Source organism: Henckelia pumila, chromosome 4 (assembly GCF_033568475.1).
Source record: "Henckelia pumila isolate YLH828 chromosome 4, ASM3356847v2, whole genome shotgun sequence".
In the NCBI taxonomy this organism is placed as follows: Eukaryota; Viridiplantae; Streptophyta; class Magnoliopsida; order Lamiales; family Gesneriaceae; genus Henckelia; species Henckelia pumila.
Window position 1 is genome coordinate 144,694,393 of NC_133123.1, and position 60,948 is coordinate 144,755,340.

The following is a 60,948-nucleotide window of genomic DNA, read 5'->3' on the forward strand; positions in this document are numbered from 1 at the left end:
GCTCCGATGAGGATCGGAGGCACCGATGATATTACGTCATCCATGACGTGTGGCTGGATCGGAAGCTCCGATCAGGACCGGAGGCTCCGATCACCCCTATCCGGAGTCAACAAGTGATATTTTGACACGTGGCAGATCAGGATCTTCGGAAGCTCCGATGGCAGGATCGGACGTTCCAATCGAGGTTCGGACGTTCCGATCAAGGATCGGAAGTTCCGATGGTTGTCTATAAATAGAAGGCCGAGACTTCATTTCTCCTTGCCAATTCCGGATTTCCTCTCTATTTCTAGTCATATTCGAGTTGTTCTAGCCTTCCTAGGCTTGAACCGGGAGTCGTCTAGACGTTCGGTAGTCGTAGCGGAGTTGTGCCCAAGTTCTGGAGGCATCGACATCAAAGGGCTAACGACGGACGAAGGTATAGCTTTTGCTTCCTATAAATATTTAGGAGTATGCAATAGCTTAGTTAAGGCTTTTAGAGCACTTTAATGATAGTAGTATCATTTGGCAGTGTAGAGCAGACTATAGGCGTGGACCTAGAGTTGGTAGAGCTTGCACTGTATTGAGGTACGAAAGTACTATTCGAGATATCCTGACTGAGTATGCATGTATTACGTGACTGCATGATTTATATGCCATGATATTATGCTGCATTCATTTGCATCTTGCTGTATCTCCTTCGAGATGTCTGTTAGTAGGGTTGTACCCTATTCTGTTAGTCAACAAAGATATGGTTATCAGGTAGATTCTCGATGAAGGATTTGGGTGAGGCATCCTACATTCTTGGGATACAGATCTATAGAGATAGATCTAAGAGAATGATAGGACTCACTCAATCAACCTACATCGACACCATATTGAAACGGTTTTCAATGGATGGGTCCAAGAGAGGACATCTACCCATGTGTCATGGAGTTTCTTTATCCAAGTCTATGTGTCCCAAGACTGATGCAGAGATAGAGAATATGACACATGTACCATATGCGTCAGCTATAGGTAGTATCATGTATGGGATGATATCTACCAGACCGGATGTAGCATTTGCTCTGAGTGTCACGAGCAGATATCAGGCTAATCCTGGTCAAATGCATTGGAAAGCCGTGAAGGACATTCTTAAGTACTTACGAAGGACTAAGAATATGTTCATGGTATATGGAGGACGAGATCTGAAATTGGAAGGCTATACCGACTCTAGCTTCCAAAGTGACGTGGATGACTCGAAGTCAACCTTTGGATTTGTGTTCATGCTCAATGGTGGTGCTGTCTCTTGGAAGAGTTCCAAGCAGGACACCACAGCGGATTCCACCACTGAGGCTGAATACATTGCAGCATCAGCTGCTGCTAAAGAGGCCGTTTGGATGAGGAAGTTCGTCCAAGAGTTGGGCGTCATTCCTGAATTTGTTGGTCCAGTCCCGGTGTACTGTGACAACACGGGTGCCGTTGCTCAAGCAAAGGAACCAAGGTCTCATCAAAGATCCAAACACGTACTGAGGAAATACCACATCATCCGGGAGATTGTGGAAAGAGGAGACATCACTGTCGAACGAGTGGCCTCTGCAGACAATATCGCTGATCCGCTTACTAAGCCCTTGCCAGGACCATTGTTTGACAAACATCGCGAAGCAATGGGTCTACGTAGTATGACTAGTTGGCTATAGGGCAAGTGGGAGATTGAAAGAGTGGGTGCCCAGTGAGCCAACTTGTGGCTATGGGCTTTGATGACTCTTTGTACAAACGATCTTTTGTTTAATGTAATTTACACTTTTATTAATGGCAATGACTTTATCTTTCTTCATATTGTTATATTATGATATACTATTGTTGTTTTGATAAAGACCTTGAATATACTATAGTGTATGTAAGATGTGGTAGAACATGGGGATGTCTATCATGAAATACATCTTATAGTCACTGTATATTCTAAACTGTTCCTAGTCAATTGAGCCGTCCGATAATAAGGATAAGGATCGCTCGAGTTTGATTTAGGTCCGGCGTATCCACAGTTATCTCGGTATGGGAGCCACCTCCTGAAGCGACGGCACAACGTGCTACATACCAGGGCCCGGTCTGTCTCTGTTATCTGATCCTTGACCTCGAGTCTATAGGGAGTTCACTTTGCATGCATGTATACTCATACTCTCGCACTGAGCATTTTATGCTCACGTCTCGTACTCTGTATTTTCTGGACACCCTATTCCATGGGGCAGGTTTGCGATTGGACGAGGAGGGTGGATCCAGGAGGGGCTAGTCAGTGGTTGGCCGGCTGGAGCTTCGTCTAGGTTTTATTACTGTTGTTTGGGTTTATACAGTTATTCGATTTGGTTGTATAATATTGGATAATTACAGATTCCTTTACTTGGGATTGTATAATGTTATTGGTTTCCGCAGTTTTATTCTGATATCTGTTTCTTTAAGTTAATTGCATGCCTAAGTTCTGTTTAGTAGGTGATCCGGGTAAGGGTCACTACAGTAAGGCCCGGGATTATTTAATTTTAATTCGAGAATATTTAATTTAGGAATATTTAGAGTTTAGAATTAAATTCTAATATTCTTAAATTTAAAAGGATTGAAATTGAATTAAATCGCTTTTCCGGGGACTGAATTGCACATAGCCAAAATTTCAGGGACTAAAGTGCAAATATGCAATATTTATCTACATGTCCACTTAATTCCTATCATTCTCACGTGTATGTTCAGAATAGAAGGAGAAGGAATCAGAAACAAGCCCTCACGCCATTTTCAGATTTTTCAGCCCTTTCAAACTTCGATATCTTGCGATCCGGTAGTCAGAAATTTGAAAGAAATATATATCTGCGATCACCGCTCCGAGACATTCATTTTGGTACAAGTTTCATTCATCTTTCTCAGACTTTATTTTTATGTTGAAGATGGAATTTTATGATTTTAAGATATAGTCATATATGAGCTGTTCCGATTGTGTATTCGCAGACGGTTCGACAAAAGACTGTCGTTCGGATTTTATATGAATTTGGGAAGAATAATTCGAACACTACCATGTTTGATTGATACTGATTTTTATGGTAATGAGATGATATGTTAGAGATTATAAGTTATCTGGATTGTTGGATTGATTTGGATATTGTTTGGATTGCCGGTTTTAGCCGTTATGCCGTCGATTTGCAAAATGTCAAGACTTTGATATTGTTGATTGAACGAAGCATGGTTTGAATGGCATCTGATCTTGTTAGTTATTCGATATGTAATTTATCAGCTTTCTATCGAAGTTGCCGAACTCGAGATCTCCGAGTCAAACCGAGAAGGATTTGAAGCAAGGTTTGCTAGCATTTGCACTTGAGATTGAGTTGAGAAGTGGAGCAACCTTTTGATATGAATTTTCATTGATGTACTTGCAGATTTGAAGTACTTTCAGACGTGACATAGAAAGGTATAAATGACAGCAAATCCAGATGGGATAGAACGCTTGAAATAGCTTTCATTTCAAGTATTCCCATGTCAATCACATACTTGTTTCTTTATATTTCTTACGTGATTATTTGTTTGTACTGCTTTGTTTGCTTATATGCTTAGTTGTTCAAGATGTGTTTTATAGCTTTTAATGCATACAGCTTATGTTGCATTCATCTTGAACTCCAGCCTTAATAGCATAGAGGGCAGCCATCGCCTAGAGTGCAGATGACGTTTGGAGAGCTGTAGTGAGTGGCATGGACTGTAAATTTATTTCTAGAGTCAGCTTGACTCATGGCACAGAATATGGATTTATGTTCAGAGCCAGAAGACTCACTATAGTTGTACCAAAGTCAGAGGACTAAAATACTTGATGCCGCCTCGAATGGGAGTATCGGTGGTTTGATAGTTATTTTATTCCTCGGGATCCCAAAGAACTAAGTTTTATTGATATCATCTTGATAGCCTTCCTTTGCCATTTGCATTGCATTCACGTTTATTATCTTGCGTTTAAAGTTGTTTATACTGGGATTTTATTCTCACCGGAGTTATCCGGCTATTGCTTTGTTTTGTATGTGTGCATGGCAATAGGTGGGGCAGGAGCTAGTCAGAAAAGACAAGGATAGCTCGAGATAGAGGCATAGCAAGTGAGGACACGGGCTTAAGTAGCACGACTTGTACTTTATGTTGTTGAACCATGCTAGAAGTGATACAAGAACTTTGTATATTATGGCTTGAATACATGCTAGTTTATGTTTATTATGTTTAGAAGCTTGTAAGACGTTATAAGATAGCATGTATTTGATTTTGTAGCATGTATAAAAGATTATGACTTGTTTATCCATTCTTTGGCAGCAGATTTTTGATAGCATATTCCCCGATCGAGCGAGACCCTGCCTTTTAAAACAAAATTTTTTTTAGCTCTTGTTTCTTTAATTCTTTTAAGTACTTGTTTAATTGTTAATTACAATAACTTGCCCTAAGATAAGATTAGCAACCCGGGTCCCCACAATACGTGGTATCAGAGCATAAGTTTCTGGATTTAGATAGAAGTTGATGAGCGGGGTAGTTTGAGTCTGTCTGATTGTTTAATATTGCATGAGAGTACATGTTATATCTGATTATGTGCATTATCTGCTAGCATGCTTTATATATAGCAATAATTATGTGATTGCATGATTATGTGCTTTTATTGCTACTGCATGCTATATATAGGCAATTGTATTCCAGAATATCCTTAGTCAGAACCTGAATTCTCATGAGAATGCATGAGAATGCTTATCAGAGAAGGATGGAATAAATTTCTGCATATTATATTGTTTATGCACTAATCTGTTTGACAATCAGATATGCCTCCCCGTAAAGCACCGGTCATTAGACAGCCATTAGTGGTTCCTCCAGCTGAACCAGTACAAGTACCACCGCCAATTGTTGAAACTCAGAATGCACAGGGTAGTACATCTACTGACCCGTTGGATCCTACTGCTACTCCAATGGAGACTTTGTTAAAGCGATTTCAGTCATTCAAACCGCCAAAACTGAAAGGAACAAAAAACTCAGTTGATTGTGAAAATTGGCTTGAAGATATAGAACAACTATTTGAATCACTTGACTATACAGATGATCGTCGTATCCGACTGGTAATACATCAACTTCATGAAGTTGCCAAAAGTTGGTGGATTACTACCAAACGGGCATTGGAACAATGAGGTACGATTATCACCTGGACTGTATTTAAAACTGAGTTCTATCAACATTTCTTTCCAGTCTCTTACAGGAAGGATAAGGGTGCTGAATTTGCCAATCTAAGGCAAGGTAATTTGAATATCGAGGAATATGTGGCCAAATTTTCAAGTCTTTTGAAGTTTGCACCACATATAGCAGCTACTGATGAAGCAATGGCGGATCAGTTTATCAATGGCCTTAATCCAGAGGTGTTTACCTTGGTGAACAGTGGACGACCAAATACTTTTGCTGATGCCTTGAACAAAGCTAAGGGAGCCGAAGCAGGTATTTTGCGACAAAGAGGAACACCGTTCATTCCACAGCCATTTCCCCAGCCTGTATCAGCTTTCATTCCACAGAATCCGCCACAGTTTCAGCAAACATCTCCCAGATTTGAGGGAGGAAGCAGTGGCAGAAAGGATTCTAGATTCAGGCCAAAGGGAAAGCAATTTAAGAAGCCAGGTAGTAGTTCTTCAAGTTCTAGTGGACAGAGACAGTTTGGGGCAGGTCAGAGAACTGGTGAATCAGGAGCATTCTGTTTTAAGTGTGGTGGAAAACATTCAAGTGATCAGTGCAAGGGTGTGACAGGTAATTGCAATATTTGTCGTCAACCTGGTCACTATGCCAAGGTATGTCCTCAAAGAGCTATAGGTGAAAGTTCTTCTCGACCAATACCTCAGGCCGAAAGGCAATCAGTGCATTCATTTCAGCCTCAGCAACCTCAGCAACAGACCAGAGGAGGAGGAAGCCAAACTGTGACTCAACCTCCTAGACAACAGGCTCGAGTTTTTGCACTTACTGAGGAACAGGCACAGGCGGCACCTGATGATGTCATAGCAGGTAACTGCTTTATTTATGGTTATCCTGCCTATGTTTTGATAGATACAGGTGCATCTCATACATTCATCTCTGAAAAATTTGTTATGATGCATTCTTTATCTTCTGAGCCATTGCCTACTGTTGTTTCTATTTCATCACCGTTGGGTGAAGGTATTATATCTGTTCGACTTATTCGAAATTGTGCGTTGCAATATGACGGGAATGTGATTAATATAGATTGTATAGTACTTGGATTATCAGATTTCGATTGTATTGTTGGTATCGACATGTTAACCAAGTACAGAGCAACTGTAGATTGTTTCCAGAAAGTGGTTCGATTTAGACCAGAAATGGCATCTGAATGGAAATTCTACGGTAAGGGTTCTCGAGCCAAGATTCCTTTGATATCTGTGTTATCTATGACCCGTTTATTGCAGAGAGGGGCGAAAGGATTTCTGATTTATGCAGTCGATGTATTGAAATCCAGTCCAGCAGTAACAGATATTCCAGTTGTGCATGAATTTGCTGATGTATTTCCTGATGAAATTCCTGGTTTACCTCCAGTACGAGATATAGATTTCAGTATTGATCTAATGTCAGGTACGCAACCAATATCCAAGGCTCCTTACAGAATGGCACCTATTGAATTGAAGGCGTTGAAGGATCAATTGGAAGATTTGTTAGCCAAGGGGTACATTAGACCGAGTGTTTCACCTTGGGGTGCTCCGGTACTGTTTGTACGAAAGAAAGATGGTTCCATGCGCTTATGCATTGATTATCGTCAATTGAACAAGGTAACCATCAAGAATAAATATCCACTGCCTAGAATAGATGATTTGTTTGATCAGCTACAGGGTTCAGCTATCTATTCGAAGATTGATTTGCGATCTGGATATCATCAACTGAGAGTACGAGATGAAGATATTCCTAAAACTGCTTTTAGAACAAGGTATGGACATTATGAATTTATCGTCATGCCTTTTGGTTTAACCAATGCTCCTGCAGTATTTATGGGATTGATGAATTGGGTATTTCAGAAATATTTGGATGACTTTGTCATTATTTTTATCGATGATATCTTGATCTATTCCAAGAATGTACATGAGCATGCTGAACATCTCCGACTCATTTTACAGACTTTGAGAAATGAGAAATTATATGCTAAGTTATCGAAATGTGAATTTTGGTTGCAGAAAGTTGTGTTTCTTGGGCATATTATTTCAGGTGATGGGATTTCAGTGGATTCAAGCAAGGTCGAGGCTGTATTGAATTGGCCTAGACCTACATCAGTACCAGAAATACGGAGTTTTATGGGCTTGGCAGGTTATTATAGACGTTTTATCAGAGATTTTTCCAGCATTGCGAAGCCTATTACACAACTGACTCAGAAGAATAAGCCGTATGTCTGGACTGAAGCCTGTGAAACTAGTTTCTTGGAGTTGAAGAAAAGTCTTACAAGTGCACCTGTCTTGACGATTCCATCAGGTACAGGTGATTTTGTTGTATATTGTGATGCTTCTCACAAGGGTCTGGGTTGTGTGCTTATGCAGAGAGGTCATGTTATCGCTTATGCTTCGAGACAGTTAAAGCCACACGAGACTCGATATCCTATCCATGATCTGGAGCTTGCCGCTATTGTCTTTGCATTGAAGATATGGCGACATTATCTTTATGGTGAGAAGTTTGAAATCTTTTCAGATCACAAAAGTTTGAAATATCTGTTTTCGCAATCAGAATTGAATATGAGACAGCGTAGATGGCTTGATTTATTGAAAGATTTCGATTGCGAGATTAAATATTATCCAGGAAAATCTAATGCAGCTGCGGACGCCTTAAGTAAAAAGGTATGTTCTTTATCCTTGTCTACGATAGGTGTATCTCAAATGATGGAAGATTGTTGTCTTTCTGGATTAATATTTGCAACAGATATGCACCCTATCTGTGTTTGTGCTATACGAGCTGAGCCAGAACTTTTGATACGAATCAAAGAAGCACAGAAAGAGGATCAGAATATTCAGAATTCGATTGCTATGGTCAGATCTGGACATCAATCTGAATATCAGGTCAGTGCTGATAATGTGTTATATGTGAATAACAGACTTGTTGTTCCAGATGTTTCAGCTTTGAAACAACAAATCTTGAAAGAGGCTCATAGTAGTCGATTCAGTTTTCATCCTGGTGGCAGAAAAATGTATAATGATTTGAAAATGCAGTATTGGTGGAAACAAATGAAGTCAGATGTGACTGAATTTGTAGCCAGATGTTTGAATTGCCAACAGGTAAAAGCAGAAAGAAAGAAACCAGGTGGTCTATTGCAGAGTCTATCAGTTCCAGAATGGAAATGGAATCACATTTCCATGGATTTCGTTACACAGCTACCACGTTCATCCAGAGGGTGCGATGCCATTTGGGTGATTATTGATCGTTTGACGAAATCAGCATGTTTTATTCCGTACAGAATGACGTACAGACATGATCAGATGGCAGAAATCTACGTCAGAGAAGTGGTAAGATTACATGGTGTGCCTAAATCTATTGTTTCAGATCGAGACCCTAGATTTACATCACACTTTTGGCATAGCTTGCAACAAGCTCTTGGTACTCAATTGCATCTGAGTACAGCTTATCATCCTCAAACAGACGGACAGTCAGAGCGGACTATCTAGACACTTGAGGATATGTTGAGAGCTGTAGTACTAGATTTTGGTACTAGTTGGCAAGATTCATTACCACTTGCAGAATTCTCTTATAATAACAGCTATCAGACGAGCATTGAGATGGCTCCTTTTGAAGCATTGTACGGAAAGAAATGCAGATCACCGTTGTACTGGGATGATATCTCAGATGTTCCTGATGTTGGGCCTGATATGATCCGAGAAATGACAGAGAAATTAAAGCTTATTCAGAAAAGAATGAAAACAGCTCAGGATAGACAAGCAAAGTATGCAAATATCAGACGACGACCTCTATCTTTTGATCAGGGAGACAGAGTTTTCTTGAAGATTTCTCCGTTTAGAGGTACGGTCAGATTTGGAAAGAGAGGAAAGTTATCTCCACGTTTTATCGGTCCATATGAGATTATCGAGAAGATAGGCGATCTTGCTTATCGACTTGCTCTTCCTCCATCTTTGTCTGGTATTCATGACGTATTCCATGTCTCTATGCTGCGGAAGTATCAGCCTGATCCTTCCCATATTCTTCAGCCTGATGAAGCTGAACTTGACGAGACTCTTAGTTATTTTGAGCAGCCTATTCAGATTCTTGATCGCAAAGACAAACAGCTCAGAAACAAAATAATTCAGCTAGTCAAAGTTCAGTGGAGTCGACATGGCATCGAAGAAGCGACTTGGGAGACTGAGTCAGATATGAGACAGATATTTCCAGAGTTGTTTCATTGATGTGAGTTCTTATTTTGTTTTATGCTATTTCATTATCTTATGTGTATACAGATTGTCTATACAGCTTGCTTATGATTTCGAGGACGAACTCATGTCTTAGTGAGGGAGAAATGTAAGGCCCGGGATTATTTAATTTTAATTCGAGAATATTTAATTTGGGAATATTTAGAGTTTAGAATTAAATTCTAATATTCTTAAATTGAAAAGGATTGAAATTGAATTAAATCGCTTTTCCGGGGACTGAATTGCACATAGCCAAAAGTTCAGGGACTAAAGTGCAAATATGCAATATTTATCTACATGTCCACTTAATTCCTATCATTCTCACGTGTATGTTCAGAATAGAAGGAGAAGGAATCAGAAACAAGCCCTCACGCCATTTTCAGATTTTTCAGCCCTTTCAAACTTCGATATCTTGCGATCCGGTAGTCAGAAATTTGAAAGAAATATATATCTGCGATCACCGCTCCGAGACATTCATTTTGGTACAAGTTTCATTCATCTTTCTCAGACTTTATTTTTATGTTGAAGATGGAATTTTATGATTTTAAGATATAGTCATATATGAGCTGTACCGATTGTGTATTCGCAGACGGTTCGACAAAAGACTGTCGTTCGGATTTTATATGAACTTGGGAAGAATAATTCGAACACTACCATGTTTGATTGATACTGATTTTTATGGTAATGAGATGATATGTTAGAGATTATAAGTTATCTGGATTGTTGGATTGATTTGGATATTGTTTGGATTGCCGGTTTTAGCCGTTATGCCGTCGATTTGCAAAATGTCAAGACTTTGATATTGTTGATTGAACGAAGCATGGTTTGAATGGCATCTGATCTTGTTAGTTATTCGATATGTAATTTATCAGCTTTCTATCGAAGTTGCCGAACTCGAGATCTCCGAGTCAAACCGAGAAGGATTTGAAGCAAGGTTTGCTAGCATTTGCACTTGAGATTGAGTTGAGAAGTGGAGCAACCTTTTGATATGAATTTTCATTGATGTACTTGCAGATTTGAAGTACTTTCAGACGTGACATAGAAAGGTATAAATGACAGCAAATCCAGATGGGATAGAACGCTTGAAATAGCTTTCATTTCAAGTATTCCCATGTCAATCACATACTTGTTTCTTTATATTTCTTATGTGATTATTTGTTTGTACTGCTTTGTTTGCTTATATGCTTAGTTGTTCAAGATGTGTTTTATAGCTTTTAATGCATACAGCTTATGTTGCATTCATCTTGAACTCCAGCCTTAATAGCACAGAGGGCAGCCATCGCCTAGAGTGCAGATGACGTTTGGAGAGCTGTAGTGAGTGGCATGGACTGTAAATTTATTTCTAGAGTCAGCTTGACTCATGGCACAGAATATGGATTTATGTTCAGAGCCAGAAGACTCACTATAGTTGTACCAAAGTCAGAGGACTAAAATACTTGATGCCGCCTCGAATGGGAGTATCGGTGGTTTGATAGTTATTTTATTCCTCGGGATCCCAAAGAACTAAGTTTTATTGATATCAGCTTGATAGCCTTCCTTTGCCATTTGCATTGCATTCACGTTTATTATCTTGCGTTTAAAGTTGTTTATACTGGGATTTTATTCTCACCGGAGTTATCCGGATATTGCTTTGTTTTGTATGTATGCATGGCAATAGGTGGGGCAGGAGCTAGTCAGAAAAGACAAGGATAGCTCGAGATAGAGGCATAGCAAGTGAGGACACGGGCTTAAGTAGCACGACTTGTACTTTATGTTGTTGAACCATGCTAGAAGTGATACAAGAACTTTGTATATTATGGCTTGAATACATGCTAGTTTATGTTTATTATGTTTAGAAGCTTGTAAGACGTTATAAGATAGCATGTATTTGATTTTGTAGCATGTATAAAATATTATGACTTGTTTATCCATTCTTTGGCAGCAGATTTTTGATAGCATATTCCCCGATCGAGCGAGACCCTGCCTTTTAAAACAAAATTTTTTTTTTAGCTCTTGTTTCTTTAATTCTTTTAAGTACTTGTTTAATTGTTAATTACAATAACTTTCCCTAAGATAAGATTAGCAACCCGGGTCCCCACACTTTCCATTTGATCTCGATTGTTCTTCGAGTAGGAACTTGGGAAGCTATATTCGTGGCATTTGAATTTCTAATTCTGGACTTTGATATTGAGTTGGGTGAATTTTTATTGGATTACATGGTGATCTACTTGTCTTTGTACAATAATTGAGAATGCTTAGGACTCTGTTCTAATTGATACGCGTGTGTAGATATCTCATCATAAAGCCATGCTATCAACCCTGATTTGGGGTATTGTTATAATATTGCATTATTGATGCATTGATCACCAGTTATGTTTATTGTTGATCGGCTTATATTTCTTATTTCTCGAGCCTGAATTGAAGCATTCACCCTAGTATTGTAATGCAAGTGAGTTATTTTCACTTCGCAATGATTATTGTCCAGAATTTACTTTGTTTTGTTGATCATGATTTGAGAAATTACCTTCGAGACTATCTGATGTTGAATTAGAGAATCATATATTTTGAAGTGATGGCTCGTAACTGATAGAGATTGCTAGTCAAAGAATACATTAGACCGGGTATTCTGCTTTGAAGTCCTTTGTTGCCAAAGGAATGGGTCGAGGAGATTGTATTTCGACTATATCCTATTGAACAGGACTACAGTAAAGAAGAAGTATCTTTTGCAGTGAATAAACGATTTGTTTAACCTGTAATATGAGATCATTACCTAATGAACAGAAATTGTCGGAGATTTATTGGTGAATTTATTGCGTTATTTAGCAATGATATCTTGAGTTAGTTGATGAATGAGCCAAAGTAGACAGAGCAATTGTATGTCAAACTGTCCAGGTGCAAATTTTAACTGGATAGAGTTGTGATTCTTGGATATATTGTTTCAAAGAACGGGATTGTGATGAATCCTAGCAAGATTGAGACAGTGAATAACTAAGGTCTTAGCAGAGATTGTTTGAGGGTTCTCCTGTAGTGCAAGATTATCACCCAATGAACCCTGACTGATGTGCAACAAACGAGTTGAGTAAATTTGCTGGAAGAGTATTATCCAAACAGATGTAATTCAACCACTGAAGCTTAAGTAGTAAGATGTGTGGTTTGATCTTATCTACTATTGATGTGGTTATATTAATCAAGAGTTATTGTGCTTCTATCTTGGGTTTTTGTGTTAGATTTGCAACTGAGTAGAGTATTTGCAATCCAATCTGAACCAGTATTGATTATGAGGGTTACAAAAGCACGAAAATCCACTCAGATTAAGTGAATCTCGATAGAGAAAATCAGACTTAGACATGAGTTTGAGTATCAGTTGAATATGGATGAAGTTTGGTGTTTGCAACTACAGGTATTATTGTGCACAGTATTTCAGAAATGAGACAATAAATTCTGAAAGAGGCACATTACAATAAATTTTATATCTATCCAGATCAGAGTATGAGAGCAGATATGATAGAATTTGTGTTCCGATGCCTAAACTGTCAGCAATGAAAGCAAAATGAAAGCGACCATGTGGTCTATTGTACAGTTGGTGTGTTCAGAATAAGAATGGGATCAAAACACGATGAAATATGTCCCAAAACTACCGAAATCATAGAGAGGATGTGATACAATAAGGTAGTTTATGATAGACTGAATAAATCTGATAGAGTATTTCTTATCAGATGCTATTCCGACATGACCATCTGATCACTTTGTATGACAGAGATGTTTTGAAAGGGCTTGTTGTGCTGAAGTTTGCTATCTCTACTTGAGATCCTCGATTTATTTCGTATACTTGGCACAGTTTGTAAGAAGCTTTGAGTACTCGTTTGCTTGAGAGTACAATGTAACATCCTCAGATTGATTGGCAATTAAGATACTTGATCTAGATTCGAGAGGATGTATAGACTGGCTCTATGTATATTCTCGCAGCATTGATGATGAGTTATAGCATCGATGATGAGTATCGATGATGAGTTATAGCATTGATACCATGATTCCGAGATATGACATCTATGATGAGTTATAGCATTGATGTCAGGATGCCGAGTGTTAGCATCTACATGAGCTCAGCAAGAGAATTTAAGGTTCAAGATTACTCTTATTTGATAAACTTATTTATCATGTAATGATTTTCTACAAGAATGCTCATAAGCAAGCATGATAGTGATTTTATTGTAGCGTTCTGAGGTAGAAAGTAAAGGTCTTTCCGATGGTTGAATGATCTGTTTTGATGCTTCAGCAGTATAATATGCATAGTTTCCTTATCTGAGATGAGATTTAAGTAGCATGAATGATTGAACCAGAATGGTCATGAGAAATGTCGGATGCAATTCGATTAATTCAGTCTAGAATGAAGCAGAGCAAGACCGATATGCCAATTATGCTAAGATCAGATGTAGGCTTATGAGCATTTGGTAAGGTTTCAGTGTGTTTTAAGATATTTCCTTTCTAGGGTATTTTCAAATTTGGAACGCAAGGTAAGTTTTTACCAAGATATATTGAGCTTTATGCGATCTAGACAGCGTTCCAGATTTGGTATATAGATTGTTAGCAGGAACTTGGGCACCCTGACAAGAGCAAGTCATGGGACGCACCCAGTTCATCGTTGATTAATTCTTATCAGGTATGCATGATATATTCCACATGTCTATAAAGAGGAAGTATGAGTTAAATACTTTCTATGTATTTTATCCAGGTGAGATATAATTGGATGATATTTTAAGCTAGGTGATGTGCAGCAGTATATATACAGTGTTGAGAAAGCTACCTGAGAATGAGAGCCGGATATGAGATAGATGTATCCGGAACTCGTCTTAAAAGGTTAAACTGTTTCAGTATTTATTCAACCCATGATATTGAGATTGAGATGCGATATCCTGAGCTAGGTCACTGAAGAGAGGTTGTTACTTCAGTCATTTATTCAGCCTATATCTATTACAGGATGATTGCAAGCGATTTCGAGGACGAAATCATGTCTTAGAGGGGGAGAATTGTAATGCCCCAAAAATATTAAGTTATTAATTACGGAATTAGAGATTTAAATTCCAAATTTCGGAAAATATTAATTGGAGAAATTATGGAAATTAGAGATTTAATTTCCGAGTTGAAAATATTTAATTTGAGAATTTACGGATATTGAGATTTTATTTCCGGGATATTTAAATTAAAAGATTAAAATATTTGAATTGAATATTTATGGGATTAAGATTGAAATTCCATATTTCCAGAATTAAAGAGGATTTAATTTGAAGAAGAAACTCGAGCAGGGACCGAATTGCAAATAGGGGACAATTCGGGGGCCAAAGTGCAAATATCAGATTTTGAGTGGGACACTTGTCATTTGGCTGGATATAAACGAGTAAATGCATGAATTTCATCAGATTGTTCAGCCAAGACAACCGAGAGCACTTCTTCTTTGGGATTTTCATCTTCAGAAATTGATATCTCAAGATCCGGCTGTCCGATTTCAAAACCGAGCATAGTTTTGGAATCCTCGCGACAAGAGCTTCGTTGTGATGTAAGTATCTCTTTGATCCAGCATGTCTCGAAATTATGATGTGTTGATGTTGGGAAAAATCAGAATTTGGTTATGGATATGTGTTCTAGAGTTGATAAGCTTTCCAATATCGAAACCGGAACGAAGAACGGACAACGTATGCAATTGTTATGATTTTCAAAATATATTTGAACCCTTGCACCTTCTGATATGCTTGTATATGTTGATATATAAGCTGATAGGAAGTGGATGTGAGTTTTTATGATGATTAGAATTGATAGATTTCAGTTTCGGTTACCGAATTTGTACCGTTACGCCGTCAGTTATGTTTTATGAATTTCTGGAAATACATGCTGCTGGATTTCGAGAATTTAGTGATGAAATGATATTGATATGAGTTATATATCAATGTTTAGATGATGTTTGAATTGTTAGAATTATCAGTTTCGAACCGTTGCGTCGCCGGTTTGAATTCCAATCAAATTAGCAAGCCTTGAGTTGTTGAGCATTGGTTTGAGTTGAATAGTGTTCTTGGTAAGTTAGAATGCTATACTGAATGATTGATATGAATTTCAGATTGTTCAAGATTATATCGAGTTCGAGTTCGCAACGATTTGAATCAACTGAAGAATGGTCAAGGTTTGAGTTGCTAGCTTTGAGATTTCTACCATTCTAGGTAGTGAATTGATGCAAGCTTTGTGTGCATTGTTGTAGTGACCCAACCCGGATCCACTACCTAATCAGAGTTACAGTAAAAGCGCACGCAATAAAAGCTTAAAGCGTAAAGTGCGGATAATTAAAATACAACAAATCCAATCGGCAGAATACAACCGACGATATCACAAGTGTATAAGTACTATTATACAACCAAATCGAAGGTTCAGGGTAAATAAATCCCTACCCTCTACAACTTCACACTCTCCCAAGCTCAATCCTGCTGAGAGCCACCTGGACCGTCCAGCCTCAAACCTGCCCCGCCAAGGTACACAACGAATACCCAAACATAGGGGCGTGAGCTAGAACGCTCTATACGAAGCAATGATATAAATACAAATATGCGCACACAGATGATTTAAAACTCAAGTGAAAACACTTGCTCATGGCGCCGAGAATATACAGTACCGGCTAGAGAGCGACTCCGCGGGGTACTCGTATACTCCATATCAGGGCTGAGCCAACCCCATCCTGACCCGAATCCAAAACAGGATACAAGCCCCATATGAAAACTGTCATACCCGACTCGAGTCCAAAATGAGATCATTGTTCCCTATGGAGACTGTCAATGACTCACATCTCTCCGGATGCAGTCACACGTAAAATCATGTATGTGCTAAGACGGTAAAACATGATAAAGCATATAGCACATACTCATGCAACATACATGCAAATATATCATGCCGGCTATCTTGGTCAGTACTTACGTACCTCTAACACTGCTGGACAAACCTAGCTCCACTGGCCTATACTCCAAGCCTACTAGTCCAGTCTACTGCTACTACAATGCAAATATCCATGCATCAACAATAAATCTCTAAAAGCCTTAACTAAGCTAAAGCGTACTCCTAAATATTTTTAGGATGCCAAAGCTATACCTGCGTCCGTCGTTAGCCCTTTGCTGTCGATAGTCTCAAAACTAGGCCATAGCTCCGCGACGACGTCTAGATCACTAAGCCACTTCTGGATTACCGATAGGACACCTAGATCTCCCTATATCTGAGTTAGAAGGCCTAGAAATTGAGAGAGAAGAGAGGAAATGAGCGAGTCACAAATGAACCTCGGCTCCTCTATTTATAGACGGCGTTCGGGCCGTCCGAACTCGGCTTCGGGCCCTCCGAACTGGTTCGAATCCTCCGATCATGACTTCGGATTGTCCGAACTTGATCGGATCGTCCGATCCTAACTTCGGGTCCTCCGAAGTCCCATCAGTGATGTCAGCCATGATGTCACCTTGCTGACGTAATTGATGATGTAAGCCCTAACCCTGTTTGGGTCCTTCGATCCTACCGACTGAGCCTTCGATCCTCTTTGGATCCTCCGAACTCCTCTTCGGATCGTCCGAACTCCTCGGGCCTCCGATCCTGACTCCGATCACGTTCGGATCCTCCGAACACCAGTTCGGAGCGTCCAAACCTCCCGAGCCATGCCCACCATGTTTGAGTATCCTGGATCTATTTCTGGAGTCCGTTAGTTCAACAGGACATCCCTAATCATGTATTAAGAACATGATCATGTGATTAATTACTCATTAATCACTAATTCGAGATGCGGGTTACTACATTCTCCCCCACTTAAGAAATTTCGTCCTCGAAATTAGAGTCAGATGAAAAAGTATGAAACTTAACATGAATGTTCTTTATTACAACTAAACAAGTACAAACTCAATACAAAGAAGTACAAAATATCAAAATAACTCGGGGTGCTCGGCTAACATCCGGCTCTCTAACTCCCAAGTAGCTTCCTCTGTCCCTCTGCATTGCCACTGTACCATCACCAACGGTATACGCTTGTTACGAAGTACCTTGTCCTTCCTGTCAAGAATCCGCAGGGGTTTCTCCACATACGATAGATCCCGATCTACCTTTACCTCGGTCGGATGCAAAATATGCGACTCGTCCGCCACATACTGCCTCAACAAGGACACGTGGAACACATCGTGGATCTCCGAAAGATCGGGTGGCAAGGCCAGACGATAAACCACATCCCCAACCTTCTCGAAAATCTCGAAAGGACCATTAAATCTAGGTGTCAACTTACCCTTGCGACCAAACCTCATCACCTTCCAGAAAGGTGACACACGCAAGAAAACATACTCCCCTACCTCAAAATGAAGTGGCCTGCGGTGAGTGTTCGCGTAACTAGCCTGTCGATCCTGGGCTGCCTTAACCCTGCGTCGGATCAACTCTACTACATCAATCATCTGCTGAATCATCTGAGGACCCTCAACCTGATGCTCGCCAACCTCGTCCCAAAACAAAGGTGTATGACAACGGCGTCCATAAAGAGCCTCAAATGGTGCCATGCCAATGCTGCGATGGAAACTATTGTTGTAGGCGAACTCCACCAAGGGTAAATGATCATGCCACGCTGGACCAAAATTCATCACCGCCGCGCGAAGCATATCCTCTAAAGTGCGAATAGTACGCTCCGAACCTCGAGGTGAATCTCGGATCTCTATCGCTGACAATGCTCAACGGAATCCCATGCAATCGAACAATCTCCTGCACATACAATTGCGTCATCCTATCAAAGGTGTAATCACGGTTATAGGGAAGAAAATGCGCTGACTTCGACAACCGATCCATGAAAACCCAAATAGCATCACAATTCCTGGAAGACATAGGCAAGTGGGTGACAAAGTCCATCGTCACATGCTCCCACTTCCATTCAGGAATCTCTAAGCTGTGAAGTAACCCTCCGGGTCGTCTAAACTCTGCCTTGACTTGTTGACACACAAGGCATCGGGACACAAACTGATAGACACTGTGCTTCATCCCTTTCCACCAAAATCGTGTGCGAAGATCCTTATACATCTTCATGCTGCCTGGATGTACAGAGAATCGACTGCGGTGAGCTTGCGATAAGATCTCTTCCCTCAAAGTAGGATCCTCGGGTACCACAACTCGACCAGAAAGACACAACAGACCGTCTCCCTGCAAATGGAAACCAGAAGTACTATCACCCCCAGCCAAACGGGTTAACTTCTGCGTCTTCAGATAAGAATTCTGAGCTTCCCGGATTCGTCGATACAAAGCTGGCTCTGCAAGAAAAGAAGAAACACGAATCCCTTGCTGTTCTTTCTTATGACGGAATGTGAATCCTGAAGAACAACACTCTTCCACTGCCTTCCGTACCGAATTGGTACGAAGGGAACTCGCATAGACTTTGCGACTAAGCGCATCAGCAACAGGATTTGAAGAACCTGGATGGTACTTGATCTCACAATCGTAATCCTTCAACAGATCCATCCAACGACGCTGTCGCATGTTCAACTCAGACTGAGTGAACAGATACTTCAAACTCTTATGATCGGTGAAGATCTCAAATCGTTCTTCGTACAAATAGTGACGCCATATCTTAAGAGCAAAGACAATGGCTGCAAGCTCTAAATCATGTACGGGATAGTTCTCCTCATAAGTCTTCAGGTGTCTGGAGGCATAAGCGATCACGTGGCCATTTTGAGTCAACACACACCCCAAACCCTGGAGAGAAGCATCAGTGAAGACTACAAAACCACCTGATCCAGACGGTAAAGCAAGAACTGGAGCTATCGTCAGACAACGTCTCAACTCACGAAAACTGTCTTCACAAGCATCAGACCAAACGAAAGAAACGTCTTTCTTCGTCAACTGAGTCAAAGGCTTAGCTATCTGAGAGAAAGTCTCCACAAAACGACGATAGTATCCTGCTAAACCAAGGAAACTACGAATCTCAGAAGTTGTAGTCGGACGTGACCAATTCAAAATAGCCTCTGTCTTGCTAGGATCAACAGATACGCCCTCCTGAGAAATGACATGACCAAGGAACACAACTCGGTCAATCCAGAAGTCACACTTACTCAGCTTCGCGTACAACTGTCTCTCCCTCAAGACCTGCAGTACAGTATAGAGATGGTAGGCATGCTCATCCATGCTGCAAGAATACACCAAAATGTCATCGATGAACACCACCACGAACTTATCCAAAAAGTTGCGGAAAACTCTGTTCATCAGATCCATAAAAACAGCTAGAGCATTCGTCAAACCAAACGGCATCACTAGAAACTCATAGTGTCCATACCACGTATGAAATGCTGTCTTAGGAACATCTTCCTGTCGAACTCGCAACTGATGATACCCAAACCGAAGATCAATCTTCAAATAGACAGAAGTACCCTGCAACTGATCAAAGAGATCATCTATCCGCGAAAGAGGATACTTATTCTTCACTGTCACCTGATTCAACTGACGGTAGTCAATACACAACCGCATCGACCCATCCTTCTTCTTGACAAACAGTACTGGGGCTCCCCATGGCGAAACACTAGGTCGAATATAACCCTTATCAAGAAGATCTTGCAATTGCTTCTGCAGCTCTTTCATTTCTGACGGTGCCAACCGGTAAGGAGTTCTGGAAATCGGTGCAGTCCCTGGCACTAACTCAATGCCAAACTCAATCTCCCTTACTGGTGGCAAACCTAGAATCTCCTTCGGAAACACATCTGGAAAGTCACAAACCACTGGTATCTCTCGGATATCTGGCTCTCCTAAGGATGCGTCAATGGCGTAGATAAGGTAGCCTTCCCCGCCAGACTCTAAAGCACGCTGGGCCTTTAGAGCTGAAACCACTGGCATCGGGGGTCGCGCTCCCTCACCATAGAAATACCATGACTCGTCATCCTCTAGACGAAACTGAACAAACCTCTGATAGCAATCCACTATCGCTCGGTAGGTAGTCAATAGATCTATCCAAATGATGCAATCGAAATCCTCCATCGCTACAATCATCAGGTTAGCACTAAGCTGATGTCCCTCGAAATCCAAAACACAACCCACAACTAGACGCTTGGCTAAAACCTCGCTCCCCATAGGAGTAGAAACCACTAGCAACACGTCTAAAGGAATAAATGGCAATCTATACTTCTTAGCAAAACGTGCTGAGACAAAAGAATGCGATGCACCGGTATCAATTAAAACAAATGCAGGAAAACCACACAAACTACAGGTACCTGCGATCATCCGGTCACTGTCAGCCTCTGCCTGTTCCTGATTAAGCGCGAAGACCTGACCCTGGGCACGTGGCCTCAAAAAAGAATGACCCCGAGAAGGAGTCTGAGTAGGCTGTCTCTGAGACTGCTACGGCTGCTGGCGCTGCTGCGAATACTGCTGCTGGAAAGGTGGCTGCTGGTAATGAGGTGGCTGAACAGATGCCTGAGAACCTCCGGAACCACTCATTGCCCCAATAAAAATAGGACAATCTCTCTTCATGTGACCCTCCTGGCCACACTGGAAACATGCAGTGGTCGATCGACCACATTGTCCTGGAGGATGCCTGCGTCTGCACTGACTATATCGGTTTGGTCTCTGTCCACCAAACGATGCACTCCCCCAGATCCAGAGGAAGAAGAAGAAGTACCTCCTGGCTTCTTGAAGGACTGCCCCCTAGGGCCCAAAGCACTAGCACTCGCTGACCTGGAAGAAGAAAAGTAAAGTCCCCTGTTCCTCCGAATACTGTCCTCGGCCTGGCAACAACGGTCCACCAAATCCTCGTAAGTCTCATCGCCACCCACAGCAACCATCCGATGAATATCAGTGTTCAACCCTTGAAGGAAATGATCAAACTTCGCCATAGAACTATCAGCAACATGAGGACAAAAAGGTAGCAGATCAAAGAACTTCTGCTGGTACTCCTCGATCGTCATCGTCCCCTGTCGCAAACTCAACAACTCACTGGCTTTCGCCTGACGAAGAGCTGGAGGAAAATACAACCTCTGATAAGCAGTACGGAACTCAACCCACGTAGCTGCACCTCTAGCTGCTATGAACGGTGCGGAAGTAGATCTCCACCACTTCCTCGCTCTGCCCTCAAGCATAAAGGCAAGAATCTCCATCCTATCCTCAGCCGTGCAACGGAACTCCTGGAAGCACTGCTCCATCCTCTCAAGAAAATCCTCCGCCTCTTCAGCTGTCTCACCACCCGTCAAAGGCTTTGGGCTAACCCCCTTGAATCTGTGCATACTCACTCGCTTGCGCTCCTCTAGCTGACCACGACGACGTTTACGATCATCTGGATCGCCCCAACGACCGTCGCCTCCGCTATCGTGGCTCTCATCGTAATCTGCCATATGTTACGTAAGAACAGATAATTACTTAATCCGCTTTACGATATTCCCAGTGCAATGCGTCGCTCTGATACCAAAAATGTAGTGACCCAACCCGGATCCACTACCTAATCAGAGTTATAGTAAAAGCACACGCAATAAAAGCTTAAAGCGTAAAGTGCGGATAATTAAAATAAAACAAATCCAATCGGCAGAATACAACCGACGATATCACAAGTGTATAAGTACTATTATACAACCAAATCGAAGGTTCAGGGTAAATAAATCCCTACCCTCTACAACTTCACACTCTCCCAAGCTCAATCCTGCTGAGAGCCACCTGGACCGTCCAGCCTCAAACCTGCCCCGCCAAGGTACACAACGAATACCCAAACATAGGGGCGTGAGCTAGAACGCTCAATACGAAGCAATGATATAAATACAAATATGCGCACATAGATGATTTAAAACTCAAGTGAAAATACTTGCTCATGGCGCCGAGAATATACAGTACCGGCTAGAGAGCGACTCCGCGGGGTACTCGTATACTCCATATCAGGGCTGAGCCAACCCCATCCTGACCCGAATCCAAAACAGGGTACAAGCCCTATATGGAAACTGTCATACCCGACTCGAGTCCAAAATGAGATCATTGTTCCCTATGGAGACTGTCAATGACTCACATCTCTCCGGATGCAATCACACGTAAAATCATGTATGTGCTAAGACGGTAAAACATGATAAAGCATATAGCACATATCATGCAACATACATGCAAATATATCATGCCGGCTATCTTGGTCAGTACTTACGTACCTCTAACACTGCTGGACAAACCTAGCTCCACTGGCCTATACTCCAAGCCTACTAGTCCAGTCTACTGCTACTACAATGCAAATATCCATGCATCAACAATAAAGCTTTAAAAGCCTTAACTAAGCTAAAGCGTACTCCTAAATATTTTTAGGATGTCAAAGCTATACCTGCGTCCGTCGTTAGCCCTTTGCTGTCGATAGTCTCAAAACTAGGCCATAGCTCCGCGACGACGTCTAGATCACTAAGCCACTTCCAGATTACCGATAGGACGCCTAGATCTCCCTAGATCTGAGTTAGAAGGCCTAGGAATTGAGAGAGAAGAGAGGAAATGAGCGAGTCACAAATGAACCTCGGCTCCTCTATTTATAGACGGCGTTTGGGCCGTCCGAACTCGGCTTTGGGCCCTTCGAACTGGTTCGGATCCTCCGATCATGACTTTGGATCGTCCGAACTTGATCGGATCGTCCGATCCTAACTTCGGGTCCTCCTAAGTCCCATCAGTGACGTCAGCCATGATGTCACCTTGCTGACGTAATTGATGACGTAAGCCCTAACCCTGTTCGGGTCCTCCGATTCTACCGACGGAGCCTCCGATCCTCTTCGGATCCTCCGAACTCTTCTTCGGATCGTCCGAACTCCTCGGGCCTTCGATCCTGACTCCGATCACGTTCGGGTCCTCCGAACACCAGTTCGGAGCGTCCGAACCTCCCGAACCATGCCCACCATGTTCGAGTATCCTGGATCTATTTCTGGAGTCCGTTAGTTCAACAAGACATCCCTAATCATGTATTAAGAACATGATCATGTGATTAATTACTCATTAATCACTAATTCGAGATGCGGGTTACTACAATTGTAGCTTGAGGATTGGAGCTACTTAGCTATCAAGATTGAAAGGTATGATTCGACGATGACCAAAGCAGGGATGAGCATCGAGATGTGTTTGATCTCTCGATCCCTTAAATCACACAATAGTTTCTATTTTATGTGTTTATGTGCTTTACTATGCTTTATGTGAGTTATGTTCTTTGATTGCCTTACTTGAGTTCTTGAGTGATGGCATGTTTGTTAGGCTATGTAGGAGGTGATTGTGTATGGTTTCATCCCGTTGAGCCTAAACGTTCTTCTAGTTTTGCCTTGATATCGTTGATGAGTTTTAAACATCGATATCGTGTATCAGTGACGAGATTCAAGCATTGATACCTAAAGCCGGGTTTATAACATCAATGAGGAGTTGTAGCATTGATGGTGAGTGATGTGTTTTAGCATCTAAACCGGTGTCATCTTTGAGCCTTATTCCTTCTTAGCCATTTAAGTTATTCTGCATATCATAAGGTGTTATTTATGATTTGAAATGCATGCTATGGTTACTTGTGATTATTTATATGTTCCGTCTTTCATACTAAGTCTTTAGACTTATCGGGTTTTTTCGGTTGTTGTTTTGTTTTTGTGTGTGCATTGCAACAGGTGTTTCAGGGCCAAGTTATAGGAGGCCAAGAGCATTGGGAAGAGTTTAGAAGTGGTGCTCCGGGTTGAGTTGTATCTTGTATTAATTAACCTAGTGTTGTAAACTTGGGCTAGTGTGAGAACTTGTAGTAACTTGTGTACTTGGTTATTGAATAGAGTTGTCATTGAAAGAGTGGGTGCCCGGTGAGCCAACTTGTGGCTAAGGGCTTTGATGACTCTTTGTATAAATAATCTTTTGTTTAATATAATTTACACTTTTATTAATGGCAATGACTTTATCTTTCTTCATATTGTGATATTGTGATATACTATTGTTGTTTTGATAAAGACCTTGAATATACTATAGTGTATGTAAGATGTGGTAGTACATGGGGATGTCTATCATGAAACACATCTTATAGTCACTGTATATTCTAAACTGTTCCTAGTCGATTGAGCCGTCCGATAATAAGGATAAGGATCGCTCGAGTTTGAGACTAGCATTTGCGATGCAGAGTACCACGTTTCATTGGTAGGGAACATAGAGATGTTCGAAGCATGCAAATGGATATTCATACGATGAATGATCGAACTACCCTATCCGGACTTTCCAAGTGGTTATCACTTATCGAGTGGATAAAGTCCGCGGTTTTGGTTGTACACCATTAGTCCTTACTACTTGAAACATCATTGAGACTCTATATGCTAGTACTGTGCTTTGACTCGTTTACCGACTCTATTGGGGTCATCAGGTGTCGGGATTGGGTACAGTTACAACACATATAGGAGTCGATGCTTTGTTGTCAAGGATTCACCACATACTTGCGAGTGTGGATATCCTATGCAATCTGAGGAGATATTAGTGTGACGAATCTCTGGCCAGAGTACATGATGTGTTTTAAGAAATGGTTTCTTAGTAGCACATGCGATGTCACTATTTGATCTTCAAGATGTATTGCATAGTTATCGAATCTCGAACGACTCTCGATTTACCAATGGTTGCTGATTCGATCGAGATATATGGATGAAGGGACCGTACTGTACGCTAACCAAAATCTATTGGTTCTTGCAGGCACTATCAGTGATACCTAGGGAATCATGGGGCGATGTTGCTAGGCGCTCTTACCATGATTCGATGGGCAAGTCGGAAATTGTTGTTTCGAGTCACAAGGAGTTGTGAGCCCACGGCTAGCTGTATCCCTGAACCATTGAGGGTCACACAGAGTAATGGATTTTTAATCCCCGTTGAGATAGTTAAATTTAAAGAGTTAAATTTAATGAACAAAGAAGTTGGACTTCTTATTTAAAAGTAGAGGATTAAGATTTCCTAAAATGACATAGGGATGGGCATTTTTGAAAATCACTGAATTCGGATTCAGAAAATTTATCTTGACTCTAAAAGATGCAGAAATGGTTTCTGTGAACATTGGTAAAATTGGTTTATCAATCTGAGTCACGATGAATTTTATATTAATTTCTGAACATGCGGGCTTTGCTTGTCAGGCTTGAACTTATGACTAATGGGCCCTAAGCTGTTAGCAGCCCACATTATAAATAAGTTATTGCAGTACAGAAATTACATAATAGAGGTCACAAAATATTTTTGAAAACCCTAGCCTTGTTTTCTCTGAAGTGGCCGCCCCCCTCCCCTCTGCTCGGGAAAATCCAGCCTGTGAATTTTGAATTTGCAGTCTTGTTTAACGGATCAAATTCGTTAATTCTCTTCGTAGAAACTTCTGATAGATTTTCTAGTGCAATCTATCAGAGGGATTAAATCTCTGTTCGTGGACCTGATTGAAGAACAGTTCGTCCATCAGTTCCTGGGAGATACAACAAGAGCAGAGCAATCTGTTGGTGTCCATAATCTCGATTCGAGATTGGAGGTAAAAAATTTATAATTGTTATTTAATTTTTACACACACAATTTAATCGTAAAGTTTTGATACCCATTATGGAATCGTTCCATATAAAATTTTTAAACTTCCGCTGCACCGGGTATCAATTCTGATTGATCTGATCGCCGTTCACCAACAGTGGTATCAGAGCCAGGTTGCTCAGATCAAGCGATTAAATTAATCGATTGTACAAAAAAAAATTTTAAGCCTCGGTTTTTGAAACAAAATAAATTTTTTTAAATTAAAAATTTTTCGGGCAAAAACACGGGCAGCGATTGGATCGCTGCCCTAGGGGCAGCCGGGCTGCCCGGCCCGAGCCCCTTTGGGGCGCGGGCAGCCTGGGAGCGTCCCGGGCGGCCCGCGAAAAATTAATTTTTAATTTTAAAATTAAAATTTTAATATGTTAAAATTTTATTTTTGGTCCGATCGAAAATTATTTTTGATTGGTCCACGAGGCGTCGGATCGAATTGTTCGAGTCCAAAAATTTTAAAATTGATTTTTGGATAAATTTGAATTTTTGGAAAATTTATAGATTTTATCCGTTAAATCAGATTTTATGAAATTAATTATTTTTGGTACAATTGATGATAAGATATGATCTTATGGAAATATTGAGTAAAATATGATTTTATGTATAAAATTGGATTTTATATGTAAAATATGATTTTATTTGATAAAAAGATAAAATATGATTTTGTATGTAAAATAAGATTTTATATATGGAATATGATTTTATCCTTTTAATTTAAATTGCCATTGCATGTTATCCAATAAATTAATTTTGAATTAAATATTATTGGATAAGGATGATCGATTACCATGACCAATTTTGTAGGTGTATGTTAGGAATTTACATTTGTTTTTATTATTGTTGGATTTATTAATAGGCCTGGTTTATGGCCCAATATGAATTGTCATATGTAATAAAAGTGGGCCTGGTTTATGGCCCGTTCCCACCCCTTAAAATGTATCCCCTACTTGTCATGGTTATTTATTGTAAATACATTAGACTTAGTGGGAGATGAAGATTTGAAGACGGAGGTGGGCCCAGCAGACAATAAAGACTGAAGAAATGTAAATTGGAAGCTCAATGTAATAGGATTGCATTGCATACCTGCATATTACCTAGGATTGGACTTAGACTCGTGATTGGCAACCACGGGTCGATTAGAAATGGAATCGATCATCCTATATAATATATGATATTATAGTTGTATGCATGTTTTAGACAAAATTGTATGAATCCCGCAAGCATACAATATTTTAAAATGATGAGACAAATTTTCAAAATTAAAATCCCTCATTTTAAATATGATTTAAAATTAATATCAAGATAAATAAAGGAAATTTAAAATTGTTTAAATGTTCCTACTTTCCATCAACGATCAATGTATGAGATGCTACCCACGGATACGGTCCGGCTCATATTATTGGGGGGGCCCGTTCGTCGGAAAGTTGTACATTGGATCGACACATGTTGTAAGTTGGGTGGAACTCCCATGGGATCGGCTCATATTATTGGGGGATCCACATGGCGACCGTCCATCACAACTTAATATTGATGGGTCATCTTGACATGTCACAATAAACGGCGTCATATTATTGGGCCCTTATTGGACATGAGGTAAAAACGTGAAGGTTGCTTTGGAAGCAATTGGGCTCTACCTTTTGAAAATTATGGTTTGCTGATATTATTCGGGACCATAGTTTGTCAATTGGACTCCATGTTCCCACTAAGGAAAATAGTTTTCCATTTTCACTAGAGGGTAGTGAAATCGTTAAAATAGTGGGAGTGAGATTCATAAAATAAATTTCGCCTATTTTATGTCTTAGTAAATTAATTAAACAATCACTGATATTGTCTGTTTCTTTTCAGTATTTCATAAAGATGAATTCGCGTAATCCACTATTCTCTATCCTCGAACAAAATAAACTGACTGACGCAAACTATACGGAATGGTTCCGTAAGTTGAAGATTGTCTTAACTTCGGAGAAGATGCTCTACGTGTTAGAAAAATCTCCTCCGAAGGAAGCACCAGCTGACATAAGTCCGGAAGAGTTGGCCAAACTTGATACATGGTGGGACCATGATATCAAGGCCAAATGCTATATGCAAGCCTCGATGTCTGATGAACTCCAGAGGCGATTTGAGGATACCGTGAATGCTGCTGACATTCACGTACAACTCAAGGAACTTTTTGGGGCTCAATCGAGAGCTGAAAGGTTCGCTACTCTAAAAGAGCTAATGACGTGTCACATGCGTGAAGGGACTTCGGTCCGTGATCATGGGGTACGAGTGATTTGGCTCATACAGAAGTTGGTAATGCTTGATTTGGTGTTGGAGCATGAACTCAACGTGGACTTATTACTTCTATCTCTTCCTTCTTCGTTTGACGGATTTGTGGTGAATTTCAATATGAACAAGATAGAGGCCTCCCTTGAAGAGATGGTCAATATGCTTGTAACATATGAATCCACTTTAAAGTAGGATAAAACGGCTTTCTTGGTGGGCTCCTCTTCTTCTACTAAGAATGGGCCAAGTACAAAGGGTAAGAAACGTTCTGCCCCACCCAAGAAAACCAAACCCGAGAAGAAGTACAAGACAAAGGCTTCAAACATGGAAAAGTCCAAGGATGTTTGCCATTACTGCAAGAAGCCCGGTCATTAGAAACGTAACTGCAAGGAATATCTAGAGCAGTTGCGAACTGCGAAGGGTATGTTCTATATTGAAATAAATGTTTCACTTAATACTACTTCTTGGGTATTGGATACCGGATGTGGATCTCACATTTGCAATGATTTGCAGGTGATGACAAGAAGTCGCAACCTTAGAATGGGTGAGACTCAGCTGAGGCTCGGAAATGGTTCCAGAGTTGAAGCTAAAGCTGTGGGAGATGTTTATTTAATTTTGCAGAACGGTTTTAAGTTACTTTTGAGAGACGTTTTATTTGTTCCAGATTTAATTAAAAACATTATTTCTGTTTCTATGCTTGATAGAGATGGTTTTTCTTGCAATTTTGTGAATGGGATTTGCAATATTTACAAGAATGAATGTTTGATTGGAAATGGACAACTTGAAAACGATCTATATAACTTAAAATTAAAAGACGTTCCAATAAATTATGTTGATAAACCGGTAACAACAAACAAAAGGAAAATCGATAGTCAAAACCCGGCAAACCTTTGGCATGCTAGGCTAGGTCATATTTCCTCAAGGAGGATGAACAAGCTAGTGGGAGAGGGCATGTTTGATATGTCTGATATTAACTCTCTATCTACTTGTGAATCCTGCCTGAAAGGAAAAATGACTAAATCTTCTTTTAAGGGGAAACCTGAGCGTAGTCAAAATCTGTTGGATTTGATCCATACAGATGTTTGTGGTCCATTTAGAATTGGTACTCAATTCGGCCACACCTACTTCATTACATTTACTGATGATTATTCTAGGTATGGGTATTTATATTTAATGAAATATAAGTCTGAAGCATTTGAAAAGTTCAAAGAATTCAAGGCTGAAGTAGAAAACAAACTAGGTAAAAGTATTAAAGCATTTTGATCGGATCGAGGTGGAGAATACTTGAGTACCGAGTTTTTGGACTATCTGAAAGAGAATGGGATTCTCTCTCAGTGGACTCCTCCTATGACACCACAGCTAAATGGTGTATCGGAGCGTCGTAATCGAACTTTGTTGGACATGGTTCGATCCATGATGAGCTTCACTGAGCTTCCACCTTCGTTTTGGGGCTATGCGCTTGAAACGGTGGTATTGTTGTTGAACAACGTCCACACCAAAGTAATGGACAAAACACCATATGAGTTATGGAATGGCAAAGCTCCTAAGTATTCGTACTTGAGGATTTGGGGATGTCCTGCTTACGTGAAGCAGACAGTGGGAGATAAGTTGGATAGTCGATCCACCTTATGTTATTTTGTAGGGTATCCGAAGAATTCAATCGGATATTATTTCTATCATCCTGCTGAAACAAAGGTGTTTGTTTCAAGGAATGCCACCTTCTTGGAGAAGGAGTTCTTATTGGATAAGAAAGACGAGATGATGGAACTCGAAGAAATTCGAGAAGAACCCGAAATACAAAATAATGATCCTACACCTCAGGAACCATTGATGGACACGCCTATACCTAGAAGATCCGAGAGGACTTCTAGACCTCCTATTCGATATGGTCTTCTTCTTGAAGGGGATCAAGATGAACCCGACGTTGGATGTGATCCAAGAAACTTCAAGGAAGCAATTTCTTATGCGGATTCAAATTTATGGCTTGAAGCTATGCAGTCGGAAATAGATTCGATGCATACAAACCAAGTTTGGTCTTTAGTAGATCCTCCCGATGGAATTGTTCCAATAGGGTGTAAATGGATCTACAAGAGAAAGCTTGGGCCTGATGGTAAGGTATTGACCTACAAGGCGCGATTGGTGGCGAAAGGTTATACTCAAAGACAAGGAGTTGACTATGATGAAACCTTTTCACCAGTTGCAATGTTCAAGTCCATAAGAATCCTTATTGCCATAGCTGCTTGGTATGACTATGAGATATGGCAAATGGATGTGAAGACTGCATTTCTTAATGGAAACATTAAGGAAGAGATCTATATGACGCAGCCTGAGGGATACACATCCATGGGAAGCGAGCATAAGGTATGCAAGCTTCAGAGATCAATCTATGGTCTAAAACAAGCATCAAGAAGTTGGAACCAGAAATTTGATGAAACAATAAAGGATTTTGGTTTCATCAAGAACCCGGAGGAACCATGCGTGTACAAGAAAGTAGTTAAGGATGCTGTGACATTCTTAGTACTTTATGTTGATGACATCCTACTCATTGGGAATAATGTAGGGATGTTGCAGTCAACAAAGATATGGTTATCAGGTAGATTCTCGATGAAGGATTTGGGTGAGGCATCCTATATTCTAGGGATACAGATCTATAGAGATAGATCTAAGAGAATGATAGGACTCACTCAAGCAACCTACATCGACACCATATTGAAACGGTTTTCAATGGATGGGTCCAAGAGAGGGCATCTACCTATGTGTCATGGAGTTTCTCTATCCAAGTCTATGTGTCCCAAGACTGATGAAGAGATAGAGAAAATGACACATATACCATATGCGTCAGCTATTGGTAGTATCATGTATGAGATGATATCTACCAGACCGGATGTAGCATTTGCTCTGAGTGTCACGAGCAGATATCAAGCTAATCTCGGTCAAATGCATTGGAAAGCCGTGAAGGACATTCTTAAGTACTTACGAAGGACTAAGAATATGTTCATGGTATATGGAGGAAGAGAACTAAAATTGGAAGGCTATACCGACTCTAACTTCCAAAGTGACGTGGATGACTCGAAGTCAACCTCTGGATTTGTGTTCATGCTCAATGGCGGTGCTGTCTCTTGGAAGAGTTCCAAGCAGGACACCACAGCGAATTCCACCACTGAGGCAGAATACATTACAGCATCAGCTGCTGCTAAAGAGGCCGTTTGGATGAGGAATTTTGTCCAAGAGTTGGGCGTTATTCCTGAAGTTGTTGGTCCAGTCCCGGTGTACTGTGACAACACGGGTGGCGTTGCTCAGGCAAAGGAACCAAGGTCTCATCAAAGATCCAAACACGTACTGAGAAAATACCACATCATCCGGGAGATTGTGGAAAGAGGAGACATCACTGTCGAAAGAGTGGCCTCTGCAGACAATATCGCTGATCCACTTACTAAGCCCTTGCCAGGACCATTATTTGACAAACATCGCGAAGCAATGGGTCTACGTAGTATGACTAGTTGGCTTTAAGGCAAGTGGGAGATTGAAAGAGTGGGTGCCCGGTGAGCCAACTTGTGGCTAAGGGTTTTGATGACTCTTTGTATAAACAATCTTTTGTTTAATATAATTTACACTTTTATTAATGGCAATGACTTTATCTTTCTTCATATTGTGATATTGTGATATACTATTGTTGTTTTGATAAAGACCTTGAATATACTATAGTGTATGTAAGATGTGGTAGTACATGGGGATGTCTATCATGAAACACATCTTATAGTCACTGTATATTCTAAACTGTTCCTAGTCGATTGAGCCATCCGATAATAAGGATAAGGATCGCTCGAGTTTGAGACTAGCATTTGCGATGCAGAGTACCACGTTTCATTGGTAGGGAACATAGAGATGTTCGAAGCATGCAAATGGATATTCATACGATGAATGATCGAACTACCCTATTCGGACTTTCCAAGTGGTTATCACTTATCGAGTGGATAAAGTCCACGGTTTTGGTTGTACACCATTAGTCCTTACTACTTGAAACATCATTGAGACTCTATATGCTAGTACTGTGCTTTGACTTGTTTACCGACTCTATTGGGGTCATCAGGTGTCGAGATTGGGTATAGTTACAACACATATAGGAGTCGATGCTTTGTTGTCAAGGATTCACCACATACTTGCGAGTGTGGATATCCTATGCAATCTGAGGAGATATTAGTGTGACGAATCTCTGGCCAGAGTACATGATGTGTTTTAAGAAATGGTTTCTTAGTAGCACATGCGATGTCACTATTTGATCTTCAAGATGTATTGCATAATTATCGAATCTCGAACGACTCTCGATTTACCAATGGTTGTTGATTTGATCGGGATATATGGATGAAGGGACCGTACTGTACGCTAACCAAAATCTATTGGTTCTTGCAGGCACTATCAGTGATACCTAGGGAATCATGGGACGATGTTGCTAGGCGCTCTTACCATGATTCGATGGGCAAGTCGGAAATTGTTGTTTCGAGTCACAAGGAGTTGTGAGCCCACGGCTAGCTGTATCCCTGAACCATTGAGGGTCACACAGAGTAATGGATTTTTAATCTCCGTTGAGATAGTTAAATTTAAAGAGTTAAATTTAATGAACAAAGAAGTTGGACTTCTTATTTAAAAGTAGAGGATTAAGATTTCCTAAAATGACATAGGGATGGGCATTTTTGAAAATCACTGAATTCGGATTCAGAAAATTTATCTTGACTCTAAAAGATGCAGAAATGGTTTCTGTGAACATTGGTAAAATTGGTTTATCAATCTGAGTCACGATGAATTTTATATTAATTTCTGAACATGCGGGCTTTGCTTGTCAGGCTTGAACTTATGACTAATGGGCCCTAAGCTGTTAGCAGCCCACATTATAAATAAGTTATTGCAGTACAGAAATTACATAATAGAGGTCACAAAATATTTTTGAAAACCCTAGCCTTGTTTTCTCTGAAGTGGCCGCTCCCCTCCCCTCTGCTCGGGAAAATCCAGCCTGTGAATTTTGAATTTGCAGTCTGGTTTAACGGATCAAATTCGTTAATTCTCTTCGTAGAAACTTCTGATAGATTTTCTAGTGCAATCTATCAAAGGGATTAAATCTCTGTTCGTGGACCTGATTGAAGAACAGTTCGTCCATCAGTTCCTGGGAGATACAACAAGAGCAGAGCAATCTGTTGGTGTCCATAATCTCGATTCGAGATTGGAGGTAAAAAATTTATAATTGTTATTTAATTTTTACACACACAATTTAATCGTAAAGTTTTGATACCCATTATGGAATCGTTCCATATAAAATTTTTAAACTTTCGCTGCACCGGGTATCAATTCTGATTGATCTGATCGCCGTTCACCAACAGTCATCTTCATGTTCATGTAGTTCTTGTATGTTTGGTCATGTTTACCTTAAAGTCTAGGTTGAAAGATAGCAAGAAAAGAGCATAAGAACAGCACAAGAAAATCTGGAGATTTTCTGCACTGAAGGAGCCGCTCGATCGGTGCACTTTGACCGATCGAGCGGTGCACTTAAATTTCCAAACCCGAGGGTTTGGGATTTCTTGGCCGCTCGATCGGTCAAGTTTGACCGATCGAGCGGAGGGTCCCTTTTCAAAAAAAAAAATTTGTTTGGTTCTTGTGCTGCTTCTTTTAAATGCTGTAATTCTTTAATTATGGTATTTTTATCAGACGAGCCCCGGGGTCCCACAGTTGTCCTCGTGAAACTTCAACTGTATAGAAGCGTATGCAATCACATGCCCATTCTGAGTCAGGACACAACCTAACCCCTGAAGAGAAGCATCAGTATATACCACATACCCTCCAGATCCTGACGGTAATGCCAACACCGGCGCAGAAGTCAACCGCCGTCGAAGCTCTCAAAAATTTTCCTCACACAAGGAGGACCACTCAAAATCCACACCCTTGCGGGTAAGCTGCGTCAACGGTCGAGCTAGCTGAGAGAAGTTCAGAATGAAGCATCTATAATATCCTGCTAGACCCAAAAAACTACGGATCTCAGCAACCGTCGTTGGACGCGACCAATTAAGAAAAGCCTCAATCTTGCTCGGATCAACAGAAATCTCCTCCCTGGATATGATATGGCCAAGAAAGACAATTCGATCCATCCAGAACTCACACTTGCTCAGTCTGGCATACAAATGCTCGTCCCGAAGAGTCTGCAGTACCACTCATAAGTGAGAAACATGCTCCTCCGCATTACGCGAATACACCAAGATGTCGTCAATGAAGACCACGACAAACTTGTCTAAATACTCCCTGAAGACACGGTTCATCAGATCCATAAATATAGCCGGCGCATTAGTCAACCCAAATGGCATCACTAGAAACTCATAATGCCCATAGCGAGTACGGAATGCGGTCTTGGCTACGTCCTGATCTCGGACTCTCAACTGATGATACCCAGATCTCAAATCAATCTTAGAGTAAACCGAAGTACCCTGCAGCTGATCAAACAAGTCATCAATGCGAGGTAACGGATACTTGTTCTTCACAGTAACTCGATTCAGCTGCCGATATTCAATGCACAACCGCATAGACCCGTCCTTCTTCTTCACAAAGAGAACAGGAGCTCCCCAAGGAGATACACTAGGACAAATGTATCCCTTGTCCAACAGATCCTGTAGCTGATTCTTCAACTCATGCATCTCTGACGGAGCCAAACGATACGGTGCTCGAGAAATAGGCGAAGTACCTGGCATCAACTTTATGTCAAACTCGACTTCCCTAGCAGGAGAAAAACCCGAAATCTCATCTGGAAATACATCTGGGAATTCATCCACAACAGGAATACTCTCTATCCCAATACTCTCAGCAGACAAATCAACTGCATAGATAAGGTAACCTTCCCCGCCAGACTTTAGAGCTCGACGGGCTCTCAAAGCTGATACCAAAGGCATCGGGGGTCGCGCTCCCTCACCATAGAAAAACCAGCTATCACTCCCATCCGGACGTACTAATCTCTGATAGCAGTCCACTGAAGCTCGATAGGTAGTCAGCATGTCTATCCCCAGAATACAATCAAAGTCTTCCATCGCAAGGACCATGAGATTCCCTACCAGAATATTCCCTTCTAACTCTAAAGGGCAACCCATCACTAGACGCTTGGCCAAAGCAGATTGATCCGTCGGAGTAAAAAACAGAAACTACTACGTCTAGTGCAATGCATGGTAACTTATGTCTCTTAACAAAATGTGCAGAAATAAAGGAATGAAATGCACCATTGTCAATAAGTACGATAGCAGGTATACCATAAAGTATAAATTTACCTGCGATGACCTTCTCATTCTCCTCCACAGCCTGATCATGCCTCAAGGCAAACACCTGACCAGAAGCCCACGGCCTCAAATGAGAACTCCGAGCAGACTGTCCCTGCGACCTCTGCTAAACGGTGGCCTGAGAACCTGATCCTGAACCAGAACCGCCTCCCCCAGATAGTGGACAATCCCTCCGAATATGACCAACCTCTCCACATCGGAAACAAGCTCCAGAAGCTCTACGGCACTTGTCTGACGGATGGTTCTTCCTGCAATGGTCGCACTTGTCCTTTTTCCCAAAGCAAACAACACCTCCAGAACAAGAGGAAGAAGTAGATCCGGACTTCTTGAAATATTGGGCACGGGGACCCAAAGAACTAGCAGGCCTCGACTGAGAGAAAGATCTGTTCCGCCGAATGTTGTCCTCTGCCTGGTGACAATGGCTCATCAAACCCTCGTAGGACATGTCATCGCCGACCGCCACCCGCTCGTGGATCTCAGGGTTAAGGCCATGAAGAAATAGATTATACTTCATCCCAGAGCTGTCAGCAATCTTGGTGCAATAGGATAGTAGATCAAAGAACTTCTGTTGATACTCGTCAATAGACATGGCTCCCTGTCGCAGACTCAGTAGCTCGCCCGCCTTCGACTGACGGAGTGCAGAAGAAAAATACAGCTTCTGAAAAGCTGTGCGGAACTCGGCCCATGTGGCCACTCCTCTCGCCATAACAAAGGGTGCAGAAGTAAACCTCCACCACCTACGAGCTCGCCCATCCAGAAGATAGCCAAGGGTCTCCATCTTCTGCTCCTCGGTGCAGTGAAAAGTCTGAAAAGTCATCTCCATGCGATCTAACCAGTTCTCCGCATCCTCCGGAGACTCACCTCCAACCAAGGGCTTTGGTGCCATCTGTAAGAATCGGCGAACGCTAAAACGTTCCTCATCACGACGACGATGATGACGGTCCCGACGACGCTCACGATCGGCATCTCCCCAGCGTCCACCTCCACTACCATGGCTACTCTGGTCATCGTAGTTCGCCATCTACAAAAGTACCTCACGGTTACCTTATGCAGAATCTAAATCCCAAGAATATTATGAATGCTCTGATACCATAAATTAGTGACCCTTACCCGGATCACCTACTAAACAGAACTTAGGCATGCAATTAACTTAATTAAACAGAAATCAGAATTCAACTGCGGAAACCATAACATTTATACAATCCCAAGAAAAGGAATCTGTAAATATCCAAAATAATATACAACCAAATCGAATAGCTGTATAAACCCCAAAACAACAGAATAAAAACCTAAACGAAGCTCCAGCTGATCAACCACTGCCTAGCCCCTCTTGGATCCACCCGCCTCGTCCAAATGCAAACCTGCCCCATAGAATAGGGTGTCCAGAAACACAGAGTACGAGATGTGAGCATAAAACGCTCAGCACGAGAGTATGAGTATACATGCATGCAAAGTGAACTCCCTATAAACTCGAGGTCAAGGATCAGATAACAAAGACAGACCGGACCCTGGTATGTAGCACTCTGTACCGTCGCTGCAGGAGGTGGCTCCCATACCAAAATACCAGTGGATATTCCGGACCCAAATCGATGGAAGTCCAACCACTAACAGGATAGGGTAAAACCCTACTATAGATATCTCGAACGAAATAGCTCAATATGCAAATGAATGCAGCATAAATCAATGACATATAAATCATGCAGTCACATAATACATGCATACTCAGTCCGGATATCTCGAACAGTACTTTCGTAACTCAAATACTAGGCAAGTGCTATCAGCCCTAGGTCCACGCCTATAATCCGCGCTACACTGTCAAATGATACTACTATCATTATAGCGCTCTAAAAGCCTTAACTAAGCTAAATCATACTCCTAAATATTTTTAGGAAGCAAAAGCTATACCTTCGTCCGTCGTTAGCCCTTTGCTGTCGAATGACTCAAAACTAGGCCACAACTTTGCTACAACGCCTGGACTGCTATGCCACTTCCGGATTCCCAACGGGACGCATAGAATTCCCTAGATCTGAGTTAAAAGGCTAAGGAATCGAGAGAAAAGAGAGGAATTGGTGCACTCAAATGTGAGATCGACACCCCCTATTTATAGACGGAGTTCGGATCGTCCGAACTGGACTTCGGAGCGTCCAAACACGTTCGGATCGTCCGAACTGGACTTCGGATCATCCGAACCCAATATTATGTCATTGCTTATGTCAGCATAATGACGTCATCCATGACGACTGTCGGCAGCACGATCGGAGCGTCCGAACCACTCTTCGGACCGTCCGAACTCGGACTTCGGACCGTCCGAACTCACCAACGGAGCCTCCGAACCCGACAACCCTCTAACCATTATCGAGCGTTCTGAATCCATTTTCGAACTCTGCTAATTCATTTGGGACTCCCTTAATCACGTTTTATTACATCTAAACATGATCATATTATTAATTACTTGTAAATCGTTAATTCTGGATAGGGTTACTACAATTCCTCTCCTCTCCCGATAATGGCTCTATTTTAAGGGCTTCGGGACTCTTTCTTTAAGAGTTGGAGTTGGAAATAGTATTTTTATAGCGGACAGTGTCCGCAGTAGCAGCCAGACGGCAGAGCTCTGGCGAGGCATCTAGGGGTCGTAGCTAGGCTATGCCCAGGCTCTGGGGCATGCCTCATCAGCGGGCTGACGACGAACGAAGGTATGACTTTGGTTCCCTATAGTAAATAGGGAGTAGGCTATAGTTTATTTAAGGCTTTTAGAGCCTAGTAGGTGATGTTTGGCATGCTAGGTAATGCATGGTTATTTATGTTGTAGTGTTGCATGGTAGGCTTGGACCTAGATAGGAGCTTCTAGGATCTGCCTTAGAAAGGTACGAAAGTATTATTCGAGATATCCAGATTGAGTATGCATGTATTATGTGTTTGCATGGATTATGTGATTGCATGTTTTATATGTCTTTATATACAGCATGTCATGACTGTATGATGCATACATGAGAATATTGAGCTTTTAACTTAGAAATATCCTGTAGTAGGGCGCTCACCCTACGAGTTTGTGGATGGTTGGATACGTAAGTCTTGTGTTAGGTCACCGTGATGGTTGGACACATGTACTAGTATCAGGTCACCATTATCCACTGGGTATATGAGCCACCTCCTGATGCGACGGCGCAGCGTGCCATATACCCTGGGCCAGGTCTATGAGCATGTTTCTTGACCTTAGACTCTTGGTACCCAGTTCACTTGCATACATGCACACATAACACCGTATACTCATACTCTCGTACTGAGCATGTGTGAGACCCCGTTTCTAATCTTCTATACTCGATTAATAAAACACAATCGAACACGAGGAGCCGCGGAAAAACGAATCAAAAAAATTTTTTTTTTTTAAAAGGTCGCGCGCCCGCGCCGGGACCTCGCAAAAACAAGCGCGCCCGCGCCCAAGCCTCGCGGAACAACGGCGCACCTGCGCCGCCCTCTCGAACTGCAGAAATCCAGGGCACAAAAAAAATCTTTACAAACTCAAATCCATAATCCAAGCAACCAAAGTTCAATCCAAAGCTCCTACATGAAATAAGGGATTCGAAACACCAACAAGACGCGATTAACAATACAAGTTCGACGATATAATTCGATCGACTAATCAAAACAACACAATCCTAAGACACGGTGTCTCACTTCTATCATCTCACCCCGAGCTAACCCAAACGACTTGGTCCTGCTCCTGATCCTCCTGTTGCCAAGTACACATACAGAAAAAGACAACAGCCGGATAAACCGGTTAGAAATATGATTTCTAAGTAAAAGGGTCAGACATGCAAAATCAGATAAACATCTCATATCGAAGAGTATCAATCAATAACAATTCAAACTGAGAGTGAATGTATGCATGACTTAAAAACTCGGGATTATCAAAGTCAGATAATCAAAATATCGATCAGTACTCGGTTGGGATCCCGGGGCCAAGTCATTACAACAACACACCTACACACCCTTTCGGGGTGGATGTTGCACAACTCAAACCCCTAGACCTCAGAGCAACTATAAGAAGTATTCTGGCACTTGGAAAAACTCGAAATCCAAAGTCACTTCAAAATAGCTCCTTAAATCGTCTATCTTCAAAACGAATCGAATAATCGGCTCAATATGGATGCAAGTATAAACAAATAATCAATCAAGTTCACACAAGCAAATAACATGCAGTATGTGATTTTTGGGACTCGAGAATCAATTCGAACTCGAGTGTTCAGCCCCATTCAACTCAATGTTGTCTTTTACCTTTCAAATTCGTCGAGGATTCCAATCTAAAATAACAACGAATTCAATAAATAATCAATCGAAACAAAACGAATCGAATCAAAGAAACTCAATCAATATACCGTCTTCAATTCTCAATCGATTCAACTCCCAAGTCCGATCCAAACCCGAAACTCCAATCCAAATCTGAAAATGAAGAATATACGGATTCGATATCAATCTACCAATCCAATCAAACCCGAAAATCAAACCGAAACAATACGACCGATAAACCAAACTCGATTTCGACGACATAACGGCTATAAACGGTAAAACCAAAAATCTCTATCAACATCAAACAACTCCAAACAATCCATATCAACTTCTCAACCAATAAAACAAACAAAATCCAACACCCCATTTCGAAATATGTCTTAAAATTCATATAAAATCCAAACTTCGTTCTTTTTCGAAATATGCCTTAAAATTCATATAAAATCCAAACTTCGTTGTTTTTTTAAACCGACTTCGAATACACGATCTATGCTAGCTCAAGAACAACATACTCCAAGATTATCAAATTCTGACAACACAACAAAAATCAAAGCTCGAGGATCGTAGCAAAACTTACGTCAAAAAAAGCCCTCGCTGCGATGATCGTGAAACTCAACTCGGAAAAGAAATCTAGTGGTCGGATCGTGCGAATCGGAGGAAGGAAAATCTTGAAGAATCGATCTCCATGGCTTCCGGATTCAGTACGTACGAATGGAGAGGGAAGGAGGAGAGTGAAGTAATGTGATGGAGTGATGGGGAAGGCAACTTGCATGAGATAATATATATAAAATCCAACTTTTGCATTTAAGTTCCTCAATTCTTCAAAGTTTGCAAAGTGGCCCCCCTGCGAATATCAAAACGGCCCTCCAATACTGAAAACTCTGATTATCTCAATTAAACTCAATTATGATAAAATCGGGGCATTACAATTCTCCCCCTCTAAGATTCGATTTCGTCCTCGAAATCTGACAGATCACAGACTGAACAAGAAAGAATCAAACTGAAGAAAACTCACATCAATCGAATAATTCCGGGAATTGCTGCCTCATATCAGATTCGGTCTCCCAAGTCGCTTCCTCAATTCCGTGACGACTCCACTGAATCTTCACCAACGGAATCGACTTGGTTCTGAGCTGCTTCTCTTTTCTATCGAGAATCTGAATCGATCGCTCGAAGTAACTCAGAGTCTCATCAAGTTCGGCCTCGTCTGGCTGAAGAACATGGGACGGATCTGGATGATATTTCCGCAACATCGAGACGTGAAACACATCATGGATGCCTGAAAGAGACGGAGGAAGAGCAATCCTATAGGCAAGATCGCCTATCTTCTCCAGAATCTCGTACGGACCAAGGAATCTCGGCGACAACTTCCCTCTTTTCCCGAATCTGAAATTACCTCGGAACGGAGAAATCTTCAGAAACAAACGGTCTCCCTGATCAAAACACAGTGGTCTGCGTCGGACATTCGCATACTTGGCCTGTCAGTCCTGGGCTGTCTTCATTCTGACTCTAATCAACTTCACCTGCTCTGCCATATCACGAATCATATCTGGACCCAACTCAGGCGATTATGAAATCTCATCCCAAAATAACGGAGATCTGCACTTTTTCCCATACAAAGCTTCGAAAGGTTCCATGCCAATACTCACTTGAAAGCTGTTATTGTACAAAAACTCAACTAGGGGCAAGGACTCCTGCCAACCTGGTCCAAAATCAAGCACTACTGCGCGAAGCATATCCTCAAAAGTCTGGATTGTATGCTCGGACTGACCGTCGGTCTGAGGGTGATACGCTGTGCTCAAGTGCAAACGAGTACCCAATGCCTCCTGCAAACTGTGCCAAAAGTGAGAAGTGAATCTCGGATCTCTGTCTGATACTATCGACTTCGGCACGCCGTGCAATCTCACAACCTCTCTGACATACAACTCGGTCATCTGATCATGACGGTATGTCATAAGATATGGAATGAAACAAGCTGATTTCGTCAACCGGTCAATCACAACTCAAATCGCATCACAACCTCTGACTGAACACGGTAGCTTCGTGACAAAATCCATCGAGATGTGATCCCACTTCCATTCCGGGACAAGCAAACTGTGCAATAAGCCACCTGGTTTCTTTCTCTCGGCTTTCATCTGTTGACAATTCAGACAACGGGACACAAACCTCGTGACATCTCCTTTCAATTGCTTCCACCAGAACTGAGTCTTCAAGTCATTATACATCTTTCGGCCTCCGGGGTGAACACTGAACCGACTGCAATGCGCCTCTCGAAGAATACGCTGTCTCAACTCAGAAACATCGGGCACCACAATACGGTTATTCACGAATAACACATCATCCCTGACCTGAAACTCTGACTGGTGACCTGATCTGACCCTCTCTAACGAACTCTGAATGCTTGGATCAGACCTCTGAGCCTCTCTAATCAACTGAAACAACTCTGGTTCGGCCTGAATCACAAAAACTCTGATGGATCTCCTATCGGTCTCAAACTCCAATCCAGAAGTACAACAGTTTTCAATCAATTGAGAGACACCAATCGTAGTAAGAGATAAGGAACAAAGCTTCCGACTAAGAGCGTCTGCAGCTGCATTTGACTTTCCAGGATAATACTTGATCTCACAGTCAAAGTTCTTAAGCAAATCCATCCACCTCCTCTGTCTCATGTTTAGCTCGGGCTGGGAAAACAAGTATTTCAGGCTCTTGTGGTCAGAAAATATCTCAAACGACTCACCATAAAGATAATGGCGCCAGGTCTTCAAAGCAAAAATGATCGCAGCAAGATCAAGATCGTGGATCGGATAACGAGTCTCGTGCGACTTCAGCTGCCTCGAAGCATAAGCTATGACGTGCTTTCTCTGCATAATAATGCATCCAAGACCTCGGTGAGAAGCATCACAGTAGACAGAAAAACCTCCCGTACCTGATGGGACAGACAAGATCGGGGCGCTGGTCAATCTCTTCTTCAGCTCAATGAAACTGGCCTCGCACTCCTCGGACCAAACAAACGGTGCATTCTTCTGAGTCAACTGGGTAATCGGCTTTGCAATGGAAGAGAAACCCTCGATAAATCGGCGATAATACCCTGCTAAACCCATGAAGCTCCGGATTTCTGGCACTGATGTCGGTCTCGGCCAATTCATAACTGCCTCGATCTTACTGAGGTCAACAGAAATTCCATCTCCTGATACAATGTGGCCTAGAAACACAACTTGGTCCAACCAAAACTCGCACTTCGATAGCTTAGCATACAACTGCTCGGCTCGCAAAATATGCAATACAATCCTCAAATGCTCTGCATGATCTGAACGGTTCTTTGAATAGATCAGAATGTCGTCAATGAAGATAATGACAAACTCGTCCAAAAACCGCTGAAAGATACGATTCATCAGATCCATAAAATCTGCTGGAGCATTGGTCAAACCAAACGGCATGACTATAAACTCGAAATGCCCATATCTGGTTCTGAAGGTTGTCTTAGGCACATCCTCATCTCGAACCCTCAGCTGATGGTACCCTGATCTCAGATCTATCTTCGAATACACTGAAGAACCCTGCATTTGATCAAAAAGATCATCAATTCTAGGTATAGGATACCTGTTCTTGACCGTCGCTTGATTCAATTGGCGATAGTCGATGCAGAGTCGCATAGAACCGTCTTTCTTCCTCACAAAAAGCACTGGAGCACCTCAAGGCGATACGCTAGGTCGGATGTATCCCTTGGCAATCAATTCTTCTAACTGATCCTTCAACTCTTTCAATTCTAACGGAGCCATTCGATAAGGTGCTTTTGAAATCGGCTGAGTACCTGGTGCAAGTTCGATGCTAAATTCGATCTCTCGAATAGGCGGCAAGCCAGGAATCTCGTCTGGAAAAACATCAGGAAACTCGCTAACCACCGGTATCTCAGTCAACTCAGGACTAGACCTCTGAACATCTACTGTATAAATCAAGAATTCTTCCGCTCCTCTCTGAAGCAAACAAGACATGGACAAAGCTGAAATCAGAGGAATTTTGGATCGAGAACCCTTACCGAAAAACTTCCAATCATCTGTCATCTCAGGTCTGAATCGAACCACTTTCTGAAAGCAATCTACTGTCGCCCTATACTTGGTTAGAGCATCAATACCGACAATACAGTCAAAATCAGATCATCCAAGTACAATGCAGTCAATCTCAATCGAATTCCCCTCAAATTCTAATACACAGTTACGGATCAATCTCACCGAAACAGTCTTCCCACCCAAAGGTGAAGTAATCGAAACAACATCACATAAAGGCTCAGCAAATAAATCATGCATCACGACAAATCTTTCAGAAATAAAACAGTGAGAAGCACCCGTATCAATCAAAACAAACGCAGGATAACCAAAGATCGAACAGTTACCTGCTATCACATCATTCGGGGCTGCATTGGCTGATCTTCTGTCAAGGCAAACACTCTCGCCTGCTGTCGAGGAGGTTGGTTATGATTCTGATTACCTCCCTGAAGAGATTGCTGATGGGGCTGAAAATAATGAAATGCAGAAGCTGATCTCTCAGGTTGAGCTGGCGGTCGAGAAGAACTGCCGCTCTGAGCTCTATCGGATCCTCGCTGAGGACAGACTCTATCAAAGTGGCCCGGCTGCTGGCAGATATTGCAACTACCAAACACGCCTTGACACTGATCACTTGGGTGACGTCCTCCACACTTACTGCACGATGTCCTGAAAACCCAGAATTCTGTCCAGAACTGAACTGTCTAGAGCCACTGGAACTCGATGAATTGCTCCTAGACTTCCTAAATTGCTTCCCCTTCGGTCTATACTGATCTCTCCTATTTCTGCCACTGTTGCCTCCCTCAACCCTCTGAGACTGATTCGACTGCTGAGAAGGTTGGTACTGATACTGAGACTGCTGAGGCTGAAACTGAACAGGCTGATTCGGAAAAGATTTCTGTTGCTGCTGAGGAGCTACCTAATTACCTCGTTGCATCAAAAATCTGGCTTTGGCTCCCTTTTCCTGATCCATAGCATCTGCGAAGTTATTGGGTCTCCCGGTATTGACCAAAGTAAAGATCTCAGGATTCAAGCCATTGATGAAGTGATCAGCTTTGGCTTCCTCGTGGTCTGAGATGTGAGGTGCAAACATCAAGAGACTGTCAAACTTACTCACATATTCCTCGATACTCAAATTCCCTTGCTTCAGATTCGCAAATTCGGCACCCTTTTCCTTACGGTACGAGACAGGAAAGAACCGCTTGTAGAACTCAGTCTTGAATAAACTCCAAGTAACAACGGTGCCTTGATTCTCATTCGCCCTCTTGGTTGTGGTCCACCAATTCTTGGCAACACCCTGTAGCTGGTGAATGACTAACCTGATTCTGCGGTCATCGGTATAGTCGAGAGAATCAAAGAGCTGATCAATGTCCTCTAGCCAACTCTCACAGTCAACGGAGTTCTCTGTACCAGTTAAGGTAGGCGGTCGGAAAGATCGAAACCTCTTCAATAGAGTCTCCATAGGGGTCGCGGTTGCATCAAACTGATCCACTCCAGTACTACCCTGATCATTCGGAGGAGTTACTATTGGCTACGGATTCTCAGTAGAAGGAGGAGTCAAAGGTGGTAGATTCCTTCTCATAGATCGTCGAGGTGCCATCTGATATCAAAGGTTAGGACACAATATCTCAATCCCAAAACCTCGGTGTCCAAATTCTGCTCTGAGTACTCATGAATTCATAGGATATTCGGAAACAGATAATAGCACAAGGACAACTATATATCACGTAATTTATGATTTATAAATTAAATCACAACTTATGTAATTCAATTTATTCACGAATCAATAAAGCATGCTCGCACGTATTTAAAATAATCATTTAAATAAATCAATCACATGCGAGAATTTAATTCATGCGGACTCGATCTACCCCGCTCACTCTAGTTCAAATCCAAGAATCTTATCGCTCTGATACCACTTAATGTGAGACCCCGTTTCTAATCTTCTATACTTGATTAATAAAACACAATCGAACACGAGGAGCCGCGAAAAAACGAATCAAATTTTTTTTTTTTAAAAGGTCGCGCGCTTGCGCCGGGACCTCGCAAAAACCAGCACGCCCGCGCCAGGAATTGCGCGCCCGCGCCCAAGCCTCGCGGAACAATGGCACGCCCGCGCCGCCCTCTCGAGCTGCAGAAATCCAGGGCACAAATAAAATCTTTACAAACTCAAATCCATAATCCAAGCAACCAAAGTTCAATCCAAAGCTCCTACATGAAATAAGGGATTCGAAACACCAACAAGACGCGGTTAACAATACAAGTTCGACGATATAATTCGATCGACTAATCAAAACAACACAATCCTAAGACACGGTGTCTCACTTCTATCATCTCACCCCGAGCTAACCCAAACGACTTGGTCCTGCTCCTGATCCTCCTGTTGCCAAGTACACATACAGACAAAGACAACAGCCGGATAAACCGGTTAGAAATATGATTTCTAAGTAAAAAGGACAGGCATGCAAAAGCAGATAAACATCTCATATCGAAGAGTATCAATCAATAACAATTCAAACTGAGAGTGAATGTATGCATGACTTAAAAACTCGGGATTATCAAAGTCAGATAATCAAAATATCGATCGGTACTCGGTTGGGATCCCGGGGCCAAGTCATTACAACAACACACCTACACACCCTTTCGGGGTGGATGTTGCACAACTCAAACCCCTAGACTTCAGAGCAACTATAAGAAGTATTCTGGCACTTGAAAAAACTCGAAATCCAAAGCCACTTCAAAATAGCTCCCTAAATCGTCTATCTTCAAAACGAATCGAATAATTGGCTCAATATGGATGCAAGTGTAAACAAATAATCAATAAAGTTCATACAAGCAAATAACATGCAGTATGTGATTTTTGGGACTCGAAAATCAATTCGAACTCGAGTGTTCAACCCCATTCAACTCAATGTCGTCTTTTACCTTTCAAATTCGTCGAGGATTCCAATCTGAAAATAACAACGAATTCAATAAATAATCAATCGAAACAAAACGAATCGAATCAAAGAAACTCAATCAATATACCGTCTTCAATTCTCAATCGATTCAACTCCCAAGTCCGATCCAAACCCGAAACTCCAATCCAAATCTGAAAATGAAGAATATACAGATTTGATATCAATCTACCAATCCAATCAAACCCGGAAATCAAACCGAAACAATACGACCGATAAACCAAACTCGATTTTGACGGCATAACGGCTATAAACAGTCAAACCAAAAATCTTTATCAACATCAAACAACTCCAAACAATCCATATCAACTTCTCAATCAATAAAACAAACAAAATCCAACCAAAATCCAACACCCCATTTCAAAATATGCCTTAAAATTCATATAAAATCCAAACTTCGTTTTTTTTCCAAACCGACTTCGAATACACGATCTATGCTAGCTCAAGAACAACATACTCCAAGATTATCAAATTCTGACAACCCAACAAAAATCAAAGTTTGAGGATCGTAGCGAAACTTACGTAAAAAAGAAGCCCTCGCTGCGGTGATCGTGAAACTCAACTCGAAAAAGAAATCTAACGGTCGGATCGTGCGAATCGGAGGAAGGAAAAGCTTGAAGAATCGATCTCCATGGCTTCCGGATTCAGTACGTACGAATGGAGAGGGAAGGAGGAGAGTGAAGTGATGTGATGGAGTGATGGGGAAGGCAACTTGCATGAGATAATATATATATATAATCCAACTTTTGCATTTAAGTCCCTCAATTCTTCAAAGTTTGCAAAGTGGCCCCCCTGCGAATATCAAAACGGCCATCCAATACTGAAAACTCTGATTATCTCAATTAAACTCAATTATGATAAAATCGGGGCATTACAACATGTTAGGCTCACTTTCTGTTATTTTCTATTGGCTGGATGCCCTATTCCATGGGGCAGTTGCAGGTAATTCTCCCGGAGACAGGGAGGTTAGATGGTAACCAAGGCTGGATAGCAGGGTTGACCACTAGATTTTGCTTACCTGGTATTTGATTTTTCTTTAATCCCGCAGTTATTCTAATTAAGATTATTTTATTGATTAATTGTGTGCTTAAGTTCTGATTAGTAGGTGATCACGGCGCGGGTCACTACATTTTTAATCCAAACACAATCTTAATTAGAGTAAATGAATTGTTCATTATTTAATTTTAAATAGTTAGAATTTAACAAACTTGAGATTTGGCCGTGTTTGGAATTTTTAACGTGAACTAAGCTATGGACTTTTGTGTTTAATTTATTTTATGAGAAACAACTATCTTTTGACACGGTTTCATGGATCTTAAGTGCGAAATGAATCAATCATGTTCTTACTTACAATAAAAAAATAATAGTTTTGAAAGTGACACTTTTTCACAAGAATCAAATATGATATTTTTCTCCACAAAGTTAGACATGTGAGATTATCTCACATGAGTTTTTGTGTTTCATTAGCTTACAAGTTGATGATCTTATTTTAAAAATAATATGTTAATATTTTTGATGATCTCATTTAAAATAATTTAAAATGTTGACGTGTTTTTTATTATATTATATATTTTTAATTGTCATATTTGCCACAAAAAGAGTATAATGTTGTAAAAATAAATTAAATATATATACTTTTTGTTTAAATAGATTTTAATAAATTTGTTAGGTTAATAATTTTTCAAAATTTGTGGAGGGTATATGGTGGATTTAAGAAATGTTTTAGAAAAGCAAAAATAAGTTCTTTTTAAAGTGATCTAAAATTTTTAAAATTGTAAGTTGTTTAAAAAATTTGTTTCAAATAAATTTTAAGAGAATATAAGTTTTCGTAAGTTGTTTTGCAGAATATTCGAGTCGTGATAAACGTTCGAAATGCATTTTATTCTATACTTCACACTTTAAAGAAGATATAAGTTGTCGTAAATTGTTTTGCAGAATATTTGAGTTGTGATAAACACTTTCAGAGTGTAAAGTAGCAAATACAATGCATTTCGATATTGCATTAATACTAACAAAAGCTTTTCTGTTATATATAAAAAAATCATCGGTACATAATGTACTAATATATTTTTTTGATTAAAAAAAATATAAAAATAAAAATTTGTTCCTTATCGGTACAATATATTTGAGAATTTATTTATTTTGTTTTTGTTTGTTTTTTAGAAAAAAGGTTAAAGAAAGGAAAGAAAGAGCTGAGAGGCAAACACGGTTTTGCAAATCCCCCAAAGAAATGATAAATAATCAGCTTCGCTCCTCTTCATCATCATCCATCGTCGTCACATTCATCACCTCTCTCTCCCCCAATTCATCCATAATTCAAACCCTAACCCCCCTCAACTCCATCTTCTTCCTTGATTAATTAAAAAAATTTACGGTACAATAATTATTGCTATATTATTAACAATTAGTATGTGTAAATACAACAAATTTCATTTTCTTCGATGGCCGAATTTTGAATTTTCGTTTTACGATCACCTTTTCCCCACCACGCCCCCATAGCCCATCATACTCCATACGTACCCTTTCTGTCTTCTGTTGTACAGCTGCTTCAAACCCCACCATTTTGATTCATCTACTTCTGCCTCGATCTAGGGTTTTTCTTTCCCTTTTACTATTCCTTCCTATTGTATTCATCTTTGACCTTTCTGCCCCAATTTCTTGCCTGTGGAGTATTACTTAGCTTTCAATCGCGAACGCTGGCTTTTTCTAGGGTTTCCTGTTAGAATGACAACTTTGGATCGACTCTTAGTGGATGCCTTCCACGTTTTTAGATTAATGGTTAATTAAACCCGGTTTCTTTCCTCCCTTCCAGAACTTTCTTTCTTCTCTCTGCTACAATAGAATAACAGACAAGGTCCATTTACCTCATTTGCTGTTTTAAGTGTTATGGCTTATCAGCAGCAGCAGCCGGTATTACCCAGTCCTAGCTCAGGGTCAGGTCCAGGTGGATTTCAGTACGTTAATTCGCCATTTGGGGACACCACTTTCACCAAGGTCTTTGTTGGAGGCTTGGCGTGGGAAACTCAGAGTGAAACCATGGGTCGCTATTTCGAACAGTTCGGGGAGATTCTTGAGGCTGTTGTCATCACTGACAAGAATACTGGTCGATCCAAAGGATACGGTTTTGTGAGCTCTTGTTACCCTAATTAAAAAGTTCCTTTTTGTTTACTGCTTTGTTTCCTGGACTGGAATTATATGAAATTTTTGGTTCGGCTCTAAATTCATATTCTAGAATTTGTCAATTCAGTAAATATAGTTACGCATAAGCCTTCCTTCAAATTATAATTGATGACATTTGACTCTACATTGTTCTATTATCTTCAATTACAAACTGATGTTTTGTTATCGATTTTTTGTCCTGGAATGGAAATTTGGATAATTGAATGATTTGGTTTTGTAATGGTGTTTGTGTGGAGGGTTTAGGTGACTTTCCGGGATCCTGAATCAGCTAGGAGAGCTTGTGCTGATCCAACGCCAGTTATTGATGGCAGGCGTGCAAATTGTAACTTAGCTTCACTGGGTAGACCTCGGCCAGCTGTTCCTTTTGGTAATGCACCTAATTTTGGTTCGAACTATTGAAAACTCATATGGTCATTAATAGCATATTGGATTCCCTTCATGCTACCCAATTATCAAATACGTCGAACCGCCTGCGAGAATAATTGACTTAATCTTTTCATGGATAATTATAATCTTAAATATTTGCATTCACCCATAAGAGCCCTATCCTGTTGCCCATGGACTTGATCGAAATTTCTTAATCTTAGTCACCTATCAACTATCAGAAAGCAAGTCAATCTGTAAAACTTGTATACCTGTAACATATATTTTTAATCAGAGTCAACTATGCTGTTACCGAGAAAGGCTGAAGAGTTGATGTATTGTCATTCACATGGGAGTGAAACTTAACACCCTGTTATTCCATGCAAAGTTTTGCTGTAGCTCTTACAATACTACTACTCAAATTCTTGGTTGGATTATTTGTCAAGTGGAGTATGGCTGTGGTTTGTGAGCCGAGATATTGGTTTTTCAGTTTAAATTTCTGCTAATGCCGTTATGTTTTTTTGCTTATAGGGCGCCTTAGATCTCCATCACCTTATCTTGGAAGTTTACCGGCTGCTAGGGGTGGTTATGCGGGAAGTTTTGGTTATCAGCAACCAGTCACTTATGGCTTTCAGCAAGGCATAATGTATTCTCCTTACGGGTGAGCTCTGTGTCATGATTTAATTTGCTTGTGATATTTAAATATTCTCATGAGTTTTAGAAACTGGTCGGTCCATGATGTACATCCACACGCCTGGGAGCTGAAACCTTATTTTTTACGTTATGCCATTGAGAAACATAATATAATTTGACTAAATGATGGTGGATCTAGTGAAAAATTGGGGTTTTCTATCTTTAGTTTTTATTAAAACTTTGTGAAATAAATACTACCATGACCAATTTTTTCGTGCATTAATTACCTAGTTTATACTCTCTCCGTCCTAGTGATATATGCAAGTGTGTGTTTTCACACGGATTAAGAAATTGTTTGGAAAACTAAATTTTAGAATGCGATTTCCTATTTTACCTTTATTTAGTGAAGATTTTAATGTAATAAAATAATTGTCCTAGTAGTTAATGATACTAATTTAATAGCGGTACATTGGTAAAAGAGTAGGAAAGATAACATTAAATATGGAAACTAGACTATATATTTGGGACGGATGAAAAAGGAACGGTAGCCTAAATGAGTAGGACGGAGAGAGTATCATCTTTATGACTCCACAGCCAATGTTTCTTATATTATTTTATCTTTACCCCAAGTTCCATTTTGAGTTCAATATATTCTCACGATTAGTATCTCAACTCATTGATTGAAGCAGATATGCTGCGTATGGGCCTGAGTATGCTTATCATCAGGTTTGTAGCATTGAGAAAATAGCTTTGAATTTTGTTTGCTATTATAATTTCTTTTTGAGGGAACATTAATTTTTTTTTTTGATGAGAAATTTGAGGGAACATTATCAAAAGACTGTCCATGAAATTTTCATATTACAAAAGCATGTGAATTATTAGAACTTGTATGAAAGAACCAACTGAACCAATTTCATCTCGAAAGACTTGTTTGGTTGAAATATGTTTTTTCGCTTGACTACCTTTGATTAATAAATTTGAAAAATAATACCATTTGACTAAATATATTTTAATTTGATTGAAAAAATATTAAATTTGAATATTTGATTCATGTAATTGAAAGATTTGTAGAATTGTTATAATATAATTTAATTACGACATAATTAGTTTTGCTAAAATTTTAAGATAGCACCTACGTGAGCCGCTGAGGTGGTATCCATCTATTTTAATATGATGAAGTTTCATATCCGATGCACAGATGCTACCTCAGCAGTGTATATCAAACCTGTGTGTGTGTGTTTTCATATTAGCTTGAGAAGTTTTATCTATCAAACAAAGTAATAATTGTATTATGCTGAAAAATGACTTAAAACATTTTAATGTATTTAAAATCCAAGAATTACTCATTAAATAGAATAAAATACAAGATTTGTCAAAAGGGTTTTTTATATTAAAGTTTAGCAAAATGGGTTTAGTAGACAAGATTTTTATTCCATGGGATTTTTGGTTATGAAATTTTGTAGTGTTGGTTATTTGATTATGCCATCTTTATATGATTTGACAATTTTTCCTGTTGTTATTTCTCTTATAGGGCATTTACAGTCCTTTTGGAAGTCAGCAATACCTTCATCTATATGGTGTTCCTGGTGCTGTTCACTCTACCATGTATCCTTACAATCAGCTGAACCAGGCTGTTCCCGGAAGCCATGGTTTTACTGCATTACAGGGCTATGCGATGCCTGGCCATCAGATTGTGCAGTTTGGTGGTCCTAGTGTCAATGCAATCACTACCACTTCCGTTCCAACTATTCCAGTGCCGTATCCTACTGGTAAATATGCTTGCTTTGCCATAGGCTTGTATGTTTGTTGAGTTCTTGGTTTTATATGACTAATGTTATGGGAATTCCGTTCTACTGCATTTCCTTTTTTCAACCTTTTGATTATGCCTCTTTGTGGAGTGCGTTGGAATTGGATTTTGTATTGCACTCTTGCGGTGCTAGAACATGCTAATCTTTTGCACGTTTGTAGCATCTGGCTCGAAGTCGAGGCACCAAAACTAAAAATTTCTTCGGATTGTTTTGCTCGTCTTTTTGGGTATTCGGTTGATATTTTGCAAGTTGAGGTGGCTGTTTAGATGATGATATTGATGGTGGTTCGGAACTTGTTCACCGCTATTATTACTGTCTTGAAGTGTCTGGGTGGTTGCTGGTTGCAATTATCTGTTGGATTAGGATTTTATGGGGTTGTGTTGGATTGAATATGAACCTAATTGAATGGCTATAGGTGTGTTCTAATTGTTGTGTTCTAATTGGGGCTGTGTTGTTTATTATTGTTCATTTGAAGCCTGACCTGTTATACCTATTCATTGCAGGTGAAAGAAGTAAATCTTAATCATACACTCTTGTGAAAAATATAATCCAAGCATCACTCTGTCAAATGTATGCTGTGGAGAATGATATTGTTTGTGATCATTCTAATCCCTTTTGACCCCATAGCGTTTGGCTATCTATCTGAATTTTTACGCTCAAATGCCTTTCTATCTTTCCCTTGTTGCATGAAGGTGTTGGTATCGTCATTATTTTACTTTTGTAAAGGCAGATCTGGGTCTAATGTGTTGGTTTTATCAGGTGTTGCAACACCTATCCCGCAGCAGCCACAGTTCATTCTGCCCGCACATTCACCTCAATTCATGCAGGGTAGCGGTTCTGACCAAAATACTGGGTGAGGGTTTGATCTAGGTAAGTTTTCTTATACCTCTGGATATATATATTGAATATTATTCTTACAGAGACATATATACTTGTGTATTACTGATATTCCTTTTATCAGGTACCGTTAGATTGCAGCAGGACTAAGAACAGCAGTACTGCTACTTGAGTGGCGGGCTTCCAATCTAGCCTTGCAAATTATTTGTTTTGCATTCTAGAGGTATTTTATTACTTTTAAATAATGTATCACACTTGCTTATTTCAACTTGTTCACATTTCAGCATTTCATGTTTTATTCAGTTTTGAGATCAAGGGTAACACATCTACTACTTCTACTCAATGGGTGTTCGTTGGGCATCATATTCTTTAGATGTTTTTGGCAATTGACGATCTGGTCTCACTAAAGTCTTGAAAAAACTTTTTCATGATAATAGTTTTAGGCAACAATATTCCTTTTCATTCCCTTATTTCAGTACGAGTTAATTGGCATGGATGAGAAATATCTTGGATTTGGGAGGTTATTTTGTTTCCAGATAGGGGTGTCAAAAATGAACTTAACCCGCCAACCTGACACGAGTCGACCCGAAAACTATCGGGTTAGGGTTGGGGGATTTTGGGTTCGGTTGAATCGGGTTGACCTGAAAGCTAATCCGAAAAATATAATCGGGTATGGGTTGGGTTCGGGTCAATCTTCTTATCCTTTTGCTTGTTTGCGACTGACTTGTACCTGGAAAGTAGAATAGCAGCCTCAGGATATTTCTTCACATCATTATGGATACGTGAATCTGTTCTGCAAATTCCTCAGCATCATACCCTAATATCGGCAGAAGAGTAATCAAATCAACGGTATGCTTTCGAGCACTTGTGTAAACAACTTCAAAAGGTGTCCTTTTTGTAGACCGAGTGGGTACATTGTTGAGAACAAACTCGATTTGTCAATTTCTTCTTGATAACGCCCTCCAGTGGCATCAAACACATCCTTAATCTAAAAGCCTCTAATTCCAATAGAAATAATTTAGTAAAATATTGGTATCCACTGGAGGGCAGCATCTCATTGCGTCGGTTTGTCGCCACACAGCCTGTCATATCACCAAGCGTACGATTAGTCACTTCCCAAAAGAATATTTGTGCAACATGTCACACATTAGAGGCCTTTTTACAATGCTGAAAATGAACCATCTTAGATAATTGATCAACCACAACAAAGACAGTATCAGCCCCACATTGAGTTCTTGCTAGACTGAGAACAAAGTCCATCAAATCTTGCCACATTGTCTCTGGAATTGACAAAGGAGTATCGAGGCCTATATTTTGAGCTAGACCCTTTGCCTTTTGGCAAGCTGGACAACGCTGAAACAATCGCACTTCACCCAACATTTCTCTTCAATTGAGGCCAGTAAAACTGTTCCTCTACCTGGAGAATTGTCTTGTCCCGACCACCATGTCTGTTGAAACCACCTGCACGTAACTTCCGAATCAGATATTCGTGTATGGAAGATTGAGGAATGCATAATAAACCTCTTCATCCTTACCCATGTCTGAACACATGGCTTTCCTGGTCGTCGTCAATTATAGCATCATTGCTCCCACCAAGTTGAAGCTACTAGCTTCAACTTGTAGACTACTAATTTTACTTGTTGCTCAGCGGAATCTCAAAATATTTGAAAATATTTTCAACTTATAAAGCCAATCGAGAAAATCTTCAATATGTAATCGTCCATCAAAACTGGGCAAATCCATCTTCATTCTAAATTCGTGACTATTTTGACTACAATTGTTAGCCTGATGATTGTGGTGGAACCCACGGATGAATAAACCAACCTTCAGATATCGCTTGGTTTGATGGATGGGATAATCAAAGTAGAGATACAAATTACAAGTAGATAGTATGGTAAGATTTTAAAATTGATGATTAATTTTTTATGTTTAAATAATGACCAAAATACTCTTTCAATTAATTCAAATTTACCTTATCTTTTGTAACCTACTCAAGTTTACAGGATTTAAGGCGTGAATGGCAGCCATTTTTCCTCCTTCGCAAATTTGTTTTCGTTTTTTCCCCACTCATTCACCATTTCAGATCTAGCAACTTCCCTTATCTTTTTAGTATCACAAGCCATATTTGCTCAAATTATTCATGATCGGTCTTGTGCGGGACACCTCTCTCGCTCTCTTTTCATTCTACCCTTCTCTATACTTGACAAATTTCTAATTCAATCTGTTGTTTCTTGACTCAAAACTTTCTCAATTTTGTGCTACTTTGCTGCTAAACGACAAGAACTAAAATATGATAATCTATCGTTCTTCATGGATTGCCGATGAAGGAGAGATAGATAGAGTGTTGGAGAGAGGAGAAATAATAGATTCAAGGGGAGGCAGTGAAGACGGAACAGTGTATGGTGGTACTGGTATCGGCTGGCAGCGGAGGCCGCGGTAGTGGGTTGGAGATGAGAGCTGATATTTTCATCCGTCAGTTGAAATGTTGGGAGCAGGACATCTAATAAATGATATCGAGGGCTTTCCAGTAATTCACGGGTTTATATATTCTATTTTTATTTAATTTATCATCAGATGATATAAAAAAACCAAGTTGCAAAAATGGAACCGAACAAGTGGTTAGGGATGATAAGGCATCCTGTCATATCTAATCACCCGTACCAAACTATACCTGAGTGTCCCTGAGGAAAATTTCTATGGTACTGTTGGCAAAATCACCATTCCTATGTAAAGGATGAAAAAATTCGGTTTGTGCACCAGAAGCTCTCACATCTTTTCGCTGGAGATCATCACCACTGTCCGACCAGCCCTCGTCGGCTGTTGCCATCTGGAAGGCCTAATGCCATACCCGTTATGTCGCTCAGCTTGTGTCTGAAGTTGAATATTTTCACAAAGTCTGATGCCCATGCTGTTCTGCCCACTTCCAATCTTTGCAACCCAAATCCGGCCCGTTCTGGTGTACCCGATGGTCGCCCATGGTCATCGTGTCCTGCCGCTGGTGACCCAGGTCTTGATGGGTCAAAATTATGGAGTTTGGGTTTTGAAATTTCAGTTTTGTGTGCTCAGGGTGTTGTTGGAGGCCAATCGCTCTGCTGTCATCGTCCCTGAAGTGACCCATCAACAGTAGGGTTTTGGTTCTCTGACCTTGTGCTCATATCTCACTTCTACAGTTGAGGCAGCTATCATTGGTTTTATATTTTGTAGTGTATCATCAATTCCTTCGAGCCATTTTTCGACTCTGTCAATCTATCATTCGTCAACGATGGGTTGTTTCCCACTTGAACAATCGTCAGCCATCGAATCCTAGCAAAATCCTGTCTGATGCCACTTTCGGTGAGGGGAAGGGGTGTTTCAAAGAAACTGTAAAACTAACTCATTGAGAGAAAATAATATGAAACGGAAATATTATTAATGTTGAAATTCAATTTCGAATACCCAGACAATTCTTAAATAGAGCACCAATGCTAGTCCTAAACCAAGTAGGATGCCAAGTGTCCTGATAATATAATAATACTAAGACTCCTATTATACCTAAAATACTAATTCTAAGGCAATTAAAAATTACCAAGAACGCAAATAAAACTAAAATACTGAACTTGTGCTGCATCAGAATGCAACACGAGAAAATTTAAATATTTGCATGTCTGATCTCTTCACCTGAATAGCTCTTGTGGTGGGTTGTTTCAGTGGTTTACCTCAACATTTATTTTTTACTTTTATTGTTTAGCCTTTTCAGTGCTTCTCACATTGAAAGGGAAGCAGCATTCAATGTTCATTTGTGTCACGGTTTGTTTTGGGTTTTTTGCTCACTGGAAATTTGCCTATGGGGTTTGGAATATCTCTTCTAATTTTAAGTATCTCGAATGGTTCAGATGTTTGAGGTTCTTCTGTGTGCTTCTGACAAAAAAAAAAACCCGAAGCTAGAAGATTAAACACTTGAATTTCAAAGAGGAAACACATATCTATTTCTCCACGCGGCCCCTCCTATTACTGATGTCTTATGGTATTATGCAGGTCTTACATTGTCACGTTCACCGGAGAAGTCAATGTCTGAGTCGCTCCTGATGGTGGATGGAGGGAAATGGAATGTGCGGGTTGCACTTCCTTCAATATCCTGTGTTATCATCTAAATCTCATGTATTCTGCCAGCAGTCTGGATTGACTGGCAGTAGTCATCCCCTAATGGTGTCTGGAATGGGTTTCTGGTTGCCATTTAAGAAATAAGAATGAAACCTTGTGCAAAGAATCCACCATGAATCAACATATGATTCTTTTATTGTCCAGAGTTCCCAGCATTTTGGGTTTGTAGATATCTCTGGTGTCTTTGTGTTGCATCCTGCATTGTATTTGAACGTCGGGTCAGCATCCTGTGCATACCGCTAGGCTTTTTTTAGGCTTTATGTCAACGTTGGTTGTCAAACAGATTAATTTAGAGCCTCAGTTCAAAATATGAAAAGAAGCTCAAAGGTGGTATTATGTTTAACCGTATTTGGTCTGTTATAATAATTCGTGCACTTCCTGTGTGCCCACTTTCTCTCTTCTCTCTTGAACAACCTGTTTATTGGTGTACCGAGATTTTGTGCCTGAGAAACTTGTCGCACCATGGGAATATATGTGAACGAAAGCATGTGGAACGGTGGAGGTTTATCGTTTCAGATGGTTTCAATTTCCTTTTAATGTCTTTCACACTTCCCTTGGTCCTTTGAATGTGTGAAAGATACAAATTTCAATCAAACATTTCGTTTCTACTTCTGATTTCTCTTGATGATTGTTCGTGTCATTCGGAGCAGCTTAACTGAAACAGTATAATCAGTGATTTTCATAGGCATTTTGATTTGTGACCTGTATTTGTTATGGGGTGATTAATTTCTTCTGACGATGAAAGTTTTTAAACCGAATCAGGTTATACTTACTAAATAGAGTTGGTTATGATTGAAATTCGTGCTGATAGTTTCGTGTATTTCAGCAACCTTCATATGTGCTCGTTTGGTCAACTGTTCAAATGTTTTATGTTTCAATCAAAGTCTACGTTATCCTTCTGATCATAAGATTGAAAATCGTATATGCATCCTTGTTTCCAAAAACCTATTTTTGTCAATAGTTCAGAATTTTATTTTATTTTTTTGGAGTTGGGGGATGAGATTTTTGTTACAGTTGAGTTACGGACTCACGAACTTGAGACCTTGTCTCACACTTGGGATTTTGATGTCAGATGAGTTACACATCATCGGCATTTAGACGATAATTTTGTATTTATGTTTTTTTGAGGAAATGATCTAAAAGTGAATCTCGAATTATTTGGGGGAAGTTCGAAATCCATTGCAATAGCTAACCATAAGCTAAATGTGATGTTAATTAAAATAGAATCAGTGTCATGTTTATTCTTGGGGTTTTATTAGTTTTAGTTCTATAGTTTGTTCATCGGTTTTGTATTTTTATCAAGCGTGTTTTTTTTTTTTTTTTTTTTTTTTTTTTTTAAATCCCAAATCACTAAATGTACCTAATACACCTAAAATATTGAAGATAGAAGGAAATAACAAACTTGTTTCCTCCCTTCTTGAAATACTTTTCTTTCCCCTTTATGAAGGGGTGAGACTTCAAATTCAGATTTATCAAGTATACATGAAAACGAACAACTGCAACCACTGGAGAAAATTATGCTTGATGAGCTTGTGACATGTGATAAACAGAGATGAGTTGTCGACTCCTGCGTGGTCCATCGCTGAATTCGCTTCTGTTTTGAGGGCAACCTCACGAGTTGGGTTTTTTGTTTCAGCATCCATGTATGAAGAAGGCTAAGGTTTTGAGGATAGGTTTTGTCTGATTTTTACGATGAAGAAGACTAGGGTTTTAAGGGTAGGCTTTGGTACCTTGTAGATTTGAGAGAAAAATAATTTTTATTTCGAACGAATACAATATTTATACAAGTAAACGATACAAATCAATTACCCTAGAATTAGAACTTAATCTTAGCTAAATTCTATTATTAATATAATCTAATCTTTATCTAATCTACTCTAATCTATATTTACACTAGTATCAATTTCCTAACTTTGTTCCATTATTCTACAATTTTCAATCACAAATTTCTCATGTAAAGGGGAGAATATTGTCTTGATTTTCAAATTGTGATATTACTACTTTGTCCATAAATTAATGTTGGTTGTTGGGATATTTTTGTTTTGGTAGTCATAAGAAATTGAGTGTCAAAGTTGATATCTGAATGGAGACCTTCAATTTTTGAAAATATGATCGATCGTTAACATATTACTTTTAAAAAGTGTTCTAAAAAGCACGAAAAACACCTATTAAGTGCGATGTGTGGCGAAAAAGCTTCGCTTTAGACAAAAACATGAAAAAAGTCGTTAACTCTCTGGTTGACCGTATTAAACGTGAAAAACGCGAAACAAAAAACGTGAAACACAAAATTTTGCGAAATAAAATTTTAAGTTTCTTGTTTTAATAAATTTTTAAAAAAATTTTATTATAAAAAAATATATTTAATAATGTAAAATTTTTAAACAAAAAATTTATAAAATGCATTTAAATAATTTTTTTCCCAATTAAACTCTTCTTTTCTTTGTGATTAACGGATGATACTTGATCCAACCGCGATCGAAAAACGTTTTTCTCCACACAAATTGTGATTTTGATATTCTAGTGTTTGATAACTTGAAAATTTATGCATTTAGTTTTAAACATATTAATTTTATATATCATTTAATTTATGAATTTACTTGATATAATTAAAATTATAATAGAAACTAAAAAAAACTTTTTCACGCTTGGTATGAAGCTAGCTTAAGCTTTTAAAGGTAGAAACTTTTGTGATGCTTCATCGAGCTTCACATATTTTAGAAACTTGTATTTAACTCATTTGTATCAGTATAGTGAAAGGTTAACACATTTATTGCAATATATAAATATTATCGTTTTTAAATTAATATTCGATTTTATGTTTGATGTGTTATGAGTTTTGACAAAAAAAGAATAATAAATTCAAGTAAACGAATTCAAGAAGTCGGGGGTGGGGGAACCAAGATTAAGTGTTAGGAAAAGCTAAAATATAAATCAATAAATATTTAGAGAATTCATCAACGTTATATGTTGGGTGTAATAATTGTCTCCGCTGGGTAGAGCAATCGAAACGTGACACTTGAGCTGCTGTGCGGTTCAAAAGATTTGAGTTGTACCGTTACCACCAGCTATAGATTTTGATAAAACGGTAAGCATTCGGTCCAAACATTGGTATTAGAGTCAGGTTACATGTTCAATTTTCATTGATTGCAATAAGTGAAATTATTGAGAGAGATTATTTGGTGCAATAATTGTCCATGCTGGATAGAATAATTGAAACGTGTTACTAGATTTGCTTTGCAGTTTAAAAGATTTGAGTTGCAACATTATCACCA

General features: G+C 40.1%; 1 protein-coding gene across 1 annotated transcript; it reads left to right on the forward strand.

Moving 5' to 3' along the window:
• The first annotated feature begins 48,967 nt into the window (after positions 1-48,967).
• On the forward strand, positions 48,968-58,073 carry LOC140894633 (uncharacterized). Its single transcript, XM_073303196.1, has 8 exons — positions 48,968-49,841; positions 50,139-50,262; positions 50,790-50,919; positions 51,581-51,617; positions 52,423-52,660; positions 53,459-53,569; positions 53,661-53,759; positions 57,551-58,073. The coding sequence occupies exons 1-6, from the start codon at positions 49,602-49,604 to the stop codon at positions 53,554-53,556; spliced, it is 867 nt and encodes a 288-aa protein (XP_073159297.1). The 5' UTR covers positions 48,968-49,601; the 3' UTR covers positions 53,557-53,569; positions 53,661-53,759; positions 57,551-58,073.
• The last annotated feature ends 2,875 nt before the right edge of the window (positions 58,074-60,948 follow it).

Coding starts and splice junctions, on each gene's coding strand:
- LOC140894633 (XM_073303196.1), top strand. CDS start 49,602: ATGGCTTATCAGCAGCAGCAGCCGGTATTACCCAGTCCTAGCTCAGGG. Junction 50,263..50,789: donor TCGGCCAGCTGTTCCTTTTG/GTAATGCACCTA, acceptor TTTTGCTTATAG/GGCGCCTTAGATCTCCATCA. Junction 50,920..51,580: donor ATAATGTATTCTCCTTACGG/GTGAGCTCTGTG, acceptor TGATTGAAGCAG/ATATGCTGCGTATGGGCCTG.